General features: G+C 45.1%; 1 protein-coding gene across 2 annotated transcripts; it reads left to right on the forward strand.

Moving 5' to 3' along the window:
• The first annotated feature begins 38,598 nt into the window (after nt 1–38,598).
• Nucleotides 38,599–55,960, forward strand: DLL4 (delta like canonical Notch ligand 4). 2 transcript variants are annotated; one of them, XM_079964657.1, is made up of 11 exons: nt 38,599–40,171; nt 40,327–40,590; nt 41,192–41,249; nt 43,089–43,361; nt 45,963–46,023; nt 46,194–46,324; nt 48,474–48,643; nt 49,826–50,045; nt 51,167–51,875; nt 52,958–53,066; nt 54,115–55,960. In XM_079964657.1, the coding sequence occupies exons 1-11, from the start codon at nt 40,118–40,120 to the stop codon at nt 54,118–54,120; spliced, it is 2,055 nt and encodes a 684-aa protein (XP_079820783.1). In that variant the 5' UTR covers nt 38,599–40,117; the 3' UTR covers nt 54,121–55,960. The 2 variants fall into 2 exon arrangements, with proteins under 2 accessions (XP_079820783.1, XP_079820784.1); XM_079964658.1 differs by having other exon boundaries at nt 38,600–40,171; nt 43,092–43,361.
• The last annotated feature ends 16,129 nt before the right edge of the window (nt 55,961–72,089 follow it).

The following is a 72,089-nucleotide window of genomic DNA, read 5'->3' on the forward strand; positions in this document are numbered from 1 at the left end:
AGCTTTTTTGTGTGTTACCACTTCAAGCATTTGATCCAGAGGGCTCTGCTCCACAAAAGCATATGCCATAGTTAAATATGTTGAATGTTTAACACATCACGATACTTTTTTTTTTAATTGAAAAGCATTATTTTGGGTAGTGATACCAAGATTATGTCAGTAATAGCTTATTCAGATACGTAAGTCATTATATGATGATTCATTCACCAAGTTGTAAGCATGCATATGCAAATCCCTAGCTTCAATTCTGTCCCTCCATGTCATGTATTCATTGAGAGGCTGAGGCAATTAATTATTGGTCAGGCCCATCATAGGGTGGAATTTAAAAAAAAAAAAAAAAAAGATTGATTTTAACATTTCTAAGCTGCATTTCAAGGTAAAAGTAGGTGGCTTACATAAGCATTAAAAACTGGATTGCAAAATAGCTCTTCAATAAATAATAATAATTAAAAACAACAGCTAAAAGTATTGCAGAATCCAGGCTAGTGCTCATATAAAACTATGTAAGGTTGTAGTCCTGTGGCTTTTGAGAGGAGTCATACTGGATCTCTCTGTCCAGAGTTGAATCCCTCCCCCTGCCATCATGAAAACTTTCAACACCCTTTGCCCAACTGATGCTGTAACTCTAAGGTCCATGGAACCAAAAAGGATGTTGGGAGGGGCAGGTGCTAGGGAACCATTTTGGGTTTGGGGGGTTACTGCCTGCACTTTAAATTGCCAGATCAACTGGTTCGATATCAGTGTAACCTGTTCCAAACTCCTGGCCTCAACAGATATCAGACAGTTGTGTTCTGCACCAGCAGAAATTTGCAAACTATATTCAGGTGGTCACACAAACTGAAGTTGTTATCAGTGGCATAGCGTGGGGGGTGCAGGGGGGGCCGGCCGCACCGGGCGCAACATCTGGGGGTTAGGGAAATCCACGGGTTAGGGGGCGCAAATCCACGGGTTAGGGGGCGCAAATTACTTGCCTTGCCCCGGGTGCTGATAACCCACGCTACGCCACTAGTTGTTATATAAATTAGCAGCAGTAATTAGGTGTGTTAGCTATTTTGCTTCCTTCTTTCCTAGATGAATCGTTTTCATATAATAATTCCTCTCAGCAAGAGAGAAAAACGAAAACCTCAAAGCCTTCAGCTCCTCCCTCCATTACTTCATAAGCAGGGTCTGCTATGTCCCCTGGCTTTTATATCACCCTGCGTTTTGTGAGCATCTCGATTCTTTACAAGCGGTGATCCAATCTTAATATTATGCCAGCGCCATTTGTTTCTTGTGCCAAACAAGAGGCAGCCTCAAATTTATTTCTCAGTGTGAGCCATGTGGGTAATAATGAGACTCTTGTGGGTCTTGTGCCAGGGCTCCTTCCTAAGGGCCTGGTCAGTGCCAATCCCCCAAAGGCATCCATTGCAGCAGGTTAAATGTCTCCATGGAGATTTCAGCTGCTCCTTTCCTCCCCCCACTTTCCTTTTATAGTCCCCCCTCCCCCCCCCCTCGTCCCTGCTTTATTGTAAACAGCATCATGATCTCGGCACACACTGGCAGAGCTTCTGCCCAGACCAGGTCACCTGCTTTGCTTGAGTTGCCTTGCAGTCCTGCCGTTGCCTGGGAGAGCAGCAATGCCACCCTTTCAAAACAGCCACATATGACAGGCTTGCTGTTGTTGTCGTTTAAATGATTATTCCCCATTCTTTTATCCACCGGGCCTGGATTTTTCATGGCAGCTGCAGGAGCCAGCCTGCCAACAAGGAGGGATGCCAGGGGAGTATTTTGCAAAAAAGGGTTGGCTCTATATGGACAGAGGCCTTGGGATCTGGCACATTTGCATGCTGTGGAAGGGGGAGCAAGACAAAGGTGTTATCTCACCTCCTATCTCCTGTGGCTAAGCTGCCCTAGCCTCTGACAGGGAAGAGAAGCACAGCAAGGCCTTCTGGGTTTTTCTGCCCAGGTGTTGTCTTCTTCGTGTATTTGTTTCCCCCAGCAAATGGTGGTGGGAAGAAAAATATTTTTTCTTAAAAAATGTGCTTTGTTCTAAACTGCGCTGTTGTCTACACTAGGCTCCTGCAAACCTAGCAGTTCGAAAGCATGATGTACAAGTAGATAAATAGGTACCACTCTGGCGGGAAGGTAAACGGTGTTTCCGTCCACTGCTCTGGTTCGCCAGAAGCGACTTAGTCATGCTGGCCACATGACCCAGAAGCTGTACACCAGCTCCCTCGGCCAGTAAAGCGAGATGAGTGCCGCAACCCCAGAGTCGTCCACAACTGGACCTAACGGTTAGGGGTCCCTTTATCTTTACCTTTATGTTAATTAGGGTTGCCAGCCTCCATAAAGGTAAAGGGACCCCTGACCATTAGGTCCAGTCACGGACGACCCTAGGGTTGCGGTGCTCATCTCGCTTTACTGGCCAAGGGAGCCAACATTTGTCCACAGACACTTTTTCCCGGTCATGTGGCCAGCATGACTAAGCCACTTCTGGCGAAGCAGAACAGTGCACGGAAACGCTGTTTACCTTCCCATCGGAGCGGTACCTATTGATCTACTTGCACTTTGACGTGCTTTCGAATTGCTAGGTTGGCAGGAGCAGGGACCGAGCAACAGGAGCTCACCCCGTGGCGGGGATTCGAACCGCTGACCTTCTAATCGGCAAGCCCTAGGCTCTGTGGTTTAACCCACAGCGCCACCCGTGTCCCTGCCAGCCTCCATATCCTATAATAAATGACAACTGGCATGTATATTAGGCTGATACTGGTTGCACTTTGGCATATATTAAATACACTTTTTTCTTAACAGGATTTTGGATGTTCTCATCACAATATTCTAATAGCTCCATGGCTGAGCTCCTGCTTTGCATGCAGAAATGACCTGGGTCCCATCCTTGGCACCACCAGTTAAAAGGACCTCAGGTGTTAGGTCTGGAGATGACCTTCGCAGACTGAGATCCTGGAGAAGTGCTGCTACTACTGATTAGAGCTGATAACACCAGGATCGATACACCAGTTTTCTGGCTTGGTGGAAGGAAGCTTCATAAGTCCACGCATGCATTCAAAATCTGGAAAGATGCAAACACGAACATGAAAGCAAGTTCAAGGCAGTTTTCATTTTCTGAAATTTGAATCACATCGCGAGCGGGCATTCAGGGTTGGCATGGTTGGGCATCGGCAAGGGGCCCCTACAGAAGGGACCTGGCTGCTGCAGGAAGACGGTAGACTCACTGAGGAAGCAGGTCATGGTGTGTGTCTTGCTCAGGAGCTCCCCAATACTTGGAGCTGACCTAGGACTTGTGGGGACAGGGGAGAAATGTAATTTTGTCTGAATTTTAATGAGAAATCATGTAATTCACACTTAGCAACTGAAAGACAGCTATCTTTCAAAGTTCAAATTTCCAAATTTTGCAGTGCAGTTCTCCAACCTATCTATATGTGCAAAATGCCTATATTAAGGTGCAAATGTGCCTTAAAGTGCATACATTGGTGAAAACAGCATACAAAAATGCATTAAATTAGGGGATAGCTAGCAAAAATCTGTACACGGTATTAGGCAAAACAGCATACAAAAATCTGTTTATTAGGAGAAAGTCACACTAAAATGCTGATGAATTTTTATGAGGGCTGTGGAGAACAAAATTTAAGATTGGAAAAATGCGGAACTTAGAGACAGGTTTTTCCATCCTGACTCTGGAGGGATCTATTCTGAGGAGGAACTCTGTGACAATAGGCTATTTTGTACTGTAAACACTAGTAATTGCAAATAAGAGAAAAGGACTCTGTTAATCTTCTTTCCCTGCATGTTTAACAACACTCTATCATCATTAATGTCATTTTCCCAGGGAGAAGGAGTGTCATTCCCTGGAGGTTTGACAAGATAAATCTAAAACCTAAATGTCTCGCATTCTTACTAACGCCACCATTTTTGTGGTAGCCACTCGAGGGTTAACCTCTGGGAAGCGGAAGTCATGTTTGCTAAATCTCATTGATCCAAACTCAGCTCCAGGAACAAATCTACCGACTTGCTTGCCCAGGTGTACCCCTGCCATATGGACTTCCCAGATTCAATGAATAATGAGACATGACAACTAGTATTTGGGTTAAATCAGGTCATGACTTCATTGACTACAGATGTAAGAGGTTCCAAACTCAGTTCCAGGACCAAATCTACTGACTTCTATCTTGTACAGCCAGCCCTCTGCAGAACCTCAAACAGGATGGTAAGTGAGCTTCATGGCTGTGTAGGGATTTTGAACCTAGGTGTGCCTGGTCCTAACTCAACACAGTAACCATAACACCACACTACAAAGTGGCCAGTTTACTGGGGAAGTATTTGATGTTTTTCTCCCATTTGAATTGTAGCACATACACAAAACCCAGTCAGAAATTGGTAAAGCCAAACTACGAGAGAAAAACTTTTGCCACTGCTAAGAAGAAAGATTAAAGACTCCGCATATTGTGTTGTTCTGCTCTGAGAATCAACCTGTGCACATTCTGGAATATGTCCTCATTTCCCAGAAGTGAACTAGTGACTTTATGTGCCTAAACTGGTAATTGTTTCTTTGCCTCACCTGCAAAGAGTTCCCCTGGATGTTAAATGAGTGAATCATTTGTTAAAGAACATGCCCAATCTGATTTGAAAGTGCCAGGCTTCTGTTTGTCTTATGGGTGGGATATTTGGCAAAGCAAGATTTGTTAAGAGTGTGTGTCTGTGTGTGAGAAAGAGAGAATGCATTTAAAAACAAAGCCCCCCCCCCCTTAGTGTCTGCTTAACCTTTCGTACTGACTTCTAAGCAAAGCTGCAACAGCTTTTCAAAGATACTCACCACAATTCCAGTCACATAAAACTAACAGCACAGTGCAAATAATCTACCTGAATCCTCTATTATCTATTTAATTGAGTTTGCCTACCACTTCACCATCAAAATCTCTTAGTGGTTTACATAAAATATATGTTGAAATTACTGGCAAATCTTATGTTAAAAACAAGAGGGCCTTGAACTTGGCATCCGTTTTGCCTGTTTTGAAAGATGACAATGTTTGTTCTTGTGAAGTTCCTGGGATTTTCTTTTTTTAAGTTAGACGTGTGCAGGTACAATTTTGCATGCCCAAAATTGGGGGGAGGGAGTAGTGTGTCCTGCAGAGGTGTCATGGAGAAGGTGACCAGACCCTGTGAAGGGGTGAGAAGCACTCAGAGAGTTGGAGCAGAAGGATCTTGGTAGCGGCCCTAGTGGGACCCCAAGAATTGTCTGGTGCTGAGGAAGGGCTTGGAGAGCTGGAGGGGTGTGTGTGTGGAGATTTTGACCATGAGGAGAGACAAGTGAGCTGTTGAAATAATGTCTCAGCTCTGACACTGGACACCCCTAGCTCAATCCCTCCTGCTGAGGAGCTACCTCCTTCGCTTCCTCCTGTCAGCAAAGACTCACCCCCCTGATGCCGACCAGGCTTTATCTCCATCTCTGTCTCCATGGAGATACCAGCGAGAACAAACCTCACAGAGACAACCCACCCGAAGGAGGACCTGTTTGCCCAGGCCCCCAACCACTTGTTGCCCCAATAGTTGTGCTGCCCCGCTTTTCAAAAAGAAGATGGAGAGGGTGTCACTTGTTCGATCAATGTCTTAGCTTACGCTTAGCCGTGTATCTTTCTTCTGAACCTTGTAACCCATAGTTTGCCTTATGTGCCAATCTGATCTGAGCATTAAAGCCTTTGGCAGAACTAGAGCCAGGAGTTCGAGTTCTTCATCTTGTGGGGAGGTCCAGGGCATAATGGATGGTAGGAGAGGAGCAATTTGAGGGGAGGGAGAGAAAAACAGAGTCCCAGACACTCTGCCCACTGGGGGAGTGATGAGAAGAATATGCGCAGGGTAATATGCCAAACCCCAACACAGAAAAATGTCATTTTTGACCTTTGTTTATGATTTTCGCCGTACAGTATTATCCTGCCAAAAATGAATATCATAAGTTGCCTTGTGATTTCAAGGAATATATGATAATGCGACTACTGGGAAAGAATAAACAGCCTGAGAAACTTGAAGAGACATGAAGCGGTATGAGTTGTTCACAATGGGAAATCCCAGGTTGTTTTTCTCAGGTGCTAAATGGGTGGGATTTATTCTTCGACACAGAAGATGGAGAACCATCTTCTTCATATAATCCAAACCACTGCAGGATTCATTACAGTTTGATCTCAGGGCATGATCTGAAGGAACTTGATTCAGTGATGTTCCTAAAGCTAATCAGGTTTAGATGTGGTCTCCCCAAAGAATGTGTGGGTTCTGTGGAAGAAAGATGGGATATACAGGTAATTTTTAAAAAAAATGGGTTAAGCTGCTTTTGGTTTCTGGGATATCCTATACTGACTCTTGCCTTTAAGTTAGCTCTTTTAGCCTTTGGTCCTGAAAGCGGAGACAGCCTCCTATGCACACGATGACAAAGACACTGAGTTTACATTCAGACAAAAGCAAGAACTCCTGCTACACCGTGTGCTTCCCAGGAACCCCATCAGACGGAAAAGAAATTTAGATTGGCGTGAATCTCTTTCTCTTTGTAAAAAAGAAGAAACGTCACACCAAGCTGTCCCAGAAGACCCACTAATTCAGACTTTGCTTCAGAAGAAGAGGAAGTGTGTGCTCTGCTCGCTGGCGGGAGACTTAAGAGGGAGCAGGTGGCACGTGCAAGTCTCTTAAATCCAAGAGCTGGTGCCAAGAAAAACATCTCCCTGTAGCTTCATCCACAGTGTCAGTGGGGCAGGACAACTCCAGTCATTTCCTCTCAACTGATTGGTGAGCAGACAAGTGGGATCGTTTGTTGTACTTGGATCCTGCCTCATGTTCAGCTCTGGATTTTTAGCACCAGACATGGCCCCTCAATTGTCACGTGCTCAGTCAAGGATTCCCAAAGTATGGCCCAGGGAAGGGGAAGAGGACTGCTTGGCACAAGTGTGAAGCATTGGGAAGAGTGATAGATCATGGATTTTCTTTAACCCCATAAGCCTGGCTGAAAGGCATTGTGGAAAGAAGGGAATCTGAAACAATCCTATCTCTTGTGGAGAGAGTACATTGCTGTGTGGGACTGGAATTTTACAACCACAGAGGTAGAATATTGTGCACTTCACATGCAGCCTGGAGGCTACTTGCACAAATACCTACTCTTCCATTTAGAAATACAGTCATACCTCGGGTTACAGACACTTCAGGTTGCGTGTTTTTGGGTTGCGCACCGCACCGAACCTGGAAGTACCAGAAAGGGTTACTTCTGGGTTTCGGCGCTCGCGCATGTGCAGATACACCGAATCACGACCCGTGCTTGCGCAGACACAGCACTGCGGGTTGCAAACTCTGTGGGTTGCGAACGTGCCTCCCGTATAGATCACGTTCGCAACCTGAGCGTCCCCTGTAGATTTTAATATTTGATTGTATTCATTTTATGGGGCAGAAATTATAAATAATGGCATATTAGTTAGCTCTTACTGTGTGCTTCTAGAAGGAAAACAGAAGCTTTCATTTCCATTGTTAACTAACCACAGTTTAGCATTGCCCCAAACCAGATGCAATGTGGTTCATCTTAACCATGACTTACTGAAACATGGCACCTCTAAACCATGGGTGTCCCGGTGGCATGGAAACCTATGCAGAAGGAGCTCCTCTTCAAACTGTGGAGTACACATGGACACCTAGGAGCAGAGCTCAATGCTGGGGTGGAGCCAGGAGCATGGTGCTGTGACCCACTAATTGTGTGATGTGCCTTCAGGCAAGTAATGCATGAAGGGGGACATAGGAAGAAGGCAACCATGTCTTTTCTTGCGAACTATGAGGCTCTGGAGCCAAGTGAGGATTCCCAGGTAAGATCCTCCCTCTATTGTGTGGGCAGGTAATCCCTCCCCTTCCTGGCCTGGTCTCCTTGGCAACGCTTCCCCAGGTGGGATTGGACAACTGACTGAGGTCGGCGGAGACCTCCAGGTATCCCACCTGAGGGAAGGCAAAGCCAAGCCTATGCTGATGGAGCCGCTCCAGATCTAGGGGCTGCGCGCGTCCACGCAAAGTGCGCCCCCCGTTTTAAGCGGGGAGCGGTCATTCTTGCAAACTATGAGGCCTATGAGTTTCCTGCTCATGCTTTCTCTTGCACCCTCAGATGAGGTTTCAACCAGCAGCCGATTATTCAGGAAGTTGCTTCTACAGTCCTTTTAAGTGGCTCCAGAAAACTGTACAAGATCTAGATCCTCCATATAAATACTTAGATACAGGAAAATAAGAAACATACTCAAGCACAAGCTCACTATTTTTCCTCACGGCAATGGACTTTAGCTCCAGGCCCCAGCAAATTGTGTTCCCATGCTTGGGTTCTGTCTATGGACTGAGTGTACTTTGCTTCTACGCTCTTGCTTATGACGAAGCTTTTTAAACCTCAAAATAGTTGGACCTCAGTCATTAATAATCATGAAGTTATTAATGGTTTGTCCAAACTGACCCTTATGCTTCTGGAATCTTAAGCAAAAAAACTGTTTCTGCCATTTTATTGCTTAACTCAGTGCTTCCCAATTAGTTAAGTATGATGGAGCCCCTGTTTTTCAAAAGACAAGCCATGGACCCACAACTTTTGAAAAAATCTATCACTCTATGGTAGTTTCGTTACCCCTGGGGCCTGCAGACCACCCATTGGGAACCACTGGGAACAAAGTTAAAACAAGATTGGGAACCCCAGGGGCTGAATGCAGCCATCAGAGTCTTGGCACTTCTCCTCACTGGCTCTGTTTCACATCCTTCATGAGTCCTTTTGATTGGCTGAAAGTGTCCTTGAACATTGATCATGCTTCTTGCTTGCCTGGAAGGGAGACAGAGAGGAGTGTGAGTGTATGCAGAAAACTAGCCTACTATTTACTTTTGTTGCTCCACCCACTTTTGCCCCTGCCCCCACCCACCACTTGTATGTGGCCCCTGGAAGGTTGCCCAGTAGGGAATGCGGCCCTCTGGATAAAACAAACAAAACACCTTCCTTATCCACAGATTAAAAGGTGTGTGGCGTCAGAGTAGGTGAGCTGCATATTGGGGGTTGTAATTAAAGGCACAAAAAGGAGCTGGGGGTGGAGGAAGTAGATGGCAAGGCTGAAGTGGTTGAGTTTTGTTTTCAGTTTGGAGTGAGCATCTGAGATAAAGAAGCTTCAGTGTTTTTCTTTCTCTCTGGCGTTTTCTCTGGGATCCTTAGAATGCAACAAGGTAGCAAAAGGAAACGTTGACTATTGTGCAAATGTGTAGAATTAGAAGGAAGTGGGAGAACGGAAGATCCTGCATCTCAGGTACTTTTCTTTACACACAATAGGGAGAACTAAATGCGGACAGGGCTCTTAGGAGGACTTGCCCACGTGGAGTTTCCCTCAAAGGCAATAAACAGAGTGGTAAGTGTTTGACTGGGAAAGGCCACAGCAGCAGAGAGAACAGAGAAGATTGACCTCCAGTTTAGGGTGAACGATTCACTGGTGGAGTGGGCTGTGACTCTTCTTGCCCATCAATAAACATTTCCTGGGTGGCTTACAACAAAAAGGAAGAACTTGATCTCTAGATTCACCACCCACCCAGCCCTAGTCCAACACACTAAAGTACATCACTCTGATTCTCAATAATATCCCATCAAAGTTCAGTTTTTTAAAATAGTCCCAGATACAAGACAGGTACCCTGGACGTGTATTAGGAGGTTGGACTAGATAACACTCAATGTCCTTTCAAAATGTGTTAGGGACGGGAAGGTTAATTGGGTTGTTTTTGTTTTATTATGATTTTGTGTTTTTATATTGTGATTTCATGTTGTAATCGCCCTAAGACCTGTGGGTATAGGGTGGTATACAATTATTATTATTATTATTATTAATATTATTATTATTATTATTATTATTATTATTATTATTAGGTTTTATTACTATGCTAGTCAACGTTTCTTTTTTTCATGGTAAGACTTGAGTGGCCTGATTCCAATTCATTTTGTTGAATCTACAAGATCATAATTATTTTCATTTATAATTGATTATGTGTATAACCAGGACACTAGTACAGAGACATTTGAGACTCAGATGCATTATGCCCTTGAGTAACCGTTTAGTTCAGCTTTTATTCCAAGGAGACCATTGTCTGATTATCACAACTTAACAGGGAGATTTTCACATCACAACCTGCATTGTTCCCATTTTACCCCCTGAAGCCATCAATACATGCTGTAGCAAAAATTTATCACTTGCTCTGCCTCCTTCTCCCCACTCACCCATAGAATTCTACCAGATAAGAAGCCGCAACTGAGTCAAAAACAAGCAGAGACCATTCAATTCAGCTCACGTCTCGCACCGGGATGGAGATCTTGTTACAATAAATCAAGGTGGATTTCCCCCCTCCCCTTCTCGATTCTTAAAAATAAACAGAGCAATAAAAGTGAACCATGTCACCATTCATACACTTGAGGGGGGGGGGGCGCGGGAATATTTAATCTGCTTGGGAAAATCTTTTTCTCTCCTAACAGGAAAAAATATTAGTTGTCCCGATAACAAGGAAAACAAAATCAAGCAGAGGGCATTAAGGAACTTCCTGAAATTGAAAGAAGAAAGGGGAAGGAGAGCGAGGCCAACAATATTTCATGTAGTAGATTTACTTTTTAAAATGTGGGGGGCATACACAGCACAACACAACAGAAGGATCCTTTCAGTTTTTTCCAGGTCGCTTCTGGTTTCAGGAACATGAAGAAATATACAAGCTTCAAAGCAGCTGGGCTTGGAAACAGGGGAGGCGGGGTGTTTTGCATGTAACTTCGGCATGTTTTACAGATCTCTTTTCCCAGACTTTTTGTGTTTCAAGAGGACCCCATTACGCCATCAGTAACGTCAGGAGGGTCAACTGCATAACCAGCAGTATCCAGTCAGAGCTTTGGGAAAAGCTGAATTCCAGCCTATGGGGAAGGCCCTCTGAGAGCTTTCACAATGTCAAAGAGGAGGCCTGGCACAAGAAGACTGGGGGATGTGGCCATTAGCCATGCCAGATGGAGCTGGTGAGAGGCCCAACAACATCTGGAGATCTGGAGGGTCCCTATCCCTCAATGTAAGGAATTGCACAGCAGACATTTCTCAGCTAACCACCGTCAAAACCTTCATGCAATGCTCTTTGCATTCCAGTTTGTTCTTGGCTATAGCTCATGGGGGGCTGCATGGCATTCCTCAGAGTGCTGTTTTTGTCTGCTGCCACTGCCAGGTCACCCCACCAGAGAGGAGGAGGAGGAGGAGGAGGAGGAGGAGGAGGAGGAGAAGAAGAAGAAGAAGAAGAAGAAGAAGAAGAAGAAGGAGAAGAAGAAGAAGAAGAATAGTAGTAGTAGTAGTAGTAGTAGTTTGGATTTGATATCCAGCTTTATCACTACTCTAAGAAGTCTCAAAGCGGCTAACAATCTCCTTTCCCTTCCTCCCCCACAACAAACACTCTGTGAGGTGAGTGAGGCTGAGAGACTTCAGAGAAGTGTGACTAGCCCAAGGTCACCCAGCAGCTGCATGTGGAGGAGTGGAGACGCGAACCCTGTTCACCAGATTACGAGTCTAGCGCTCTTAACCACTACACCCACCACTGTAGGAGGGACCCACCACTTTGTCAAGGGCCGCCTAAAATCTGGAGCCGGTCCTGAAATAAACACAAGGAATGAAGGTTGCAATGCACTCAAGCGTAATCCCACCGACATCATCAGGTGAAATTGTTACAAATGTGAAGCCGTTTATTGCAACCTAAAGCAGTCTGTGAAATATCCCAAATTATACTTTCATGTCCTGCATGTTCGCCATCCCACCCTGGCACAATGAGTCAAAATTTGTTGACTGAAAGCCACTGTATCCTGAGAGGATACGTGACAATACACAGCATGTAAATTGTCACGCTTTATGATCAGATGTTATTTGTTATTGCTGGTGATGCGCAAAAGAATTCCCAGCAAAAAAATATACAACCGTTTTCGTCTATTTATCTACCCAGGGGATATCCGTGAACAGATAACTTTTCTCATTAAAGGGTTGCTGTTGTTGTTTTTCCCTTTTACTGAGAAGGCATTTGATGATTTGAGTATGATATATATATGCTGTGATTTGTTTATTTTGTAAAATGGTATGTGAATTATTATTATTATTGTTATTATTATTATTATTATTATTATATCAGGTCAATAGTTTATTTAGGTCAGTACATCATTTGCTTTGGCTTATTGGTCTATCATGGCCCTTTGAGCACCCTGACACACAGGAATGCATTGGGTGAAACTTCCTGCCAATTGGTAGGAACAGTAGCAGCATGTCAGGAAGGCAGTGTCCCAGTTTCAAAATCCCTCGCAGATGCAAGGCCTAAGGTTGCCAGCGATTTGACTGACCTCTGTAGCTGTGCTTTGAACTACAACTTGACATGAAAGCAATTCCCAACATGGCGTTGAGCAGGATTGCTGCTCGTTGCTGCAGATCATGTTAAAGGCACAGTTACAGAGGCCGGCTGAAACATTGGCAATCCTTGCACAACCAAATGTCAGACCTTGGGCACCACCTGAATTTGGACCAGCTTTTATGTTTTGACCAGTGTGGCATTCATTAGTGAGAGATTAAAGAGGCTTAGATCCAAGCATTCTGCCTTAACTGGCTAGGCTCAGCTGAAAATTCACATGGAGACGTCAACTCCAGAAGGTGCAGCTGCAACCATGCATATTTCACAAAATACAAGCAAAAACGTTTCTGACAGCCACACAAATGCCAACTGGAGTCCTTTTTAAATACCTCCTCTGAATACGGATTATTACAAGATGAGCTTTAAAGGTGTACAGAAGATCTTGTCCTTTTCATATAGCTGTCTGGGAGTGAAGGCTTCAACAAACGCAGCTTTTCTCTCGCTTGGCGAACTGCCCCTGTCAAGATTCCCTCTTCTACCCAACGACTGCCTTTTCATCCTTTCCTTCGCCTCAGGTCACCCTAGTATACAACCCAGCCTCCCATTAGCAACCCAATTCAGTTTTCGGCTAATTCAACGTAATGGATATCAATGACTGGTGTCCTCTCTTCTGGACGTCCTGGCGAAACCCACCATTGCTCGCTAATTTATTTTAACGTGATTTGGACTAAGGGGAACCTGGACTCTGCAGAACAAAGATGCCTTTTGAAAGACGGCCTTGTTATTAAATAAATCCCACACTGGCAACATCTATCAGTCTCCAAAGGCAGCTATTTGATTTCTAAGCATGTAATGAGTCCACCACCCAGTCCTGGGTCTTGCGATCTTTCTGTTTTTGCCCCTCCTCCCCTAACAAGAATTTCCATCCCAAGCTCTGTGGTCGACTTCAGTTCCCTCACCACCTGCTTTTCCTTGTTTTCCTAATTACTGAGCAGAGTCAATTCCTAATGAGGCTGCTTGGTTTCCTGTTTTTCCATACTTCTTGAGCCACTTAAAGCATCAGGCCAACATGAAAGGGACCTTTTCTCAACAGATTTGAAATTAATTACCATAACCTTGGTGCTGCTGGTTGCTATGCAAGGACTTTCCACGGCTGCCTTTCTCATTTAACGTTTCCGCGCGAAACAAAACTATGTGTTTCTCCCTCCGTCACCGCCTCCTCCTCCCCAACATTGCTATCCTGAGTTAGGAATTCTGGTTCAGGAAGCAACGAGCTCCAGAAACACTGTGCCTAAGGCCGAGGAGGAAAAGCGGATGATGTCACACAAGGGATTGGGCTCTGAGAAAAAGATGGAGTGCCAAGAAGGAGGGAAACAGTCTGACATCCGTCCTACAAGATGTCAGATAAAAACCCGTGTTGTGAATGGTGCCGGCCAGCTTCCAAAGACCCAGCTTGTGCAAGAATAAGAACCATATTTAAGCCTTGTTGTTTTTTTTAAAAAAATGCACAGCATGTTTACCAATTAGCTCAACTGGCTAGAGCGTGGTGCTGATAAAGCCAAGGTTGCAGGTTTGATCCCCATGCGGGACAGCTGCATATTCCTGCATTGCAGGAGGTTGAACAAGATGATCCTCAGGGTCCCTTCCAACTCTACAGTTTTATGATTCTATGTCTGAAAATCTCTTGTTTATGTATTTATCCATCTCTCCATAGCAGCTAAACACCAAGCATACGATATTGTATTTCCATGTGCATGTATATGTGAAATTATGCCTATATTTTTTGTGTGGGTGTCTATATATTTGTGACAAGGCCCCTGACGTGGTTCTAAAATTTGGTTCTGCAGTCTGGCCCCAAATATAAAGGATGAATTTTCTGACATATGCAAAATCCTGGCTGAGGCATCCACAAGCACTCTGGGTGGTTTGAGACTAGTGTGGGAGTCAGGCATCAGTGCAGAAATAGATTCCGAAATGTGAGTTTCGATATGGGGGGGAGGAAATCATTTATGGCCATTTAAAGGGGGGAAAGGGGAATGGAAACTCAGGAGAAATGCCCAGAAGTCCCTGTTGCAACATTTTGTTGCAGGTCCTATGTGTGTGACTACTTAATAGTTGTGCATCACAATAAACAAACACATTTCAATAACCAGCTTCTGGCTACGTCTCTGTTCTTTAACAAAGTAAAGAAACGTACGGTAATTGTCTGAAGGCTGGTACCAATGTCCCCATCCCACCGTAAGCTTTCTTTCCCCATGTCCACCCCGACATCCTAGGACAAGAGACAGTTTAATCAACAACCAAATTTTCCAGTCCAGGTATATTGCACAGTTTGTATTATTGCAAACAGAAGAATTACAATTATACCCAAAGCAACCAATTTCGTTGCTACGCCTCACAAACCCAGCCACACATCTCTCTTCTATAATCCATTCTGGCTCCCTGCAACTCCTATATCATAATCAGGGAGGTTTTATTGACATACAGCAAACACAGCAAAGCTCCTAGTTCTACAAATCTTACAAAAAAGATGCACTTAGGTTTTTCACAGTCTGCAAATGAAGGCCCCAGAACTGACTCTCTAGTTCTCCACTTCAGCAGCGAAAAAGCCAGCGAGTGCTCTGCATTCCAACCCCACCCAAATCATAAAGCTGAAAAAAAACTTCAATGGGATCTAGATTATTATTATGACAGGGTTTTCCTCTCAGGATTCGGCTACTTTCTAAATGGTGGGAAAAGCTGCTTTAAACAGCCTCCAGTCACCACATGACAAAGTGGCCGGCCATTCCTGCAGCCCCTCAAACAGAATAGACGGAATAAGCTATTGTCTGCACTCAGGGCTCAGCTACAACCATGACATTTGATTGGTCCAGGATGTAAAAGAACAAAAAGGTCATTGAATAAAAGAGGAACAATGCTCTTCATGAAACAAATGAGCGCAGACTAATTTATACCATGTTTGGTTTGGGCAACGTATACATTGACATGATGCAATTGGTCACTGAGTTGCCCCTTTCCACAGAAAGTGAGATCAGCAGCTCCTCTAATTATGGGAATTTCCTGCCGCTGGGTTATGCCCACTGTGTTTTCGAGCGGTTTATAGGAGTGCTGCTTTTCACAAGGCACCGTTTGTTCTTGTGCCACGTCCATCAGAATATGGAGGCTACCAAAACCTGTAAAAAGGTGAGACATGTGTCCCTGGATGTCACAAAGGTTTGTGTCACAGGACGCCTCCAGACTGTCACTATTTTGCAGGAGGGATTCAAGAGCATACTGAAATGTTACGTCCGTGCTGCTAAAGTGGATTAAAGGGCCTGTGACCCTCACACAACAAATCCCCTTTAAAAAAAGAATCGGACATTTACAGTTTGGAAAATGACAGGGGAACGAACTGAAAACAAATAAATCAGGATGAATGCAGGATGTATGTTCATTGTCATATAACTATCCCATCAACAGATCAGAAGGGATGCTAACAAATCAGAAAATCTTCAATAAAAAACCTATTTAAAAATAAACAGGTCCTCTAGAGGCGTTCACAACCTTTACCACAGGTTCAGTGACCTAGAACCCTCCACACCTGCTTAAAATATCATGGTTTTGGCAAGCCTTGTCAAACATGAAAAAATTGCATGTGTTTTCTCTCTTTTTAGCCACCATTGATTTTAATAATGTTTTTCAATATTTGTTCCTGTTTTTTTAACTGAGAATTCTAATGTTTTATTATATATTTCTGAAAATCACATTGCTGAAGTTGCATATCTCGAAAAGAACTCCACGCCTGTAAGTTCACCATGACCATTAGATTGGGCAGAACTCATTCCACAAGCTCCCAACCCTTTGTTTGCCAAATATCACGAATATGGAGACCCAGGAGAGAAACAGTGATTTGAACCCTCATCCAATGCTTTCCCCTACTGACCTCGCCAGACCATTTTTATCCCAGCTGGGCTCATCTCTGATCTCAGAAGTCACCCAGGGGAAATAGACGATTCTCCCTTGCAAATGCTCCTCCACCTTATTCAGCAAGCACACAGTGGTAGCACATATTTATTGGGAAAGCATGGAGTTCCATTCGAAGTTTGCACTGTGCAAATATGCCCACTGCATCCCTGTGTCAACCAACATACATGCTCCGAAGCCTGTAATCTGCATGTCCCTTTTGCCAGTAACAAACCTTTTCAAAGCTGGAAATCTGCAACTTTTAGGGAGTTTTGAATCTACTATTTTTTTTCTTTTAAGGAAGGACATTTTTAAGCACGGTATTCTTCCTTCTCAGGAAATACCCTTACACTTTCCTTTAGCTCAAAGGGGAAAGAGACTGAGCACCATCTAATTCACACCCCTTGTTTTCCCTTACTTGTTATTTGTCGCGCAAAAAGAGAGACCTTTATTGCTGCCAAATATCCCATATTTCACGTAGACTAAAATTCCAGCACTTCCCACATCTGTAAGCAGCTAAAGAGGAAGTCTATTTAACGAGTAACCTTGAAATGACACAGTTGCATTCTTAAGAGCTCTCCGTTTTGCCATTCTTAAGTATGTGCAGAGTTTTACCTTTGCAAGCAGGGCTTTGCAAGCAGCCGGAACGCACCGGAACTGAGTTCCGCCCCCTCTTTGGTGAGTTCCAGCTCCTCTTTTTAGCATACCGGCAGCTGTGCAGTATACCGGCACGGCGCCCAGAGCTGCATGTTGGAGACTTTGGGCTGCGTGCTGCTCATGGCTTTGTGTCGGAGGCTGTGGGGCAGCACGTGGGAGTTCCAGCACCTCTTTTTCTAGAAAAAAAGCACTGCTTGTGAGTAATCTTTCTGAATAGCCAGAGCCTCAACAACCGATGGTTTTCCAACTTGGATGTCAACTCCATGGAGGAAAGAACTATGTGCACAATGCGTATACCTTCACACTTGACAATACCGCACCTGTCGTTTTTTGGCAAGTAGAAGTAGTAGGAACCTGTAGCCAGTCACAGTTTCCCATCACTGGTATAAGCAACAAAACAGACATGTGTGTGTCCATGCTTTTCCAGCATGAAAATACTACTCTTCTTTATTACTGATGACAACACTGCATTGCAAAAACATGTAATACAAAATACACGTATCACACATTTTTATATGGCATTTAAGAGCATGCACCACAGAATTTTTTAAAAATACATATTTATTTATTTATTGCATTTATACCCCACTTTTTTCTCCAAAATGTTCAAGACGGTGTACACAGTTCTTCTGTTCATTTAATCCCATGACAACCCTATGAGGTAGGTCAGGCTGAGAGAGAGAGAGAGTGATTAGCCTCAGGTCGCCCAGTGAGCTTCAAGCTGGTGGAGTGTGACTAATAGCTAGCAGCCACCAGCCATCGAAAGCTATTGGTGGTCATTTAAGCAAACATAGTCTAACCATCAATATCCTTTAAGGAACCACCCTTAGGTGTTAAGCTAAGGTGTTAAGCTTCAAAGGACCTTTAAAGCCCTTTGTGGCTTAAGGCCCTCTCATTTATGGGACCGCCTTTCCTGGTCTGCCCCGCAGAGGACCTTAAGGTCCATGAATAACCACAGTTTAGAGGTCCTGGGCCCTAAGGAAGTCAATCCACCACCAGGGCCAGGGCCTTTTCAGTCATGGCTCCGACCTGGTGGAATGCTCTGTCCCATGAGACTAGGGCCCTGCAGGATTTAACCTCCTTCTGCAGGGCCTGTAAGACAGAGCTATTCCACCTGGGTTTCAATTTGAATTTAGCCTGATCTTTTATTCCCCTCTCTTCCCTCCCCCTCCCCTTTTTATGAAGATTACCCGCTCTGGGACCCCACAGCTAATTCTCCCCTGGCCTCCTCGCTGGCCCAAAATAGGACTAATTTAGCTAGCTAGCCCTGGCGACCATCTAATGTTTATTGGATGGATTTTCCCCCAAATTGATTTTTGAACTTTGAATTTATTGTTATTCATGTTTTTATACTATATTTTATGCTGTTTTTTGTTGTATCACAATTAAGTGTTTTAAATTTGCTGTTAGCCACCCTGAGCCCGGTTTTCTGAATCAGGAAGGGTGGGTATAATTCCCCCCCCCCCTTATTTATTATTATTAAATAAAGGCCTAGGAGAAAGTACCATAATCTCCCTTTTCACAGCCACAAGAAATTCTTCCTAGTTGGGGGGGGGGGTGAGAAAAAACCAAGATGTGCATCTTTTTCTTATACTTGTGCAAGCTCTGCCATAACAGAATCCCATTCAATGGAAACACACTGCACAAGAGGGGGGAACGGATCACAAAGATGAGCAGAAGGGAAAAGAGAAGCATCGGAAGGAAGCAGCAATTCAGGAAAAGAAGGTGAAAGTAACATTTGAAAGAGGTTAGTAAAACATAGAAGAGAAGGTGGGAAGATAACAGCGGCCACTGGGTAAGATCCAGGAAAGTAATAGGGAAAAACAAGAGTGGAGAAAAAATCTGAGCAAAAAGTAAATAAAGGCAAAAGCAGAATAAGATGGGAGCTACGGTAGCACCTTTCGGTTAGTGACTTTATTTTATTTATACACTTCACTTCCTGCCTTTGACTCTGGAAAATGTCCTACAATTTGTTAATTTGGGGGAAGGGAGAGGGAGGTGATGGCAGAATTTGATTGCAAACGGGATGTAGGCCAACTTTCTGCTTCTCGCTGAGCACAAAACTAGGCTAGTGTCAAAGCAGGTATTTTTAAATATCTCTGCATCTTCCTGTCACCCAGTGTCGGGAAGATGCAGCTATATTTATACTCCCTGCACCATGCTAGAGCAAAGCACCCACAACTGACCATCTTCTTCCTGCAGAGCAGAGGCAATATTTAGCTCTAGAACTACCGGGAGGAAACCAGATCCTTGTTTACTTACACAAAGGCTTGCAATTGGGTGGTATGAAAAATGGCCCAGAGGCAGCAGAGAGATGCAGCCTTAAGAACTCCAGGTCATGTGTTTAAAGATAATTAATGTTGCAATGGATAGGTGTGATAATTCATTCCACAAATAAGAGGATATATTGATATCACCATGTCAAGTGCCAATATGGGAGGAATCCAGAGCTATGCATTTAATCCTGGTTCACAACTGCATGTCTGCCATGGCTCCTAGACAAGGAAGTCTGGGAACCAGGGTGGTAGGAAGGTGTTCTGAGCTCCTTGGAGGAATAGCAGGATAGAAATACAATTCCTATATGACCAAAATGAAATAACGCCTGATCACCCTCACATAGCTATAATTCTTTGGAGGAAGCTATGATATTTCCACTGGTTTCAAATCTGTTAGATCAGGGAGACTTCAATATTGCAGAATCATCTTTGTCGCCTCCCTCCCTCCCCAGGTCCACCAGCAGAAACCAACTGCAAAATGGTGCTTTGGAAAGAGGTGCAGACTCGCACTTCGAGTTAAGGAACAGGATGATTCTGAGTGAACCTCACGAGACCTCACAGTCCTTCCATGCAAAACAATCCATTTCTAGTTGTCCCATCATCCCAGATTTCTAGGTTTCAGCAGCCTAATTTTTTGGGGGGGGGGGGTTATCACTACTTTAAAACATTTGGTAGACAGAAAACATTGTTGATCTACTGCAAATCACTTAGATATATATTAGTATATCCTGATCTGCCCACCCCTAATGTATATGAGCCCATAATTCAATTGTGGCAGCCCATGTCTGTAGCTCTCTCCCTTGCTGCAAAGTTTTCTCTTCAGCTTCAGATAAATGCTTTTTTTTTCATTTGTGCAGCAAAGTTGGTTTCGATGCTGTTTTAACACTGAAACACAACCCATTCTGCTGTTTTGTTATTTTCTTACTAGGTTTTATTGTTTAGCAGGATATCAAGCACATTACCTTAAACAAACAAACTTATAAGAACAATTCATTTTCCAAAACCAGGCAGTAAGCTCATGGCAATAGGTAAGTAAAATCAGCAGCTGGTAACCAGGGTGGTACACTGGAGGGAAACTGTTGGCTTAAGGTGGCTCCCAATTGCAGTGTTTTCTATTGCAGCTCTTCACTCTCCAGTTATCTTAGCAGATTGGACAAACCTAATTTACACCTTTGTGACATTAGAGGGGTCCAACGCGCCTATCCTTGAGATACTAGGAAAATCCATGCTTTTAAAACATTACATAATGTGTTTGTGAATGCATAGCAAATGTGAATGTATAGAGTGGCATATAGGCTCCATGATTTATAATTAATGATTGAGGATGAATAATAAATAGTAATCCAGTGTCAGGCATTGCAGACAGATGGCAAGCTAACCATTGGAGTTTGCGGTATCTAATAAATTGCTATTCACTTTTTGCCAGTCCTTGAGCTATCCTCTCAGGCTTCCCAATTCTATAATAAAAACTCTCGAACCAGGAAAACTCCAGTAAACCGGAATGGAGCAGACCTCACCATTCTTCTCCACACTCAAGATTAACAGACAATAGCAAAGCAATGGCCTCCTCCAATGCTGACTGACATTTCAATTGTTTGTGCTACTTCCAAGTGACTTTGTCCTTAAAAAAATAAAAAGTACCATTGAGTGTGTTTCCACAATTGCCCCATTGGTTCATCTAAACCAGGAAGTACTACAAGTGTAAAATTTGACCATGCTAGTGCCTGGGTTTTGTCCAGCAGCTGATTTCTGAAAAAGAAAAATGTCTGGAAGCAACGGAGAGAATAGCAGTGTGTGCATACTGAAAGAGACATTTCTTTCTTAATACTTTACATGTTCCAGTGACTTGTGCTCAGGTGACTATGGCTTACATCAAACCTGTGCTATGCCCAGTAATGTGAACAATTACATCCTAATACACCCACCGACGCAACAGCCTGGGGGGTTACTTATATACAATCAAATGGAGGCTGCTCCACAAGGGAAGCTTTTCATGCAAAGATTTTCCTGCTCTCTCCCAACTGAATGCAGTCCTCCTGCATTGATGGCATGGATATATGGGTGTACATACAAATCCCCTGGTATGGGATGAACTGCATGAATGATCACAATAGCAATGACAACTAAAGTAATAATATTGTATCAGTAAAATAGAACAGGCCATTGTTTATAAATAAATAAACCATCCCATCAACTAGTAGTAGGAGTAGGAGTAGTATTGCTGCCCTTCATCCACAGAGCTCACGGCGGTTCACAACATAAAATTACAACATAAAAAAGACAAAATACATAATAAAAATAAGAACAGAAACAAACCAAAAATCTCCCCTGCCACAACACATTTAAAAGGGCATCGGGTGTCAATCAATCAAAGGCCTGGTTGAAGAGGAACCATAGGAGCCAACTCCTAGGGGCCAAGGTCCTATCGGTCCTCCCCAAATATTTGTGACTGATTATGCAGTGTGAGGCTTACCTGGGCCCCTTGAATTCAAGTTGGCACCCTGAAAGGAACGTTTTTGCCTGGCACCTAAAGCTGTATAATGAAGGCGTCAGTCGGACCGTCCTGGGGAGAGCATTCTACAACTGTGTAGAGTCAATGCTATATAAATGTATGGGACAATAATAATTCCCCCTCTCTCTTTCTCTCGCCCTTCTTTTTATGTATATATATATTATTGGTGCATTTATGGCATTTATCTCGCCAAAAGGGCTTACAAGCCATGGTACTGGCGTGATCCGTGTCTGCAGGCTCACAATCTAAAAAGACATGCCGTGTGAGGGGAAAGGAATGGAAGTGAGGAGGGAAAAGCAAGCTCAAGTCTAAGCACTTCAAGTTACAGCTCTTATAACACATTTATTTAAGTTCTGGCTGTCTTGCCCTTGAAAATGAACAGTTTTTCGCAGAAGCACCTTTCACCTCGCCCCCCACATCAGATCCAGGAGCAGAGCTGGTGACAATGACCAGGCCAGAAGGTCAAGCCAGTTTTTCTCCAGGCCAAGGTTCTATCTAGCAGTATTTCCAAGGGTTTCAACCAGCACAGCCACAAAGTAATACACAAAGATCATTGGAAGCAACTGCACAGGCAAATACCAGACCCACCTGAGATCCTAACTGCATCAGCAAAAGTTACTTCATTGACTTTGGCACAGCGGCACCTGCTTGTGTCAACCATAAATCTGCCCTCTAAATTTCAACATTAAATAAGGTGGCCCTGAAGCTGCTGCCACTGTGATTGCCGTGGGTGGTGATGACTAGCCATAAAATGGGGTGCAATAAAAAGTATGCATTGCCACACCCAGCAATGTGGCGGTGCTGTCAAGAAATATTAGTCAGTCATCAAAAGGCAGCAGGTTCCCAGACGAACAGTAGGAGCTACCTCTTCACACAACAAATAGCTAGAAATGAAATGTTCATGTTCAGAGGCTATGTACCTCTCTGGTTACCAGATGTTGCAGGCAAACAGTGCAGAAGCCATCAAGCCTAGTGCCCTCCAGATGTTTTGGACTACTACTCCTGTCAGCCCTAGCCAGAACAATCAGGCGCAGTGGCCACAGAAAGCTGGCAGACTCAGGCAGTACACCATGAGAATTATTATTAATAATAAAATAATAATAATAATAATAATAATAATAATGTATTATTATTTATACCCAGCCCATCTGGATGGGTTTCCCCAGTCACTCTAGGCAGCTTCCAACAAAATATGAGTCATTAAAAACTTCCCTCAACAGGGCTGCCTTCAGATGTCTTCTAAAAGTCAGGTAGTTCTTTATTTCCTTGACATCTGATGGGAGGGCATTCCACAGGGCAAGCGCCACAACCAAGAAGGCCCTCTGCCTAGTTCCCTGCAACTTCGCAGTAAGGGAACCACCAGAAGACCCTCGGTGCTGGACCTCAGTGTCCCAGCTTAATGATGAGGGTGGAGATGCTCCTTCGGGTATACTGGGCCAAGGCCATTTAAGGCTTAACCTCAAGAGTCATGGGTTCGAGCCCCACATTGGGCAAACGATTCCACCATTGCAGGGGGTTGGACTATATGACCCTGGTGGTCCCTTCCCACTCTACAATTCATTGATTCGGTGATTGACACGGGGACACAGGTCCCGCGCGGACAATGAGAACGCCAATCAGAATGACCGAAGGGCTTTTCTTTATTTTTTTAAGTCCTGCAGCCAATCAGCCCCATGAATCCGAAAGGGTCGAGAAAACAAAGTCGGCCCATCCACGGGCGTTTTGGCTCGGGGTTCGTTCTTGGCAGGACCAGCCAGGAGCCGTCGGAGGGGGTCATCTGGTCGCCTGGCTCGACTCCCGGTGCTGCGGGAGCAGGAAGCGGCGCTGGGGGCAGCAGCAGCAGCAGCCTCTCCTTTCCCGGTGATCCTCCAACGCCTCGCCTCCTCTTTTGCTAACTGTCAGATAAAGCGCTGCGCTCTTGGGAGAGAGGCAGGAGCAAGAGCGGCAGGTTTCACGAGGGATGATAGCAGATAACCGGGAGGGCTTGGCGGGGAGATAACCCGACGCCAAGAAAGGCGGCCTGGTTGCTTCTCTGCAGCGGGGAACGTCACGCGATCAAGGCCCTGCCTGCGTCTAGCAGGAGCCCCTTCGGAAGATAGGCCTTTCTACAGTCAGGTCTGGAGGAGGCTGCACCACATCCGGGAGAAAGCTAGGGCCAGGCCTGTACCACAATCCTCCAAGCCGGATGTCTGCTTTTGATCTAGTCCAGAGGTGGGGTGCAAAAAGAACAAGGAGTGCTGGTGCCCAAGCAGTTTCCTTCCCGATGGCGAATGGTTAGGTCTGGGCTCCTTGGGGAGCAAGGGCGGGATATAAATTCAATAAGGAATAAGTCAACAAGTGTGCATTTCGCGCGGGATGAGGTCAGAATCCAGCCTAACAGGGTTGGTACAATCCGGAGATGTTGTTCGACTACAACTCCCATCATCCCTGGCTCTTGGCCTTGGCAGCTGGGGCTGACGGGAGTTGGAGTCCATCAACACAGAGATGGCTGCTGGTTCCCCTTCCCGCATCTCGATAGGGCTGCCAGTCAGTTTCAAGCACACAGTTCTTCATTACTTTCCCTGTGCACCAACAAGCGTCGCCTGCGCATCTTTTCACCCCGATCCAGATCAGAACTTTCAAGCAACTTTCAAAGGACAAACCACTGACCCACAGCAGTCTCCATTGCCTCCTTGTCTCGATGGCTGCGATTCCAAACATACCCGACGAAATCCCTTTGACATCCGTGGGATTTTCAGCTCGGTTCTCGGCGTTGTTCAGCAGAAAGGGAGTCTCGTTGATTTCAATGAGATTTGCCTCCAAGTCAACATGCTTCGGACTGCAGTGGACTCTCCACTGCAGAGAGGACTGGATTTCGATCTGCGATATAATTCGTATCTCTACTGGGGAGTCTTAGTCAAGCTGCTCTCTCCGCCCCATGTGTAAAATGGGAATGATTAGGGTAGTGCTAACAACCATTAGACTTCAGAAATGGTGTATTCAGCAGTTAGGTAGGCATTTGCCTTCGAAAATCCTTCTCGATCAGATAAGCCCAAAACTAGGCTACAATCCTGTGCACGCTTAGAAAGAAACTTGGAACTCAGTGGGGAGGATCGATCTGCAAGTCTCTCTGTACCACGGAACTTCCAGTCTTCAGGTTTTAGGGGCATTAGTAGTGCTGAGATTATAAAAGGGGGACTCTAATTGATTTACATTTTGCTGCAGCTTGTTCATTTACCGTTCCTATGAAATAGTTTTTACTATCTTGAATGCGTTTGCCCTTACAACAACCCTGTGCAGTAATAAAGAAGTGGTGGTTTGCTACTCATTTTGCAGATGGGAATCCAACCGGAAGATCCAGACGACGTCATCCCTGGGCCTGCACGCCCAGTAAACGGCTCTCTAGTAGCTGTTGGTTTTTCTCCCCGGCCACCCCATTACCCTTAGTCTTTCATGCCTCGCCTCAGTTGCCTGTGAGCATCCCATGTATCAGAATGTTGTTGCCCTGATCTCCTTCGCAAGTAATGGTCCTGTTTCTCAGCGCTTAAAAACAAGTTCCAGGAAAGTCGCTCTCCTGAATGCACACATTGCTCTGCAAAGGGATAATGTTCCCCATGCACCGTGACCCCCCTTTTTTTAGCTCACCAAAGGGAAGGTAATTCGGGTTCGAGTTAGGGCCTCATCTGCACTATACATTTAAAACAGTATCATACCACTTTAAACTGTCATGGCTCCCCCAAGAATTCTGGGAACTGTAGTTTGTTAAGCTTTAAATGCAGGTGAGGCTTTTAGATATTAAATATTCAGCCCTGGAATATTTTTTATTTTCCTGAAAAATACCAAGTCCGTCCCCCCCTCTTTTTGTTTTGTTTTTTTACAAAAGTAATTTTTGTGCATGCACAAGGTTCATTTTCCTTCCCTGTGATGCATCCTGGCATCTCTCTTAAAAAAATAAAGTGATTAGTTTATTAATTAAAATACACTTGAGGAATATTTTTACCAAAAAAATTGGGTCGGGATCTAAAGAATCCTGGGAAATGCTCAGAAAAAGAGCAGCCGTCAGAATCTAGAAAGAAAGGAGTCGAGGTCAGCTACGTCTGCGGGTAACCATTTTTCTCTCCTTGCTCTGCTGGGTGCAAACGGGCAGATTGCAGCGTCTCCTGGTTCTGCTTGTGGGGAGGCGACTGGTAGGTGGGCCCCGAGCTAGCTTGGAGAGGAGAAGAGCTGGCGCTGCTGTGGCATCTGGCCCCGAAGGAAGGAAAGAAGGGGGGGGGTGATGTCCTGCGAAGCTGTTACATTAAATTGGAAAATCGATTTACTGAATGGCAGGTGTTCGCTACCAAACAGATGGAGAACTTCAAGAAACAAACATGCATTTGTATGGAAAAGAAGATATCGATTTGGAACCCAGGAGTCAATCGTAATCGTTATACCATTTCCAAAAGGCCCCGTTTTATGAGTTAAACTCTGAATAACAAAAGGAGATGGACGTACCCGGGTTGTAATTGAGCCCAGCCCAAGCACTCGCCCCCACCAGCAAGACTTCGCTAGCTGGTTCACTTATTGCCATTTGCCGCTCTGAATTGTGTTGGGGGGGGGTTGATAGCAGTGCCGCGTAGGTGGCAAATTCTCTGGGCATGCGCTGTACCATTTCCATTTTTGTGTGTGCAGCGCCTAGCACACGGAGACGCAACGTTCAACGAGTACAAGAGCTCCACTTGCTAAACATGTGGTTTCAAAGTTTCCTTGAGGCCAATAAGATTTACCTGGTAGGGAATTCGTTGGGGATTGAGGTCTGCCCTATAAAGAGTTGATTTGAAGCTTGGGATGCAGCGAGTTCAAGTTTCACCACCTCTGCTCTCCATGTGGCGGGGTTAATTCCATGCGGACTAGTGACAATGATATGCGATTGGCTGGAAACGGTTTCCAGTACATACACACACACACACACGCTGCTGGCAGGTTTATTTTTAAGAGAAGCCCTGGAAAGAACGGGCACTCGCTTTATAGATCCTACACAGAATTGCACAACTGCCCGCCAAACCAGGGATTCATGTGCTCTGGGCAAAAAACTCGTCCAACCCCTTTGGAACGACTTACCAGCCAAACCACAAACGAAGTCTGCGAAACGCCCAGCGTGTTGTAGTGCAGCCGCTTTTTAAAAAGGAACGAAAGCAGCTTCTAATATTATATTGACATGTGGAAATCCCTGAAATCAAATGCGGCTCGATCCGGCAGCAAGATTGCTATTATATATATATATTCAGACCTCCAGTAAAACATTTGATAGCCTCTCCGCCCCCCAAAGTTGATGGGCATTGCCATTCAAATAGTGCGCCATGTCATGTGATCGATTATGAGGGGCGGGGCTTACTAGCCCTCCCCCCCCTCCCAATATATTATTCAAGTGGGCACCCTGCCCTGTATGCCTGTCTTATCATATGGACAACCCAACCCTTGTCCTTCTACAACGGCCGCGCGTGCGTGCCCAAGTAGGACAACCCAGACCGCGAGAGCCGCGAGAAAAGGCGAGGTCTGGGGCTGCGCCCTCTTCTTAGGGGGCTGCGCCTGCGCCCACCTCCAGCCCCTCCTTCGCCCTGGCGTCCCGCGCTACCCGATCCCGATCTCCGCCCGGGCTCCAGCGCGCGAAGCAGCGGCCGAGGCGACCCTCCAGGCGCGCCAGTCCGGGCTCGGCGGCGCGGCCCTTGCTGCCTGCAGGCGAGCGGGCTCCTCTCCCGAGTTCCAGGGCAGGCCTGTGCCGGGCGGGCGGGCGGGTGGGTGTGAGAGAGAGCGCGCCTGCCGGGCCCGCTTGCAGCTGCCGGCCGGGGCTGCAGCAGGTGTCCTTTGTGCGCTTCTGCCGGGCCTTGCCGCTGCTGCTGCTGCTGCTGCTGCTCCGGGTGTCTGGAGGCTGCCGGGCTGAGCTGGCGCGGGCCTCGTTGTCCCAGTTGGCACGTGGCGTGCTTGGCTGGCTCGTGGCAGCTCCCCTGGAGCAGATGAGGCACGCGCCGGCCTCATTACAATGAGAATGGAGCCATGTGGCAGCAACAGTTTGCAAATCTCCCCTCCTTCTGTGCGAAGCAGGAAACATTTCCAAACGCTTGTCTCCCCAATCGACCACATTAACACCCCTCGGCGCTCCTCTCTCCAGAGAGAAGGGGGCGGGAGAGCGGGGTGGGCAAGGCTCCTGAGCGGGGGGGGGGGCAGTTTTGAGGCTGCAGAAAACAAAACCAGCAGGCGTGAGTGTGTGTTTTTCTTCGGGTCCTTTATGACTTAACATCGCGGAATTAAAGGCGCAATTCTTTTCATCGGAAAGGCGATTTTTAAGGGGTCGGGAAACCTGATCGCAAAAGGAGACTGAAGACTTGCAGGGGAGATGCAATGCTTTGGCAGGGAAAGGCGCCAAAGAAACAAGGTTGAATACCTGTGTGGTGCAGGGGTGAGAGTGTCAGTTTAGTATCTGGGTGACCAGGATACAAATTCCTGCTCCACTGTGAAGCTCACTAGGTATCTTGGGCCAGTCACTGTCTCTCAGCCTAACCTCCCTCACAGGGTTGTTGTGGAGGAGGAGACCCATGCATGGCACCTTGAGCTCCTTGGAGAAGAAGGTGAGATATAAGTGGAATAAATGTGTCAGAGAGTGAGAAAAGATGGGTGGAGAGAGTGTGTTAATAATGCAGTTCAAGTCTTCTTTGTTTAATGGGGTCTTCGGTGCTGTATCCAAATTTAATTAATTACAGTTATATCATTTATCCCTCCTTTCCTCCATGGAGCTCAAGAATTGCTTTACAGCAGCCTAACTCAAGCTGCCCTCCGAATGTTTTGGACTTGCAACTCCCATTAGTCCTAGCCTGCTTGACAAATGATCAGGGATATTTGGGGTTGTTGCCCAAAACATCTGGAGAGTACCCCGTTGATGGAGATTGATTTACAGGTGTGTCTGTTGCACCCACCCACCCATGATTTCCATTATTCCTCTATGACGGGCGAATGACTGAAAAAGTGATTTGCCCAAGGCCACCCAGTGAGTCATTGGCAGAGACTAGCCTTTAGTCCAGCTTTCCCATTCATGGGAGATCTCCATTCATGAGAGCAGCGCTCTGGTTGTAAATGCCCCCTCATCCCAGCTTGAATTCATTTTTGTCCTGAGCTGAATACACTTAACTAACTCACTAGTGCAGACTTTCCCAACCTGGTGCCCAGCAGATATTTTTGACTACAATACACGTGCTGGCAGGGCCTGATGAGATTTGTTGTTGAAAACATCTGCAAGGCACCAGGTTGGGGGAAGGCTGCACTAGGAGAATTTCTTAATACTAGAGAGCCATTTTCTGTATCCAGAAATCTCAACTACCTGCACACACAGTTTTCTGCCATTCAGCTTGCTGCAGCTCTCCACTGAAGAACTGTAGAAAATGGGTGCTGAGAAAGTAAGCCAGAGCAGGTGGAGGCAGCAGATGTAACTTACAAGAAGAAGCCTTGTTTTTTATTGCAACTCCTCCACCAGGCTGTCATGAGCTGTACGCTTAGAATAATAGAATTACAAAGTTGGGAGGGTCTCTGGAGGGCATGTAGTCTAGCCCCTTGCTCAGTGTAGGATCTTTGATGCATGATGAAACCAGCACCTGTGGCAGATGGCAATCCGGTCTCTGCTTAAATACCTCCAGCAAAGGAGAGCCTGCCACATCCTGAGGCAGTCTGTTCCCCTGGCAAACCCGCTTTCACTGTTAGGAAGCCTTTGTTAAAGCAGGGGTAGGCAGCGTAGTGCCCTCCAGACGCTGAGGACTACAACTCCCATCGTCCCCAACCATTGGCAATGGTGGCTGCAGCTGATGGGCAGAATGGTCCAAATCATTTGGAAAACACGGCATTGGCTGCCGCCCTCCAAAAGAAAATGAGAAGGAAGGAAGGAAGGAAGGAAGGAAGGAAGGAAGGAAGGAAGGAAGACCTGTTCACACTCTGTTGTCAGGATAAGGTTATGCTCGGAGAAACTTTTGTTCTCATTGGGTGATCTAAAATTTAGAGGAGATGACCGTCCTCACATTAGTGCCCATCTAATAAATGGGTCTCAAATGGTAGTGCTGATTATGGCACATGCATGTAAATCTATAAGCCACATCATTTTGATTTAACAGGGCTGTGTTTGGGAAATCTGCTCTCTTCAAAAGAGCAGCAAAAATAGTTGCAGGCAGTCCACAACTTAGGTAGTTTCTACCCCGGTTGGCAGCTGCTCCCCCAGCTCTCAGACTGGCATCTTTTTCAGCCCGCCTCCAATAAATGGAGACGATTGAACTGGTTGTCTTCTGTATGCATAGCTTGTGTGCTGCAGAAATGAAAGTTAAATGAAAGTCCCCTCTGAACAAACAGCCCATAATGGATTAGCCCCAACCTATCAGTACACAGACACGGGTGGCGCTGTGGGTAAAACCTCAGTGCCTAGGACTTGCCGATCGTATGGTCGGCGGTTCGAATCCCCGCGGCGGTGTGAGCTCCCGTCTTTCGGTCCCAGCTCCTGCCCACCTAGCAGTTCGAAAGCACCCCTAAGTGCAAGTAGATAAATAGGTACCGCTTTATAGAGGGAAGGTAAATGGCGTTTCCGTGTGCTGCGCTGGTGCTGGCTCGCCAGAGCAGCTTCGTCACACTGGCCACGTGACCCGGAAGTGTCTGTGGACAGCGCTGGCTCCTGGCCTCTTAAGTGAGATGAGCGCACAACCCTAGAGTCGGACACAACTGGCCTGTACTGGCAGGGGTACCTTTACCTTTACCTTATCAGTACACAACAGCAAAGGATACACAACAGCAAAGTTCAGGTGGCTGCTTCCCCAACCAATAATGGCAGCAAAAGAGAATGTAGATCAGAAAGTATCTCAACTAAAGATGTGGTAAAGCTAGTGCTGCAGACACTATTTTTATGCTTTGCACTGATCCAAGTAATTGGCTTGGACTAGCTATGATCAGCACAGAGACTAACAGGCCCCCTGATTCTGCCTGCCTGCCACAGATTGGCATTTCCAGGTGTCCAAACCCCACCACCACCACTTTATAGAAGCAGGCTATTTTTCTTAGGTGGGATCTATTGACTGTTACTATTTTCCTGCCCCACTATAAAAGGATAAGGTAGAAATGCTGGGATGCAACTCAGCCGGCACTAAAGCTGATGTGTCTGCGTGGAAAAGAGTAGAGGAACCTCCAAGCTTCCTAGACTGTCCTTTTGTCGTATTCCTACACATTTAACCTGTGCCGAACTTCCTTCAGGTTAGACCTACACTCTTAGGGTTGTCTTCTTTCCTCCACATAGAGTAGCGGGTGGCGCTGTGGTCTAAACCACTGAGCCTCTTGGGCTTGCCAATGGAAAGGTTGGTTCGAATCCATGCAAAGGGGTGAGCTCCCGTTGCTCTGCCCCATCTCTTGCCTACCTAGCAGTTCAAAAGCACACCAGTACAAGTAGATAAATAGATTCCGCTTCGGCGGGAAGGTAAATGGCGTTTCCGTTCACTCTAGCACTCATCACATGTGCCAGAAGTGGTTTAGTCATGCTGGTCACATGACCTGGAAAGCTGCCTCAGCCTTAAGTGAGATGAATGTTGTACCCATAGTCACATTTGACTGGACGTAACTGTCCAGGAGTCCTTTACCTTTTTTTTTTTTTTTTTACCTTCTTTCCTCCTTCCTTTTCCATGCCCCCCTCATAAAAGGAGATGACTATTTTGGATCTCACTCCATCCAAGAACAAGCATAGTTTGTTGTATCTTCCTCTAGATCAGTGTTTCCCAACCTTTTTTGGGCAAAGGCACACTTGTTTCATGAAAAAAATCTCGAGGCACACCACCATTAGAAAATGTTTAAAAAATTAACTCTGTGCCTATATTGACTATATATAAAGTAACTCTCTTTAATAGGAATCAAATAAACACAAGGAAAGTATTTTATAATTACTTTATTATGAAATAGTAAGTAAACAGAAATATGAAAAATTATAAAATACTTTATTCAGTGCGCCTTTTGTCCCTCTCCTCGAAATGCTCCAACTCAATGTTCCTCCGCGTGCTGGCCATTGGAGAGCCGTGTCGCCCACACCGCAGCCCAATACAATATGAACCCTCCCCTCGCAAGCGGCAACCCCTCCACACTCCCCACCTTAAGCCTCCACAGGCGCCCTGCCCAAAGAGATGCCCGCCCGCGTGCGAGGGGATCCTTTACCTCAGCATCCCGCCAAAAAAAAAAAAAAAAAGAGGGCGGGAGACTGCGGTCCCTCAGAGGCTGGGCGTTAGGAAGAAGCAGCGGCCTTCATCCAAGCAGGAGCAGCAGCAGCTGTAGCTGTAGTAGCGCCAAGCTGTGCCGGGGACTCCGTGCCCATGAGGGGAGGGAGGGGAGAGAGAGGAGAGGCAGCAGGTCGCCCTCTTAAGTCACGCGCGCGCAGGCACCACCACGCATCCCTCGCGCCCTCTCGCAGAGCCCCTGCTCAGCACCTCCCGCCTCGGGGACGCCCGTCATGAGCCGCTGAGAGGCCGCCAAGCCTCCAGGCTGCTCCCATTCAGCCTTAGGCGCGCACCCGCCTCGGGAAAAGCGGTGCTGGGAGGCGGAGAGAGAGAGAGAGAGGACGCCGCTGGCCGCGTCCCACCCTCAGTCAGTCGGCTCGGAGCTACTGAGGAGAGGGAGGTGGGGACGACGGCGTGTCTGTTCCGCTCGGGGCCAGCGCGCCCCCGCCCCCCTCTCCAGAATCCCCAACTAAATACGATGCGCTAAGGGAGGGGGGAGAACCCACCCACAAAGAGGACGCCTTTCTGCAGGGCGCCTAAGGCCTCTCGCCGCCCGACTCGCCCGCCTCCCTCCCACGGCACACCAGGCAACGTCTCGCGGCACACTAGTGTGCCGCGGAACACCGGTTGGGAAACACTGCTCTAGATAGAACTAGGATCCTTCCTATCAAGTATGTATTTCCTGCAATAAACATTTCTTATTTTTCAAAACCCAGAGCCTCAGTGTGATTACGTCCAGGGTAAAGTGTGCTCCTCCTGCTGGGATTCAGTATTCAGTTCCGCTTCTACCAGCATTTTAACTCCAAATGCCAATAGGATATGCCTAGAATTGCCTCCTTTTGTGGCCTGATTTATCATCTTGTTACAGACTGAAACTCCTGAGCCTCGTTCTTCCGTCATCCGTTCTTGATGGGGTTCCCCCGGAAGAGTGTTTTACGATCAGTTGTTAGGTTAACACTTGATATGATTTAGCTACAACTTCTTCCTATGATCCCAAACCATAGAAGATAGCACAACTTGTGTTTCTAGCTCCTTCCCTTGCCATGGGACAACTCTGAAGTATTTCAAAAGCTGTTAGTGACATGGCCTGGTAGTCTGTTCTTGGAGGCGGATCGTGCCCAAATGTAAGAAGAGCTCTGCTGTGTCAGGCTAAAGGCCCATCTAGTCCAGGATCCAGTTCTCACAAGGAAGTGAGTCCAAGCTTTCTGGAGTCTGGACTGTGGCTGAACCTTTTTGATTAATGTAACCCAGCACCAGCGTAGCATCAGTCTCCATTTCATCTTCATCATATGAAGGCAGCCCTGTTTAGGGAAGCTTTTAATGTATGATGCACTACTGTATTTTAATATTTTGTTGGAAGCCGCCCAGAGTGGCTGGAGAAGCCCACCCAGATGGGTGGGGTATAAATAATTGATGATGATGATGATGATTCAAAGTAAAACACTAAATTGTGTAGATTTTGACAACCACCTTCTTCACCACAAAGTGCAGTGGGAGCACAGGGAATCCACCCAGTAAAATTTGCAACAACTGCTCTGGGGCCCGTACAACAATAGATATTTTATATGTGTGCTACGTAAGCACAGGTTGAAATCCAACGTGTGAGGTTAAGCTAATTTCAACTTTTCCATAGTACAAACTGCTCCATTGGGCTCATCTACATTCCCACTTGTCCTGTGCCTAGAAAGCACAGATCCAAGCAGTTTCCACTCCCCTGCCCTGCTCCTTTCCCAGGGAAAACATGTTATTTAGCACTAAATCAGAGAAAACTCCAATCCAGAGAAAACTCAAAAGGCTGTTTGCTCCAGTGGAGCGCTAAAGAGCAGTTTTCTGTGGGGGAAAGCAGCAGGACAAAAGGGAAGTGTGGATGAGCCCTAAGACTACAGTCTCAAACAAGTTTAACTGGCTGTGTAGATGTTGCCATTTGCTGTGGTTCCAGTGCACTCCCACTGCTGGTGTTTGAAACCAAGTCCGTGTGATATTAGCCACAATCCATAGCTATCCTGCAGCTTCTTGAGAAATCTTACTGTCTGGTGGGCTTTCCATCACACCAGCCATCTATCCAATTAGAAAAGCAAGACCCTGGTTATTTTGGGGCATGTACATTTCAGGCAGCCTTTGCACATCTACAGATGGAGCTCAACATAAGGAAACAAATCAGGTAATGAGCATTGGGTAAATACATCTCTGGCTCCACTCTGCTGTGAACATCAACACGCATGTGCAGAGAGCCCATCCAACATGGATCGTGCCAACGGGTTGTTCAAATGGAAAAACCTAGAATGGGGTTGTTAAAGAAAAACACCAGTTTGGTGTTCCTTTACCAGTTCCTTTACTGACAGGTAGTCCAAAGGATAATGCAGTTCCTCAGCAGTTACATATACAGTAGTTGTAGCACAAAGTCTGTCCCAACAGCTTACAGCAAAAGTAATAAAAGGTCTTTCCTGCAACATATGCTCCTTGCAGCGTTCCAACACAGATTAGGTTCTACCCACGGCTATAAATGCAAGAGTATACTCTCAAAAGGTGCAGCTTCAGGTGTATTGCAAGCACACCTAAATTAACCATTTCTTGTCCTTTTTCTCTGTGTGCATAAATCCACATTCACTAACATTAAAAGGTACTTAAAACGCGGTGGGAGAAAATAACTGCTGCATTTCAAGCTGCTAAGATGTACAGAGCCTTAGTCTCCTTTAACTAATTGGGATTTGCTTATTAGTCAACTTTCTTAAGGGTTGCACTGCACAAGGGGATGGAGAGCCCTTGGCTGTCCAGGTGTTGTCGGACTTCAACTCCCACCAGCCCCAGCCAGCATGGCCAGTTGTCAGGGAGGATGGGAGTTGTCCTCCAACCAGAGGCGAGGCACCCCACCACTATTGCAGGAGATGAAATGCAAGAGAAGCTCCCCATTCTTGCACCATGGCACAAAGATGTGTAGTAAGTGTTTTTGGAGGCGGTGGGGGAAACCAATTCAGCTCCTTTCCAAGGATGCAAGGGGCCCTAGGTACGTCTCTCTGCACCCCACAAATTCTGGAGGGTCACATCTGCAGCTGCAGTCCTATACATACCTCCCCAGAAGCAAATCTCAGTGGGACTCCTGAGAAAGTACAGATAGGATCAGAGTGTACTATGTTGGCTCAATGGCAGATTTCGATGGCCATTTCCTCCCTTCACATCATGAAGGAACCTTAGCATGAGGGCTTGGAGGTCTGCTGCTAGTCAAGAGTCTGGCCTTCTGATCAATAGTCTCAGTATAAGGCAGCTTCTGAGATTTACATAGCTTTGAACCTCTTGGGCTGCAATCCTGCACATCTGGGTGAATTCAATCCAATTGAAGCTAAGGGCCCCAGCCCAGAAGAAATCTATAATCATGAGTAACTGAAATCCCGTTGATTTTAATGGAACATAACAGTGACTTAACTCATAAGAGTGGCTCAGGACTTGTGTCACTGGTATTCAAGTGAGCAGGACTGCAGTCCAAATGGACTATTAGGCCCTTAAGGGAGATGCTGAAGGCTGTTGTGTGAATAAAATAAAAAACTAGCAGCCCATTGACTTGCAGATAAGTCCTCCTTCTTTTAATAAGACTTGTCTTCTGTGTAATTACATTTAGGGATCAGGATATAACTAACTAATTGGAATGCTCCCAGTATTTAATGCTGGAATTGCCAACAATTACAGGAGATGCTCACTGAAGCCAATCACATTGGTCACTAATAGTTTGCAAACAATTCCCTTCAGGTTATATGGATGTTGTGGCAAGAATTCAAGGCATGAAACTGGAAGAGAGAAATGTGAAACACTTCACATATTTATCTTGTGTCTGCTCCATAATGGCTGGCTTCAACAATGAAAACTTACCTTTAAATAGATTTCACTGACAATACTAAAAACCAAGAGACTTCACATTTTTTAAAAAAAATGTATATAAGGGACTTAAACGATTACTTATGTATTTAAAATATTTTTTGTACTGGCAAAAACTACAGGCACCTGCCTCTTCTAAGGTAGCGCTTGCTGTGACTCAACCATATGCATAATTCAAAATAATGCTTTTCCCCCTTCAAAACCATTATTTTATTGGAATGCAAATGTATGCATATTTAATTGACTAATCAAGTGATTAAAAGTCATATGATCAGTCTATTGAGATACATTTAACTGGGTGGCCATCGTAGCTCTCGACTCCTTTACTGATTGTGATTGCAGAATCAGGAAGATATATACGATTATCCTGGATGATTTGATGTGGAGAACAAGAGTTTGGTCTTGGATTATGGCAGCGAAACAAACAAAGAAGGGAGGCCCCATACAGGTGCTATCTTGTGGGCTCCCATATGGCGGATAATAAGAAAGTGAAGTATACCAATAATTTTAAACGACGGTCGTTCGAACCTGCCCTCTGCAAACTTTTCGATCCAGCTGCCCTTCTGCTCCTCATTGCAACTTTTTTTATCTAAATTTTTGGTCAACACAAAGCAGATGGCCCCTTTCGCATTTATTATTTTACCACCGCCTCTTTAATAGCTACAATCACAACGGCACAATAACGCCCTTGACTTTCGAGAAGATTTCACATCTGTTTTGTGCACCATCCGAAAGCGGAGAGATGCTGTTGGGCGACGTGTGCCAGGTCAGGAGTCATTCTGTGGTCGAAGGAAGAAGGAAAGCAGCGAAGGAGGAGAGAGGCCAACTCCGGGCTGAGAAGAAGAAAGAGGCTCGGTTTCACAGGGGCTGGACCCTTGGCCGCCCACATCATAATATTTTGATCGCGGAGGGAAGCTGATGCCCAGAGCGCGCCGATTCGACGTGAAACTCTATCTGCGAAGGTGCTCGCCCAGAGAGAGAGAGAGAGGATTGCCCTGAGGTTTGGCAGAGCTGTGAAAGAGGAGGAGGAGAGAGAGAGAGAGAGAGAGAGAGAGAGAGAGAGAGAGAGAGAGAGAGAGACCCGCTTGTTCTGGCTTTAACCTACATTGGCTGGGGAAGGAGGAGGAGAAGAATAGAGCGCGTCCATATGGTAGATGCTGCCTGTGGATCTGCAGCCCCAATGCGGTGCCCGGCTCGTGCGCGCTTGTGCCAGATGGCGCCTGGGCCAAGTGGCCAGGCGTGGGGTGGCTCTGGTTAGCCTCATAAACCTCCAGCACAAGTCCCCAAATCAAAACACACACATACGAACATCTGCTCGGGCCCGCAGTACCCAGCTAGCCTTTCAGCCGCGCATTAAAGAGCCCCACCGCCCTTCTGTTCCCCCGGGGTTAGGCGCTCATTACCATTTACCAAGCACTGATGTTATCTGGCCCCGTGTTTTTATTTAGCGCCCGAGCAGATTTGGTGGGTTGACAGTTGACGAGCTCGCGGGTGAGGAGGGGACCCTGGCTGCTCCGGGGAGAAGTAGGGACCTCCTGCTCTACCTTGCGGACTAGGAAAGAGCGCCCATCGCCCTGTGATCCTGACTTGGGAGCGATACCGCCACCCCCATCCCCGAGACCAGCTGGTGGGCATCGAAGGGGATGGTGTCTTGGGCACCTGTTCCCTGGCACAGGCATGGGGCGCTTTTTCAAACTAGTAGGAAAGGAAAAGGCTCTGGGCGTGGGGTCTTCTCCGGAAAAACTTTGCTCTGCTACATCAAAGCATGATCCGCCTGTAGGTTACACTCCGTTGGAAAGAGCGCGAGAGGGAGACGGTAAGTGGAAAGGACCCAGGTGAGTTTTTCCAAGGAAACCCTCTCAAGGTGTCTTCTCGACGAAGGATTAAAAGAGAAAGGGGGCACTGTGCGCACGTGGATGGATCCGTGCAAGGGACCCCGAAATCCTCGAGCCAAACACTTCAAGATCCCGAGAGAAGCCACACTCGTACAGGGAATCGTGGCTTTTTCTCGCGGCAGCGTTGGGTTTTCATATTAAATCGACAGACGCTCAGCAGTTCATGGGCAGGGCTTTATAAAAAAAGGGGGGGAGAAACTTTCTAGAGTCAAGCAAGATCAGCAGAAGTTTACATCCATTTCGAAACAAGTGATTCCCCCTCCCCTTCCCCCAGGAGCCATCTGGCAGGCACACTTTAAAAACAAAAAAACAAAACAAAAAACCACCCATCCCTGTTAGTACATCATATCCTAAATCAACATTTTGCTTTGGGTCCTCCTCGGCTTTGTAAGGCAGGCGTTTCTCATGCCGCACACAAACACACAAAAGTTGCTCTTTTGAAAGCAAGTGCATGGGGCGATCCTGTCTGGTTCAGGCAGAAACCCACACCTATGTTTATGCTTTCTCGCCTCAAAATAAAACAAGAGTATTCCCCAAGGGCTGCCTGGGAGACACCCACTGTTTCCCAAAACAACGCACCAACCGGTTATTTCACTTATTTTTTATTTATTTATTTTTACAGGTGAAGAGAAGCGCGGACAGGGGCTGGCATAAAGGTGGCAAGACCTCATTATCATACAGCTGAAGGTTTATCTTCTCCCCCCTTCCCCTCCCTTTTTAACAAGCTGAAATAAAAGCCACATGAAAGGCCTTCTCTGTGCTTGGCTTTAATGAGGGACACGCGACCCAACAATAAGCACACATTGCAATCAGGCCAAGGGGTTTATTGGCACACACCAGCCTGCAGCCAGGATACAATCTGAGCCGGCGCACCGCTCCGAAGAGGGAGGAAGGCGGGCAAGCAGGCAGGCTGCAATGCTCTCCATTCACACCACGGGGGATGTTGCCCTTGGGACAGGGTTGGTACCCAATGCGTGTTCCTCGATGTCACGGAAACTGCACTCTATACAGTTACGATTCTCCTGTTGATGAAAATGACTGCCTCCACCGGTCCTCACCTGAGAGGTGAGAGCAGCTTCCCTCGGTCCAAGGAGAGTCAGCTGGTGGGGTTTGGGGGCGCAAATGGTAGGGCTTTGGGAGCCGCAGGAGCATGGAAGAATATACCAACTTTAGAGCAAAGCCACTTTAATTCGCCTAACTCTGTCCGGAGGCAGCGCAAGGGTTAATACGTCGTCCTGCCCCCTCTCCACTCTTACGCGTCGGGGCTGCAGATAGAAATAGCCACAGGGTTAGGGCACACAGGTGCGCCGGCCTCAGAGCCCTGTGAATCGAAGTGATGTGCCAAACAGCCCGGGGGAAGATGTTTGGAGGGGTGTGGAAATCCGCAGCAAGGTTGGCCTTTCGATTTCTCAAGAACTGGCGTCAGTTCTGGTTTCTTACCTGCTCTCACCTGGGCAGGTAACACTATATGGGCAAACAAGAGTGCGTAGGATGGGGAATCTGTGCGCCCCGAAGTTGTTGGACCCCATCTCCCCTCACCTATAACCATTGACCATGCTGGCTGGGGCTGGTAGGTGTTGGAAAACATCTGGAAAGCCACAAGTCCCCTAGCGCTTTGGACTCCATTCGCCTTCCTTTAGGAAGCATGCAGTGCCTCGTCTTTTCGAGCCCGAATGAGAAGGGTACTCTTTTCACAAGGCAAAATCTTTCCCCGTTGCCTGCCTCCTCCTTCCCCTTTGCGAGGGCTCCGTCTCCGTGGCGAGCGCACTAAATCTCTCAACAGATGCTGGGGCATCTTCATAATCAGCTCGGCTCCTTGGTGGTCAGTGTGGAGCAGCAGCAGCAGCAGCAGCAGCAGGGTATTAATTCTGGATCTGCGGGCTCTCCACCACATTGGGTTCCTTCTTCCAGAAAGATAAGGGGGAGGGATCTCCCGAGCCTGACGGACAGTTTACATAATGAGCTTGCGAGGCCAGGAGGCAACTATATAAACAGCGCGAAGGGAAGCCAGCTTTCCACTCACGGAGCGAGCGCAGGAGCAGCAGCTGAGGTCGGGGAAAGGAACGAGCTGCTGCCGCGCCACGCTCACACGCCCCTCCGCCTCTCTCCTCCGGGCTTGGGAGTTTTATAAACGACGGGATTTAACCCTCCGACCACGCCGATGCTTTAAAAAGCAGCCCCACTGGATTATACCTTCTTCTTCGTCTTGGGGAGTACTTGGAAGGGAAGCCTCTGACCTGCATGCCACGACTTGGGAGAGCCAGGCAGCAGCAGCAGCAGCAGCAACAGCGCATCTTTGGACCACCTGAGGAATACGAGCGAGCCTTGAAAGCTCAGCCCGGGAGGAATTAAGCACATCGTAGCAGGAGGATGGCAGCCTTGCGCCTCGTGGGCTTGACATTGGCTGTCGCGGTGACGCTGCAGGTAATGATGTTGGCACAGCCGTCGGGGGAATATATATATACATTTATATATGTGTGCATGGGGAGTTTTTCATTTTCTTTCTGGAAAGTGTTGGCCCCAAAGGGAACAAGCTCGGGTGTAAGCTCTGCTGTTGTGTGTGTCTCCCCTTTGCGCAGAAGGTCTCGGGCTCGGGCGTCTTCCAGCTGGAGCTGCGGCACTTTGCCAACGGCCAAGGCGCCCTGGCGAGCGGAGAGTCGTGCGGGTCCGGCTGCAGGACCTTCTTCCGCGTGTGCCTGATGCATTACCAGGCGGTGATCTCGCCGGGCGACTGCACCTTCGGCAGCATCGTGACCCCGGTGCTGGGGATCAACTCCTTCGCCATCCGGGAGACCGAGGGCTTCGGCAGCCCCATCAAGTTGCCTTTCAACTTCACGTGGCCGGTGAGAGCTCACCTTCAACAGCCTTGGAAAAGCGGGTCGGGGGTTGAGCCAGGAAGTCGAAATAATAACAATAAAAAAGCAGAGGCCGCCGTGGTTCAGCTGCAGGCTATATAAACAAACCCTGCGCTCGACGTTTTGTTTCCATAACTTGGTGCCATGTAGAAAGCTGCGCTCTAATTGCGGGCGTTGCAAATGCCTGTCGGAATAGAACGGCGAGTTGCTCAAGGCGAGTGAAATGTGCACATTTTGAAGCTGGGGGAAAGTTGCTTTCCACGAAGCTGGGGTGGGAAGGGTCGCCTTGGGGAGGCAGGGAGAGGACATTTCTTCCTGCTGCACCCTGGTCAGAGGCGAGAGACGCCTTTTCCCAGGAGATGAAAGCAGTCCTCCGGAGGAAGCTCCATTTCATCGACTCAGACAAAGTAATGCTATCTGCAATTAGATTAATTGAAATGTATATCTACCGCCAGGTAGAGGTTTTCTGGTTTCACCCGATTGTTTTAAATCTCTGAGGCCGACAGTCCCTTTCCGATCACTTATCACTAGAACTCCCCGCTTGTCTTAGGTTCTGTGCCTTCCTCTCACTCCTCCTTTCCATTCACAGGGAACTTTCTCATTGATCATTGAAGCCTGGCACGCTCCCGAAGGTTACAATCCAGCAGGTGAATATGGCCGTTCCTTTCCTACTCACTAGGGGGCGACAGCTTTTCAAAACTTGCAGCTTTATGCAGAAGCTAGCCTAAAAAAAACAACACAAAATAGCTAAGTCTGCCAGCACAGTTATTAAATAGCTTCCACCTAAGCTACATAAATAAATATTGTTTTTACTTATTGCATGTAAGTTCAGAATATATTTTCGATGCTTGCTTTAATTTGCAAGGCAGAGCTGTTCCCAACATCTTGATGGGTTTTGCTTTGATTTTGTCCCCCTACTTAATCTCCACACAATTGCGTTTCCTCCCGTTTATTTTTGGCGTGGGAAAGAAAGGAGCTCTTTGGTGAGAAAACGGCAAGGCTGCCAAAAAGTCCTGACTGCCTTTTCCTGTATTTTACACCTTTTTCAAATTCCGCCCTTTGGAAAAGGAATAATGGCTTTGGGATGTTTTTCTGACATAGAGGAAAAGGATATTTCAACAGTACAAGAGCTCTTACTTTGAAAGGCTTTCTGTAAAGCTTCTCAGGACCACAGCTAACAATAATGGATACTAAAGGCAAAAGAGAACAGTGCTTTTACACTGGTATCGTGATCCCTGACTCCCTAATTACTGCAGCCCAGTGGTTGAGCCCCAAATGTCTCTATATACTCCTGGCTTATTAATATTTTAATCAACATTATTTGGCACACTACTTGGGCTGAATAATGCAATTTTCTTCTTCAGTTTAATTTCAGTGGTAACATGTTGTCACAAATGCCTTTTGAGGGCCAGGTTGATTCTCCTTATTTGGCATTATTAGGATTTCTTACCTTCAATCCCGCCCCCTAAAACAAAATCCTTCACTGTTTTTAATTATATTGAGCATGTTGCAATGAGCATTGCTACTTAAAAAAATATGAGGGCACCAGCTGATGAAATCTATTGCACAGAGTCTGGACTTGTATGTTGGGGCTAGAAGATTGATGCTAGACGCCATCGCTAATTACGGTGACACTGGAGAGGAAGCACAAGCTGGCGTGTAATGTGAGAATGTTTTAATAAGGGCATAGTGTGTGGGAGCGCTGTGCATGTTAGCATGGGCCAGAAGGACGCTGTGTGGGAATTCTTCCTTGTTGTGAACAGCCAAGGCACATCAGACGAGAGGAGCAGTTAAGTGCCCAGTGTGCTTTATCATAAGGGATGAACTGTGAGCAGAGTTACCACCTGTACCCAGCAGAGCCTCTGTGCCTGAAACAACTGTATTGCAAGGCAGAACTTCAGCAGGTGTAGCATGTCTCCACAGGGAGAATGCCAGGATGGAAAATATTTTACATGGTGGATTTCTGCTTATTATACAGCCATTAAACGGATGCACTGCCACCCCACCCGCTGGGGGGAAAGTGGCAACTAACCTGTGAGGATGCAGTACCACACTATGGGATGGGTTCTGTAAAACAAGAGTGCAAATAGTCCTTTGGGATGTGAGAGAGGATGCAGAGGTGGCATGCAAAGGTTAAAGTATAACAGATGGACTCAAGCTAGAGGACTGTGTGAGATAGGGTGGTGACTGTCAGTGCAAATCTTTTTATTATATTTTAAAGAGATGTGCTTCTGCATGCAATCCAAAACCTTATCACCTGCCTCTATGCTGTTTATTCCCCCCTTTAAGTGGTGAGTGAGTGGCACTCTGCACGTGCCCAGGGGCATTTCTTCACGCATTACAGATTCCGCAGTTGAGTCTGGCGCAAACCAAAGACCTTGTTGGCACAGGGGCCTTGGATGTGGCTAGAAAGGGAGACGGGGTTCGGGGAAAGTATCCTGTTTCTCCCTCAAGCCCTAACCTAGCTTGTGTCCTTCCCGCCGCAGCAGGATCCCAGCCCCCTGCCCGGAAGTGGCTCATCAGCCAGATGGCGATCCGGCGCTCGCTGGCCGTGGGCGAGGCGTGGCTGCCGGACCAGCAGAGCCACGAGTGGGCCCGCCTGAACTTCTCCTACCGCGTGGTGTGCAACGAGCACTACTACGGCGACAACTGCTCCCGCCTCTGCAAGGACCGCGACGACCTCTTCGGCCACTACGTCTGCAAAGCCGACGGCACCATGGCCTGCCTGCCCGACTGGACGGGGGACTACTGCACCGACGGTGAGCGAGGTCGCCCCTCCCGCGCCCCCCCCCCCCCCAGTTGGCGCGCAAACTGCGCCTCGAGGGCAGGGAAAGGCGCGACAGCTCCCCCTACCGGTCGCGGGCGCCAACAGCTGGCGGAGGGGAGGCAAAGAAAGCAAAGCAACCCCGATTCCCTCCCTAGGGGGACACTGCGCGTGCGCGAGCCCTTAGAGGTCGGCGGAGGGGTTGAAAGGGTCGGGCGAGAGGGCTGAGGGGATTCGGGAAAAGGAACCTGCGAGGGTCGAGGCAGAGAGAGGGATGGAGACGGGGTTTTGTTTAAACTCATAGGCAGGACGGAACGCGGATGCCTTGCTGTGTCCTTCCAGTTCCAACTGAGAACCAGAAATGTCCCTAGAAGTATCACTGGCCTCCCAACCCCATTATGAGCGCTTCATAGTTATAACATGGACAGTTATAATATGAGGAAACGGGCGCCAGCGAAAAGGCTTATCTGGAACGGGCCGAATAAGTTCCTTCTTAAAGCATGAAAATAGTATATATATTTTTTACAAAAAACACCCACTGCCATATATCCGAGACCAGTTTCTCCTCTCCATCCCTCGAAGTGTATGCACAGAGTTTACAAATGGTTCTCCTAAATTCAGTCTTCAAATGACCGAGCTGCACTACTGGAGATCAGTTCTTTGATGCAATTGTCTTTGGAATTAATTAATTAATTAATTAATTCTAATTAATACACACAAATGTGATTTGAAAGTTTCTGTAAGGCTGCAGCCAGGCATTGGTTTTACTGATTCGCATTACTTACTCTCTGGGACCATTTCTTACATTTAGAAGGCCTTTGGCAATTTCCTAGGCTCCATATATTCTGTTGTGCTACCATTTATGGTGGCTGCAGGTGTGCCCATTTTGATTAAAGGTAAAGGTAAAGGTACCCCTGCCCGTACGGGCCAGTCTTGACAGACTCTGGGGTTGTGCGCCCATCTCACTTAAGAGGCCAGGGGCCAGCGCTGTCCGGAGACACTTCCGGGTCACGTGGCCAGCGTGACATCGCTGCTCTGGCGAGCCAGAGCCGCACACGGAAACGCCGTTTACCTTCCCGCTGGTAAGCGGTCCCTATTTATCTACTTGCACCCGGAGGTGCTTTCGAACTGCTAGGTTCGCAGGCGCTGGGACCGAGCAGCGGGAGCGCACCCCGCCGCAGGGATTCGAACCGCCGAGCTTTCGATCGGCAAGTCCTAGGCACTGAGGCTTTAACCCACAGCGCCACCTGCGTCCATTTTGATTACAGACCTCCAACTCTAAGCAAGTCAGTAGAGCAAAAATGCCACTCCATTCATTTGTCTGGGTGAGGTAGTGTATGTGCAATAATGGAAATGAATGGGAACCACAGTTGTCTCCACCCCCATTCCCTTGGTATTAAAGAATCGGGGGAATGTACCGTAGCTCCCTCATAAATGGTTCCTTTTCTTATTGCACCTGCTCCTGGGGCCACCACACCATTTTCTGCATCTGTGCTTCACATCATTTCCACTCCCCGCTTTGCAACTACTTTCAGTCAGCCAGCTTTAGATGGTGACTGCATCAAATGTCCCCAGTATCTTAGCTTAATGTTCTAGATAACAAGAATTGTAAAAGGTATTCTCAAGTCTAATTTTACATTTCAAAACACTTCCAGTTGCCAGAGCAGCTTCTTAGTGAATTTCATACTGGCATTTTAACTATGGGTTCAGGTACATCTAAGAAGTTTAGAGGGTTTTTTTATTGCTAAAGTTGTGTGTATATCTCACAGCTATCATCAAAACTGATGGCAGTGCAGCTGTAGGAATTCTAAAAATCCAGCCACTTCTTGTTTTCATTGGTCTTAGGGAACCAAGTCAATATTTGTTGACAAAACAAAACAAAAAAAACTCCTGGCCTAAAGGAAATTTCTTTAAGAACGGTGCTGGTGCTACAGATTTCTTCTAGTTCTCTGCCTTTAAAAAGCAAATCAAATGTTGAATTCAAAATAATGCATGTAAATTACACTTGTTTTATACATAAAATTGTACATGTTTCCACTTCACATTGATTTACATAATTTTGAGCATGGCATAGAATCTTTGGAACAGAATTTGAATTTTTGTTTAGTGCAAAATACAACTGTAAGCAATTGTGGGCCATTCACTCCCTGCCTCTGGGACAGTCACTGCTTCTCAGGATTGTCAATGAGAAAACATGTTGACCATGTTTGCACATCATAATAAACCAGAGTTAATGGTTTACTGGACTCTTTTGGTGCTCCCTGCCAGCGTGCAAGAGGAAACAAAATATTACCCTAGCTTAGCATTATACCCAACCAGGGACCAGGATTTGTTTTGCTGAAACCATGGTCATTAGTTTGGGGGCATGAAATAAGCCACAATCCCTGATTCAAGCATAATGCTAAGCCAGGGATCGTGGCTTGTTGCCAGATCAGCAGCCCAGATCAGTGTTTACAGTAAACAGTTAACTAATATTTACTGTGATGTGCAAACTAGGCTGCTGTCTTGAGCTTGTTGGATACAGATACAATAATAAATACTTTGAAATGCATTTTTGAAAGTATTAACTCAAACTTTTTTTCCCCCAATGAAACAGCTATCTGTCTAGAAGGGTGTTCAGAGAAAAATGGATTTTGCAGAAAGCCAAGAGAGTGCATGTAAGTAGTTGCTGGATTAGATCTCAATGTGATTAACAGTATGAGTCCCACTTCTCTCCCTTCTCCCTTTACTCATTTCAGTGGTCATCACTGATAAAATCCCCTTTGACTTCAAGTAAGCTCAAAGTATTGTAACAGTTAATTCAGACATTTCAATTGTTTCTTTTCAGCTGTCGTAGTGGTTGGAAAGGCCGTTACTGTAATGAATGTATCCCTCATGTGGGTTGTCGCCATGGGACCTGTACAAAACCAGGAAAGTGCATATGCGATGAAGGCTGGGGAGGCCTTTTTTGTGATCAAGGTTAGTTGATGTAGTTATAACAAAAATGCATTAATTTTAATGTGAGTGGTTTTTTCTTGCTGATAAATTTCTTATGGAGAAATTTAACATTTTAGGTTGCTGAAGAAGTCTAATAGACTTTGAATCTGATAGTCTTGGATGATTGTGGCCAAACGTCAACATTTCTCTTAAATTCTTCTCTTTCTGTAAAAGTGGTATATGTTTACAGGAACATTCAAAAGTATTCGCACATATTTTTCTTTTAAGTATATATACTGCACATTTAGTCTTGCCTCTTGTCCCTTATAAAAACTGTATATTTAGTGATCTATCATATACAGTACTTAACTGAGGCAGTTTTCTAAACATATGGTATCACAAGCAAACAGAATCTGGCTCTTCCTTATTTTTACTCATGGGAATATTCTTATATGACAAATGCGGAATTTAAAATAAATGGAAATTGGGGAAAATCTCCAGATTCTGTTTCAAGGGACAGGCTTGACCATGCATCTGACATGTTTGCATGATCTCTGATGTAATCTCAGTTGAATAACTATGGTTCTCCAAAGTCATATCTGCACTTTAAACTGGGGTTACAAGTTCTTTTGCTACAATGGAATCCTTATAGGGAATATAAAGGTAAAGGTAAAGGTACCCCTGCCCGTTCGGGCCAGTCTTGCCAGACTCTAGGGTTGTGCGCTCATCTCACTCTAGAGGCCGGGAGCCAGCGCTGTCCGCAGACACTTCCGGGTCACGTGGCCAGCGTGACAAGCTGCATCTGGCGAGCCAGCGCAGCACACGGGACGCCGTTTACCTTCCCGCTGGTAAGCGGTCCCTATTTATCTACTTGCACCAGGAGGTGCTTTTGAACTGCTAGGTTGGCAGGCGCTGGGACCGAACAACGGGAGTGCACCCCGCTGCGGGAATTCGAACCGCCGACCATGCGATCGGCAAGTCCTAGGCGCTGAGGTTTTACCCACAGCGCCACCCGCATCCCGAATAGGGAATATGCAGACATGCAATTATTAAATTTATTAACCACATAGATGGTCAATATATTTCAAGGTAGTTATACCACCTATGTATGATTGAACATCCTAAGAAACATTTCTTGTAGAAGAAACTTTGTCTAGAGAAAGCCTACCTAATGAGAATGTTGGAAATGTATAAACTTAACTAGGATCTTTTTCAACTTGATAAATGCACATTTAAATCCCTTTATTGCTAATAGCTTTAGGCACCTACAAAGACAAGTATTGGCTCCAAATGCAGTACACTTATCAGCCCACCCAGATTCAAAGCAAAATCATTCTTATAGCCCTAAGGATGCATATATACAGTAGTTATTGCAGGATATGGCCTATCTGTTTAAGGGTATTTTAATTGGCCTAGCAGGTGAAATGCTGATTGATCATCTATCATTAAGTAAAGTATGCCATCTTATCTTGGTTATATTCATGATACTAAAAGATAATAATAATAATAATAATAATAATAATAATAATTTATTATTTGTACCCCGCCCATCTGGCTGGGTTTCCCCAGCCACTCTGGGCGGCTTCCAGCAAAGATGAAAAATACACTAGAATGTCACATATTAAAAACTTCCCTGAACAGGGCTGCCTTCAGATGTCGTCTGAATGTCAGGTAGTTGTTTATCGCTTAGACATCTGATGGGAGGGCGTTCCACAGGGCTGGCGCCACTACCGAGAAGGCCCTCTGCCTGGTTCCCTGTAGCTTGGCCTCTCGCAGTGAGGGAACCACCAGAAGGCCCTCAGAGCTGGACCTCAGTGTCCAGGCAGAACATAGTAAGCTCCTAAGTCCATTTCCTTCCATGTCGTTTTGATATACCAGGTTATGAACAAAAGTGAGGGCCACCACTTTGTTTTTTGTTTTATTGTATATGGAAAGGTTTTAAACATTATTCATTGTGGCAATGAGAACTACATTGTGGGGAAAGTACTGAGCTTATGCACCCCCAGGATAAGTTTATTTTAGGCATTCCTAAAAGTCCTCCTGGCTGGGGACACAAATTTCCATTGATTCTATTGAACAATAAATTGAAGGTGTTTTGGTCAATGTCTCTGTTCTGCTACTTCTAGTGCCTCATCTTTTTTGTTCTTTGTTCAAACGTAACTATCTCATTGTCATGTTTCTGTCCTTGCAGATCTGAACTACTGCACCCATCACAGACCCTGCAAGAATGGGGCCACCTGCATGAACACTGGCCAGGGAAGTTATACATGTTCCTGCAAAGAGGGTTTTACTGGTGTTGACTGTGAACGGAATATCAGCGAATGTGACAGTAACCCCTGCAAGAATGGAGGCAGTTGCACAGTAAGAACTAATTATATGTTGGGAATTTATTTGTGAAAAGAGAAAAAGCAGCTTTCCATATTTATATCTTGTCCTTCCACTGATGACTTTGGGGTAGTATGCATGAATGTTCACAATACCCCTGTTTGACCAGTAAAGAGGAGGGACTGATTGACTGGTTACAGGTCTGGGGAAGGAGGGTGTACATTGTTAAAATACAGTACAAACAATAAAAGCAACACATTACAGCAGAAATAAAACAAGAAAACCATCCACAGGCAGATCTTTAAAATTTAAATCAAAAATATCAAAACTATTAAAAGTCCCTAAAAAGCCTGGGAGAATTTTAAAATAGCCTTTGCCTGACACTGAAGGGAATACAGAATATGCTCCAAGTGAGCCTCCCTAGGGAGAACATTCCAGAACCAGGATGCTGTTCCTGTGAAGGCCCTTCCTCCTAGCAGCCTCTTGCTATTTTGAGGGCCTCTGATGAAGATTTCAAGGTAGATAGTTGGTGGATACCATCTTGGAGACTCTTCCTGGCCACTGGGGAAGGAGAAGTTAGCAGGCACTGCGGCATCGGCAAAAAGGTGGGGGTAGCGCTGGTGCAGACATGGTGGCACCCCCAGCTATGGCACAGAGGGGCCCTGAAGCTCACATAGGGCTTGCACACATACAAAAGCAAAAATATTACTGATCCCCCTGCATAGTCCTGGCCTTCAGTACTATATAAAGCACATCTATCTGTTTCACGTACCTTCTTTTAGCTACACAGTTATACTGCAAGTAGTATTTTCAGTCTGTCTTACTTCACTTTGGTAGTGTCTGAGTATGTACAGTCCATAGCAGGTTAATAAGTCTTATTCCCTCAGTGCTCTTTTTAGTAACCATCAATAGTTGAGAAGTACATTGTTGGTATGAACTTGTCTCGTTGTAGTGGTATCACTTAATTTATAGTGTGCATTTACTTTTTCATCTGCAAGACCCTTTAGTTGTGTTTTAGCCCTGCTTGGTCCCCAAGTTACTACTTACCTGGAGACCCAATCTGATTCCATTTTAATTTAATTTGTTTTGGGTGCATCTGCTTTCACATCTCTGAAAGTTTATGTCCCTTTGAAATATGGACAGGAAATGTAACTGAAAGCAACTAGTTTGAAGGAGCTAAATTTTATATATTCCTTATTTCTCTCCCCCCCCCCACAGGATTTAGGGAAATACTACAAATGCACATGTCCCCCAGGATACGATGGTGTTAATTGTGAGCACAGTGCCTTGACTTGTGTTGATTCTCCGTGTTTTAATGGTGGCACATGCCTCGAAAGAGAAGGAGGAACCAGCTATGCTTGTATTTGTCCTATGGGCTTTACAGGATCCAACTGCGAAAAGAAAGAAGACAGGTGTACCAACAACCCCTGTTCTAATGGTAAGTCCTTTCACCAGAGGAGTTTCATCTTTGGGGACAGACAATAATGAAACTTTAATCTGATTCTGTGTTCCTCCCTTGATCTGTCAGTTTTCTTTTCCTATTATAAGGTATACTTTGTACGGTATATTTTCTACTTACTTGTGAGGTTTATATTGCATGTTACGTGGAGTTGCATATTTTTCTCTCCACATTTTTTTAAAAAGGATCAGCTTGGGCCAAGTGGAGGGGGAAAGAGTCTCCTTAACCCTTTCCCTCCAGTAATTCTTTCCCCCCAGCTCAAAATAACTCTTCCCAAGTTGCTCTTTAACTCACAGGGTGGAGGAGTAGCTTGCAATGCTGTTTATTTATATACATGACCACTTTGTAAGACTATAGTATAGGGGTTCCCAAATAGGTCTGTAGACCACTAGTGGTCCACAAATGTTATTCAGGTGGAACAGTGTGTCTGTAAAAATAGAATTCAAAATAATACAGCATCTAGCGTAGTGCATTCTAATTGCTACAACTGACAGAAAAATCCATAAGTGCCTCCAAGACCCTCTGCAATTTTCATGAGGTCCATTGGTGGATTTTGGAAGCGACTGATGGACCATCTGACACCTATTTTTGGTTTTCTAAATCTTAGTTCTGTACTGTATCTTTTCTTCTTGCTTTTCTGCAATCTTAGCTGTCACTGGACCTTCTTGTCATCTACATTCCCTCATTTCTGCACCTTCTGTGTCTAGAAAAGTCTCCTTGTGCATCAAGTCAATATTTCCCAATTGATATCTTTTCCCACAACATTTCCCACACACATTCTGTGATGCCTGCTACTTGCTTATGTCCTCCTACTTCATTCTTGATGATTCTGTATCAGGTTATGTCTTCTCCTCAGCTTTGCCCTGTTGGCTGTACTACTACAGGGTGAGTCTTTTAAAAGAGGCCCCGTGGAACATGTGTACTCTGTATCCACAGGGCCTCTTTTAATGGACTCACCCTGTATATTCTAGTGCCTGGGGTAGTCTTGGTCTTTGCTTCTGTGTTCAGTGCAACACACAGCACTCGTTAAATAATAATTAAAAATACATTCCTAATCAACCTTTTTTTTTTTTTTTTTTTTACTGCGCTCTTCTCTACAGGTGGGCAATGCTTTGTTTTGGGCCAGCAACACGTGTGTCGCTGTCGTCCTGGTTTCTCCGGTCAGAAATGTGAGATAAACATCAGCAAGTGTTCCAGAAATCCATGCGCCAATGGAGGATCTTGTCATGACCTTGTGACTACACATGATTATACATGTACTTGCTTGCCAGGCTACGCTGGCAAAAACTGTGAAACCAGAACTAGAGATGAGTGTGCCTCTGAGCCCTGCCAGAATGGGGGAACATGCTATGTTGGGCTTTATCCTACTTCTTTTGCTTGTCACTGCCCTTCTGGCTTCATGGGCAGCCATTGTGAATTTCCAGTGCGTTCAGTTTCAGAGCCTCCTAAACAGGTTCCTTGGGTGGCCATATCCATGGGAGTCGGGCTAGTGGCTCTTCTCATTTTGTGCTGCATGATAGCTATAGTTATCCGGCAGATGCAGAGACAGCCAGAACAGAATTCAGAAGCCATGAACAACCTGTCTGACTCTCAGAAGGAAAATCTCATCCCAGCCTCTCAACTTAAAAACACCAATAAAAACAAAGACCTTGAAGTAGACTGCGTGCTGGAGAAATCAAACTACAAACTTAAGAATCACACATTGGATTATAACCTGATGAAGGAACTGACGAGTAGAGGGGCTCAGGAAGACAAATATCATAAAAGTGAAAAATGTATAGGAGAGAAATCACCTTTCTGGTTACGCAGGTATGAACACCTTCTAAAGATCTAATTTCTCTGCATTTGTGAACAAGGAAGCCTATGTAGTGCAAAGAACAGGAGTAGGGCACAACTCATAAATGTGTTAGATTCTGAAAAGCATGGAAAGTGGATAGCTCTGACATTTTAAATCTCATGCAGAGTACACTTCGCTCACAGCAACAGAGGAGTGTTGACAGTCTATCAGGTTTTGGAAGTAGTTTACCTTCCTTAAAACTTAAATGAAATACCAGTAACATTATGGTAAATGCCTTGGCATGACCCATCTTATGGCCAGGTTGCAGTCCACTGATTCAAGGCCAATCCTGTAGCTAGATAGGTGGTGGGACTACGTTGTAACAGATTCCAAGAAATCATTATCTGAGGGCTCGAAAGCAACTAATGTTTGTTCTTTAGTTTATTTTTGGCTTATTGCTCATCGTCAGTTTAAAGCAAACAATTCATGGTCTGGGATTGAATGATGTGATAAGTCATACTATGGCTTGTTTGAGCTACATGGGGCAAGTAGGGAGAAGCCATACAAGGGGTCTACGCAGCAGAGGCACACTCACAATTCAACCATGGTTTAAGACAAACTGTGAGGCAGGGCTGCATGCGTTTGTTCCTGTCAAAGTTGTTTACTTCACAAAAACACCTCTACCCAGATCCCTTTTGAACTGCTCACCTAATTTAATTGGTCTTGTGAATGTGAGGAAATGCAGAGAGCCAAAAAGAAAGTGCAGCCAAGTAGTTCCAAATTCTATCTTTTAATGCAGACTTACAGCCTTTACATAAAATATTTAAAATTTTGTTCATCTACTGCACCTAGTAAGTCAAGCTGATTTACTTGGTTCAATAAAACACAATGAATGCTACTTGAAACCAGGCTACTCCCCATATGCAAGTTTCAGCCTGGTCATAGTTATTTGGTCATAGAAGACTGAGGCTGTCATTGGATGGAAACACGAATTTTTCAATATTTGCTGTCATTCATGGCCTAAGCTACTGTAAAAGATCCTTTTTTCAGTTTTAACACATGAAACGAGAAAATTTTGCTTAGAAATTTTATCATGGTTTTTTGTTTTCAACAGTGAAAAGCCAGAATGTAGAATATCAGCTATATGCTCTCCAAGGGATTCCATGTACCAATCTGTCTTTGTGATAGCAGAGGAGCGAAATGAGTGTGTTATAGCCACAGAGGTATGTATGTTGCCTACATAGATTTTAATTTTTGTTGCCATCCGCTTGTCTCAAGAGACAGCGGAAGAGTGCGCCATTGGGGCTAAAGTCAAACTATTGGAGTGTTACAGCGTCCACTGTTTTAATTACTTAAACATTTCTATATTGCCTTTAGCTCCAAAAAGAGCTCTGAAAGCAGTTTATAGCAATAAATATCAATACAAACAAAAATGACATTCAAAACAAAAATTAAACGGAGATAACAACACATATTAAAAGAGGAAAAATGTCTTGACCACCTACCTGACAATAAAGAAGGGGCCAGTGTATTCTTCCTTGGGTGGCAGTTCCACAGTCGGAGTGCCATCACCGAAAAGGCCCTGCCTTGGCTGCAGAACATAGAGCAAAGCCCTGGAAGATAGCCACAACTGACAAGCAGGTTTATGCAGAGACGGATGATCCTTCAGCTATCCTGCTCCCAAGCTATATTTGTCACCAATAGTCATTAATTTATAGAGCTAAGGTCTCATTTTTTTGTAATAAAAATCTGAAAAGATAGCAATGTAGTTTAAGACTTTCAGGCATCATTTGCATACATCTGGCAAGTAGTGGGTAGTAATGGAACTACCCTATTTCTAGTGTTGCTCCAAATCATTCCTGCAAACAATACTTAAGAAAATAGAGAAATGAATGGGTTAGTTTCTTCAGGGTTTTTTTGTTTTGTTTTTAAGGTCTGAATCCCAGAGTAAAGACATTGGCTTAAGCTCTTACTTCTGAAACCAGAATTCTGCATTCTCTAGCACCCCACAACTCCTGAAAACCTGTTTCAAAAAGTCATGGAATGTGGAGCAAAGGGCTACAACAGAAAGGGGATATTGATAAAATTCATGCCAGTCCCCTTGCCCTCACTTGACAGCATCAGGCCAATTATCCTGCTCCCATCTGGTGGCCCCACTGCTCCACAAAGCTCTGCTGCTACTGCTGGGGAATTTGGATTGCAACTTTAATCTGTATTTTGAATAGCACTGCCTGTTTCTAATTTCTCCCCCTCCCATTTGTTTATAAACAGGTATAAGAATGAAGGTCGCTCTGTTTGCACCTCAGTGTTGGAGATGCCACAAGGTGGACATTCCTGCTAATTGTTTACAATTCACAATTGGATTGGACTTGGATTTTTTTAATTATATGCAATTTGCTGCTCTCAGGAGGAGGAGAGGATGGAAGTGGGTGAACTGGACAGACTGTGAATTTAAAGATGCAATAGACCTTTTGCCCCCCCCCCCCTTGTTCCCTTATTTTGAAGTCTGATAGGAGGAATATAATTGACTACAGGGAGGGGAGAGGCAGTGATGGTGTCTTTTACTAGCCTTTGAAATTACTTTGCTGCCAGTTGCTCGTGGACAGTTGTGTGACTTTCCAAAACTTCAATCTTGGAAGGTGCCCGTTGGTGCAAAAGGCACTCTGCCATCACAGAATAAACCAGCAATACTGTGAGAAGAATGAATGAAGAAACATGTTTTTCTATGCATATAATGGATACAGAATAAATGAGCTCACCATTTTTTTCTGGATTTGAAAGTGCCTGAAGTGTGTTTAAGAATCTAGAGAGCCCAAATCAAGACATAACTGCCTTTTCCCCCTGCAGTACCCAAACAGTATTGGCAAGGAGTTACTACCAGTACCTCCTGTTGCTTCTCTATTTTACATCCCTTTCCCCCTTCCATGTGTTCCAAACAATGTAAGGGGAGATGGATAATGAGCTGGCATTTCATCTCCTAGGATGATGCTTTGGTGAACTGAGCAGTGAATTGGGATTTGCTCCTATTTCTGAATGACAGAAACATCCATGGACTTAAACAGCAGAGGAGAATCCTGCCGCTGCTGCCTCCTCAGTATGAGGAAACTTAATCCCAGTGCTCGCTGAAAGCCTTACAAGTGCGTTTAAAATCAATCAGCTGTTTTCATGCCCTTTGCACTACTAGTCACCATGAATAGAAGTGTGTTTCTTCTTCATATGCATTAGGTAGGATTTGGAATTTTGTGTTGGATATCTGAATCTGGTGCCACCACCTCAATTGCAAATAACCTCCAAGTCTAAACTTGTGGGTCTTTTACAGCCAGGGAAGTGTTTATGAGCCCTGAAGTTTTATTCCTTGCTGCAGAACAACCACCACTATCTACAGCTCTGCTGGACTAAGAAAGACTAAGCTACAAGGGGGACTTATGGAGGGATATCTGTAGGTGAAATCATAAATTTCTTGGTTTGTCCTGCTTCTTCATTCCTTCACACTGCTACAAGGAAAGGAGTAATCTTACGTTTTTTAGTCCAAAGGAGCAGTTCTGAACTGGAAAACTCAGTGCACTCTCATACATTTACAGCAATAATAATAGAAATTTCAGATAGGAAGTGCTGTGATGTTTGTAGTGATAAACATGTACTGTGGGAAAGGGAATATGGCGGAAGCAGAGAGAGGAAGCAAATTTTCATTCAAGGAAGTTGGGATTGTGCTTTCTGTGGTGGAAGAGCAATGTTCCTGACCTTGTAAATCCCAGCATCAGTTTTGTTCACCTCCAGCCTTGAATTGTGCAAGCAAGATTTTGCTCAGAATGTTCACTACTGACCTTTTGGTCTGACCATTCAAGACCGTTATGAAAATGACCTTCAGAAATCAATAATATGGTTTATACTAGTGTCTGTTTGTAGTTATGTTAAAACATAGTATTTCAATAATTTAAAAAGAAAATCAGAAGCACTGAACTTTCTACATTTTGTAACATTATTTTGTATATAATGTATATTTATAATCAAAAACAGAAGTGTAAATATGTTTATTACTTATCATGTTATGTTTTTATGTGATGACAAAGTTTGAATTTTATTTTTTTTTTCAAATAATGAAAATACTTTCCTGCTACTGCAAAGTTTGGTGTGGTTTCTCATTTTATGACTTGAGTTTCATGATCTTCCAAAGTTTACAGGAAATCTCTTTGTCATAGAGGCTGAGTTCTAACAGGTCCTGTAGTAATATAAATTTGTTGCTTGGCATTACATAATATGTGCAAAGTTCACAAAGTTTCTGGTGAATGAATTCAGTTTATTTTTTTAGTTGATAAGCTGCTTTGATGTAAGAATTCTTACATTTTTAATCTAGAAGTGTAATAAAGCCAAGCTTTTTACATAGTCCTTAGAATAAGGCCAAAACCCTGGCCTATATTAGTTCTTACACAACAATAGAAATTACATCTGTTGTTCATTCTGGAAAAGGATTCGGGAATAAATAAACTCACTTTTCAACTTTATATTCTATTAACAAGTGACAAAGTTCCTTTGCTGGCTTCCTACCTTTCTCTAACAGAGTTCAGGATGTATCAGAGCAGCTGTCTATTCCAAAATGCTTTAAACAGGATGCAAAGTAAATATGATAAAATGTGTGAGAGAAAACAGAAATTAGAAACTGCATGTAAGACGCATAGCTAATTGAATTATTTTCAGTGTTAGGTCACAGCATTGTTTATTACAGATCCAGGCACGCTTCCAGATTTCTGCTTCCCCAAATAATAATGTATTTAATTATTAAATTTGTATATTTCCTCCCAAAAGAGCGCAGGGCAGGGCAACATCAGTGATAAAACAATACAGTGGAAACATCTTCAAAAGATCTAAAAACCTGTAAAACAATAACATACCGTACTTCCACAGCTAATAATGTCAAGGTTACTAGGAAAAGTGTTCTTCACCCATCAGGTGCCTGGCTAAACAGGATTGTTTTAAAATTCCTTCTGAAATAGATGCACCTCAGCAGAGAGGGCATTCCCCAAATGGGAACTGCCATGAGAAGGCCCTATCATGGGTCAGCGTCAACCAAGCAGCACCCTAAACCTTCCACATAAACGGCTTCGGTCCAGTATACCTGAAGTAGCGTCTCCACCCCCATCATTCAGCCCGGACACTGAGGTCCAGCACCAAGGGCCTTCTGCCTGGTTCGCTCACTGTGAGAAGCCAAGTTACAGGAAACCAGGCAGAGGGCCTTCTCAGTAGTGGTACCCGCCCTGTGGAACACCCTCCTCCCAGATGTCAAAGAGAAGAACAACTACCAGACTTTTAGAAGACATCTGAAGGCAGCCCTCTTTAGGGAAGCTTTTAATATTTAACAGACTACTGTATTTTAATACTTTGTTGGAAGCCACCCAGAGTGGCTGGGGAAACCCAGCCAGATGGGCGGGGCATAAATAAATTATTATTATTACAGGGCTGCCTCTACTGCTTATAGGACTTGATAATCATGCCTTGGCAGAAATGGCAGGGGAAAGTGCCCTGGGGTTTAATGCTGCTGCTGGTGGTGGTTTTAGCTCCCCGTTTCTGGATGTTTCTCAGTAGTAGTAAATAATATAGCACGATCGTCTTCACGCCGATCATGAGTGGCAAAGGCACTGTTAACTTGTTACTCATAAAAATCTCAGGATGTTGGCTAATTAGTGATAGGTTTACTACAGTTATTACTGCCCTTAAAGTAAGACAAATGTTAAGCATTATCTACCTGAGCTGCAGCTCAGTTATGCTGTGGTACTTGAATTGAAGCCCATGAAGCCAATGGAATGGAATGAGTTTAAATCCAAGTATTTTGTGATGTGGGTTGCTGTGCATTGTCTCTTCTCAAACAAAATCTCTCTTCAAAACAACTTGAAATTGCAAACCCAGAGGGTGGAGTTCAACGTCACACTATTAACAAACATTCTCTCTGTGTAAGCATATCAGCTGGCGAAATGGAGTGATCCTCCCCCTGTGTGTTGCTCTGGGGTTCTCCTGACCCCCCCCCACACACACACCAGAGAAGGGGTGGCGAGGGTGGCAGGATTAAGGTTAGGGCTGTCCTCCGATGGGGTTCATTAGGTGAATCCTGCCTATAATTCATAACACATCATTAAACAAGTCATAACAACTATTAATGAGCAGTCCTTATTTTGCCCTTATTTTTAATGATACAGTTTTGTTTACCTTCTTAAAAACTCCGTTTGCCTCTTTTATTCTTTGCTTAGTAAAATCAGTCGAAAATCCTAATCAGTCTCCTTGACTACCATTTGAGGCAAACAATAATAAAGATGGGAGAAGCGAAAAGATCCCTCCCATCCCCAAACACTCACCCTGCAGAGCAAATTATGAAAAACAAGCCATTGACAAAAAGCAGAGCAGATGCTGCTGATTTGCAGCCCTTGCTTGGCAATGTGAAATAAACCCAACAGATGCTTCTCTTAATTGAACGCACGGATTACATACAGAGAAAGAGAGAGTCCAGCTTCAAACAAAAAACAGCTAAACAACAAAATAGTCAGGGAGCTCTCTCCACAGCTTAGCAAACAGGACTGAGACCCAAATCTGGCTTCTGAGTCTCAAGACAAAGCACAAAATCATATCAAGGAAGGACAGGGCTGAGAACTATGTCCATTGAACCCAGACGAAAAAGGATTTATATGTGAATCTGTATTCTGCGAAACAAACAAGAGCTCTAAGAGAAACTATATATACCACTACCAACTAAGCATGAACTCCTAAGGAGATTAAAGAAAAAGAATGTAAAGTATTATTGCTTTAAAGTGAACCATATGAGAGAACCTGTACACATCCAACTGCAGGATGAGACATCCCTGACTTTTCTCCCAAACCTCCAAAGGTTGCTAGTACAGTGGTACCTCAGGTAACAGACACTTCAGGTTACAGACTCCGCTAACCCAGAAATAGTACCTCGGGTTAAGAACTTTGCTTCAGGATGAGAACAGAAATTGTGCGGTGGCAGTGGGAGGCCCCATTAGCTAAAGTGGTACCTCAGGTTAAGAACAGTTTCAGGTTAAGAATGGACCTCCAGAATGAATTAAGTTCTTAACCCGAGGTACCACTGTACAGTAAAACCTTCATATGGGATAATTCTTAGCTAAACTGAAGGGACAGCTCAAGGCTTGCTTGCTTTCTTTTAAGTAATCCACAGAAATTGAATTGCAGGATTATTTGGTCATGAGTTGAAGTTCAGGTGAGTGATATATGGCCATAAGCGAAAGGATGTACTAACAGGACCACTGGTCCTGTTAGCTAGGGATGATGGGAGCTATAGTCCAAAACAGCTCGAGGGCCAAGTTTGGCCATGTCTGCAGTAGACAATGCCATTGTACAATGGCCATATATCACTCACCTGCTCCTAATCCAAACCCTAGCTCTGAATAAGTGTATAGCTCTTTGCCAAACTCTATTTTCATCACTGCAGGTTGTTGTTTCATATGCAGCCTTTCTAGAGAGTCTGAGCGGAAAACACTGATGCAAATAAAATATATTTGTCCTGAGAGCTCTTAATTTTATTATGGTTGTATTTGATCAAATTGTACCTAGAGCAGATCCACCGAAATCTATACTCTTAAGTTAGTTATGACCATTGATTTCTTTGCGTTTGATGCAACCTCTCCTCAAACAAATAAAAATGAATGATCAATAAACAGGTCTTCTGGACCACAGGTAAGGAACCATTTTGGCTTTGCAGGCCAGATCCTTATTTGGCCCCACCTCTGCAGGGTGACAAAGATGGCAGATGGGCAGGACAACCCAACTAACTGTCAACCCCAGCATGATTACATCAGATGACATCTGGGATAGCTCAGTCGGTATGGCATGGGGGTTGTGGGTTTGATCCCCACCTTGGGCATTTCAGCATTACAAGGGGCTGAACTAGATGACACCCGTGGCCCCTTCCAGCTCTACAGTTCTGTGATTCTACTGTGTGGAAATGTGTTGCTCTGCATGTCCATTCCAAGAGGAACTCATGCCTTCATCACTCCATCCCGACCTTCCCAACAATGTTGCTCACTTCCCCAGCTTCACTGGTGTCTTTTGTTTTGGTCTTTGCTCTTACAGCGAAAAAGCCACAGGGCGTGGGTCAGGGTTTGTTTCCTAAAACAACCGTCTGTTTCTGCTTCTGCCTAAGGCAATTGTGTACACCACACACAAAACATCCCTTTGAACTGATCAATAAAACCAGCCCCTTCAAGTTAGTACTACTCATTTTACCCCATCGATAGGCAGCCCTGGCCAGGAGGGTCTTGTTGTCCACCCACCCACCTTTGGCACGGCAGCACTTCCACATCAGTACAACGAGCGCAACTGAGGTCCACATCAATACCAGGAGTGCAGATAAGTGTTGTACGCTGCTATTAAGTGTTTGTTTAGGTAAGTGGACTGTTAAGGATCAAGCGCCAACAGAAAATTCCTATCTTGCCCCCTTTTGTCATTGGTAATTGGCAAAATACTTAGAAGGGCCAGCTTTCAAAACCAATACCTCCAAATGCTAGGCCCAAATCAAGTTACACTAGCAAGCCCTGTCCTGGAGGTTTGATCAGTCAGGAATCACAAAGCCACATTTTGCCTCTAAAAGCATCTGTCTCTCTCAAAAAAGATTTCCCCCCACCTCCCAGGGAGCTGAGTGTCGGATAGGCCTGCTGAGGGTATAAGATCCCAGATTACACAGCACACCCACCGAGTCTCCAGACAGAGGAGGAAACATTTCCTCCAAAGAGGAAAGGAACTATAGGCTTCTCCAGACAACCTGTTTATTCAGCATTCAGTCTAAGTTACTTTCACAAAGCTTAGACTATGTCTGGTCTTTACTGAGCATTTGTTCTGATTTGTTGGGGGAAGGCAGTTGCGTTATGTGACAATGAACATTCAACTTGCATTCATTCTGATTTGCTTGCAGGGTATTTATACATCTTCCCATCACTCATTCATTCATCCCACACTTTTCAATGCATTTTCAAACCACATAATGTCTGGGTTTTTTGTTTGTTTTTTAAATGGACCTGTTGTGTTGTGCTAGGGCAGAAATTTTGCTTCAAATTTAATTTAAGGATCAGTCTTCTACCAGACATGACTTCTGATGTGTATCAGTAACACCAGCTCTCTGTATTGGGAGCTGGGGAGAAATTTGCCTCACAGATCTTAGCACATATCTGTGATATTTTCTCAATACTACCATTCATTTGCATCTTTATTATTTTAAGTATAATTTTCAAAATAAGGCTAACAAAGGCAGCATTCCACTTTCCACTAGAATTCACATTCCAAGAAGTGTCCATTCATAATTTCTGTACAAACAGAAACAAAAACAAACAAAAGTCTAACAGTGCAATCCTATAGATGTCTGAAGGATTTACTCTTAGATATGTATAGGTATTGGATCACAACGTAAAACATTTATTATGGCAAAAGCGTTCAACATTCTTTGCTCTAGAAAACCTCTAGTTTGCTGTTATTTTTTGATTCTGCAACTCTGTATTGTTCCTGTTGCTTACCTGTTTTGCGTTTTGTTTTGTTTTTTTGGTGTCTCCTCGTATGTAACAAAAATAATCAATAAAAAGTTTTTGGGGAAAGAAAACCTCTCAGTTAATATCCCCATCCATAATAGGGACTTAGTATGGAATTTTGCAGTATGTTGGTATGGAAATCTAATATTTTAGGTTTATAGGTTAATTTCTAACAAATTATGCTAAGTAAGCATTTTTCTATGTTCTTCCCAGAAAATAAAACACTCAAGCTGAAATAGTTGGAACCAAAACTGCACCTTCTTGGTGGTGGGGAATTCCCCTCCCCCCTTAAGCTTCAACCCAAAGCAAGGAGATCTCATTGTATTATAATCATTGCTTCCTGTTTGTTACCTAGTGACATCATTTCCTGTTTCCTGCCTGATTATATCCTTGCCAACTGTTTTTCTCAAGTATTAACCAACTTCCCACTCTCCCACCCCCTTTCTTGTTAAACAAAAATACCATAATAAATATCTCTGTAACCGGTGGTCCTGACAGAAGAGAGTGCAGCTCCTTCAGTTAACCATTCCATTGCCAGAATGTGTGGCAATCATAAACAAAAGTGGGTTAAACTGTTTGCTTTTATTTATGACTGATGGCATGCTAAACTTTGAGAAACATAGTAGGCCGTTGTACACCTTTGTTGCTGGGGCTGTAAGTAACACCCTTTAAAAATAGTTTCTGGAAATCAGATTTTAATATATATACTGTAGCATCCACAATTCTTGATAATCATTTTATTAAATAACATTTTATCAGCTCCCGGCTTCTTTCTTGCACCAGCCAAACACAACAATCTCATTAGTGCTTTTGTATTGTTATTTTTCCTGTGTGCATTACATAGTGCAGAATTCATTGGCAACTTAGCAAACTGTTTTTAAAAATCATAGACATTTCTTCCCCCAGCCTTTCTCCATGGAGCTCAAGCCTGTCTTCACTGGATTATTCCATTTCCTCCCTCATAACAATTCTATGAAACAAGCAGACTGAGAGGCAGCGACTGCCTCAGGGTCACCCAGTGAACTTCATGCCCAAGCAGTAATTTGCACCCAGGTCTCCCTATTGACCGTAGGTTCAGCACATAACTACAGCAACATACATCCTCTTGTGCAATTTGAGAAATACAACTAGCCCACCCACGACGATTGCCCTTTTATCCATATCTACCACTACAAAGGGGGACGCGGGTGGCGCTGTGGGTTAAACCACAGAGCCTAGGGCTTGCCGATCAGAAGGTTGGCGGTTCGAATCCCCGCGATGGGGTGAGCTCCCGTTGTTCAGTCTCTGCTCCTGCCAACCTAGCAGTTTGAAAGCACATCAAAGTGCAAGTAGATAAATAGGTACCGCTCTGGCGGGAAGGTAAACGGCATTTCCAGGCGCTGCTCTGGTTCGCCAGAAGCAGCTTAGTCATGCTGGCCACATGACCCGGAAGCTGTATGCCGGCTCCCTTGGCCAATAAAGCAAGATGAGTGCCGCAACCCCAGAGTCGGTCACGACTGGACCTAATGGTGAGGGGTCCCTTTACCTTTACCTTACCACTACAAAATGCCATGTGACAACATTTCCAGTTGTTTAAAAAACGGTGGGAGATCCTACATCGTAGATCTCCCACGTCAAATCTAGCTTGGCCCTAGAAAAGTACTTCAAAGGCTACTGCCAGCTTCCTGCATTTATGTACTTCATTTATCAAATAAACCTGCTTGTGCCAATCCAGTCCGCATAAGCATAGAGGAGAGCGGAGGTTACGTCGTGCTCTAAAGACGCAGGCTGGTTATGAACTTCCTGTTGATTTGAATTCTGAGCTACAAAGCCAAGGAACAACAAGCAACGACAACAACAGCACTCAAAGCTGGAAAATCTGTGCACAATGAAATCAATTTACTCTGCAAACGGGAACCAATAGAGGGCGCTCCAAGCACACCTGTGGAATTGCAGAATGCCACCTTGAACACAACACAGCATTTGTAGACCTGTTGTTATGGGAGAAAAACAAAGGGGTTGTGCAGATTTGTGGCCTAAAATGCAGCAAGGTCATTTCCCTCTGCTGTGGTTCAAGTCACATTTTATGCTGCCGTACACACAATTATCTGATTACCCCCCAGCTTAAGGGCAGCTTATGTTTTCAAACAGGATGGGAAATGGTTTGAAGGAAAACAGCAATATTTCTCAAGGAACTGCAAGATACCTACAGGTGGTGGCTAATGTTATGTGTACTCGGCTTCAGACACCCGTGGTGGGGGTGTGCTGGAGCCGGCGGGAACAGTAATGCCACTATTTCAGTGTACAAACTACCAAGGCCAGGAGAGGGGGTGGAGATGGCTTGCCATGCCTGTGACCGGTACAAGCGTAACCAACACTCACAGGTGTTTTAAGACTACTATCTTCTTCAGGAACCCATAACACACACAAAAGAGCACATTAGCAGAAGAAGCAGGCCATCGTGCTTGAAGCCAGAAGTGCAATGAACCCACACTGAGCCATAAAACCTGCCTAGCTCAGGCTCAACACATGCATCTTCTAACAGGCACTACTCACTTCTGCATTGTCCACCCACCACAGCCCCATGTGGCTGCATTGGTGGCAGTGTTATCAGACAGGGTGAATGTCAGGCTTCAGGGAATAGCATCCCTCCCACGGTGCGCAGTCAAGAATTAGATAAATAAGAAGAGTTCTTACCAAGTCTTTTATTCAATATTCACAGAGAGAGGCTTTGAGAAGTGCCTCTCTTACAGTAATGGCGTTGCTCCGAGTAAAGCCCCACCCCCTCCGTCTCTCCTATTATACGTCATCTCTACGTTGGCTGATCTGTGCTTTCTGCCTCTGAGCTTTCTGTTCTCCTACTTTCCAAGCCCGCCAGGTCCTTGAAGAGGGGGGATCTGGAATGCTTTCTAAAGACACTGAGTCTGTCAGCTGTCTCTCCCCAGTGCTGCTGCTTGTTCCTCTCCCAATATTTCCCAGCTTCTCCACTTTGCAGCCTCTGAACAGTGACCTTCTGCAAACCACTGTTCTAAATCTATACTGTCTCCCTCTTATTCTGGGAAGTGCAGGAGGAGAGTGGGGTGGTTTAGTCCCCGACAGTGAAGTGGCCAAGGCAGCAGCAGAAGCTGAGGGGAAGTGTTAAGAGGACAGAGCTGTGGCGCACATAGACTATACATAAAACTGCCTGATATTGTGCCCCCTTCCTCACTATTTATTTAAAGCACTTTAAACAGCTTCCTGCAAAGAATCCTGGGAACTGGGACCAGTTCAGGGGAGAAAAACAGATCATCTCTACCTTCCATAGGGTGCACCAGCAAAGCGGGGCTGGCTCGGGGAGGGCAGCATGAGGAGGATGCAGCAGCCATGCGCCCTTCAATCCCCTCAAGCTATACAAGGCAATGGCTATTATGAATGACAACAGAGCCAGTGTGGTGTAGTGGTTAAGAGCGGTAGACTCGTAATCTGGGGAACCGGGTTCGCGTCTCCGCTCCTCTACATGCAGCTGCTGGGTGACCTTGGGCTAGTCACACTTCTTGAAGTCTCTCAGACCCACTCACCTCACAGAGTGTTTCTTGTGGGGGAGGAAGGGAAAGGGGAATGTTAGCCGCTTTGAGACTCCTTTGGGTAGTGATAAAGCGGGATATCAAATCCAAACTCTTCTTCTTCTTCTTCTTCTTCTTCTTCATTTTATTGTATGTGTTGGTTGTGACTCAGCTGTCACCTGTGTGTCTTCTGTAAGCTTCCCCAATGTGGTGTGCTCTGAATGTTTGGGGCCACAACTCCCCATCAGCCTCAGCCAGCATGGCTAATGGTGAGGGATCATGGGAGTTGTAGTTCAAAAGATTTGGAAGGCCCCAGGTTGAGAAAGGCTGGCTCTCCCCATGGAAGTTAGAGATGATCTGCTTTTCTCCCCTGAACTGCTCAACCTTTTTGGCTTATTGTGAATCCAAGATCAGGAGTGTTTGGTGCAGAAGGTTTTCGTTCTGGAGCTGCTGTGCAGGAAGCTCTGAGCAAGAAAACAACCCTGAGCATCACCATTACAGTTGTCATCTCTTACTTGGTTTTGTTTAAGAAAGGTTTAAAGCTTTATTGTTGTAATGGTGCCAGTTCACTGGGTAGTAGCACACTGTCATCAAAGTAATTTAATAACTGCTTTAACGTGGGAAGTTATTACTATCTGGGTTACTATAATTAACTCTTTTTTCACTGGAAGTAACATATAATTGCATAGAAGTGTATAATTAAGGGCATAGGTGCTTGTGAGAGGGACTCTCACAAAACACACAAAACAAGGCTGGGAGAAGTGCTTATCTGCAGACAAAGTGATCCCTTTATTCTAAAACAGTCACAATGCATCTTCTGCCTGAATCCAGAAATACAAACTGAAGAAAGGAAATGATTTATCAGGAAATTGGTGCATGCCCATAAGCAAGACAGCCAGTATTCTTTGAAATGGTTTGATCTAGTTGTTCAGATGCATATTTAATCCTGCTAAGCTACTTCACCCAGAAATATCCTGTGGCAATGCATTCCATAGGCTTGCTCAAGCTTGCTCAAAGGCAACATCCTCTGACAGTGTTTATCAGCACTGTTGCCTTTGCTTCCATCTGAATGGTACTGCTTCTCTCCCCACTGAATATGCTTAATATTGTTGTGCACAACACACCCCACTCTCAGTGCAGTGAGAAATTCAAGGGGTGCTTTGCGCTTGGTTTCTTTGGTACGGAGGTTACCAGAGCCTGTGGTGTCTTTGTGATGTATAGTTTTATTTACCACACGCACAGCATAAGATGAAAGGGTTCCCAGCATTAGCAACCCAACAGATTTTGCTCCCCCATGAGGTTCCTAGGGGGCTTCACAAGGTCATGGCTGTGGTTTCAGCAGATAACAAGGCAAGCCTCTGCATTTCCCATCTCCAGAGGAGAACATAGCAGGCTGTTCTCCTACACCTGAATTGACATGGCCTCTGGCTAGGTGAGAGGGAATGGCTTGCTCCCTGCTTCTGGAAGCAGAACTAGCCAGTCCTTCCTATGGCCACACACCTGTACTTGGCCAACTCTTTAGTCATGTAAAAATATACTTAGCAGTTATGGCTAAGGTCAATAACTTCACAAAGAGACTGGTTTTGCAACTTCAGCTGTTCCTTCTACTACAGAATCTCTAATTACAAATGTAAAGCCACAGGCCTGGATGGGTCATAAAGAAAACACCCAGACTTTTAAACTTTTTTTTTAGGATGGCACCCAGACAAAAAATATTTAACACCACACGCTTTTAAAAAAATAAAGAAATATATAAATCAGAATTTAATTTTAAATTTCAGAATTTAAAAAAAAAATCAGAAGAAACAAGGGGAAATGTAAAGCAGAAAGCTGACTGGGCCGTATTAAATGACTATATCCAAGTCTGATTGAAGGAATCCCCAAGTTCCATTGCTACTAAGTCTCTGCTGTGCAATAAGGGTAACACTCATGTCACTACAGCCATTTTAAAAATATACATTATGACTTACTAGCACCGTGCCACTTGGGTACTTTCATTTCCTTCTTGGCACATTCCAGTAACTTAACCTTTGCATAATTACTTAGTACGGCAATTACATGCTTAATTTGTGACTTCAGTGTTCCAATTATGAAACAATTGCCCAATCTTTCCCTCTCTCTGGTATTCTTTGATAGTACTAACCACCCCATATCAGTGTACGCCCAGACTTACAGCCACAGAATTGTAGAATAAATGTGTCTACAAACACACAAACACACACACACACACACACACACACTTCAGCTAAATAAATGATGATGGTACTACTACTGATGATGATAATAATACTACTACTACTACTAATAATAATAGTAATAATAATCTTCCTTCAACTTAACCTACCTTGCATAGCCAGAATTAGGAGAGAATGTCTGTACACTGCCCTGAGCTCCTTTGGAAGGGCAGGATAAAAAATAAAAATAAATGGAGGCTAATGCCGTAATTACAGAGTGATTCAGAAAGATTCAGGGCAGATAAAATAAAACACTTCCTCACACAGTACATAGTTAAACTATGGAACTTGCTTCCACAGGAGGAAGTGAGGGCCGCCAACTTGGATGGATTTAAAAGAGGATTAGACAATGGCTACTAGCTTGGATGGCTATGCTCTGCCTCTACAACTGGAATACCAGTTGCTAGAAATACCAATTGCTAGAAATGACAGAAAGGGAGAGTACTTTCCTGCCTGGGTCCTGCTTGTGGGTTTCCCACAGGCATTTGGTTGGCCACTGTGAGAACAGAATTTATACCCCGCCCATCTGGCTGGGTTTCCCCAGCCACTCTGGGTGGCTTCCAACAAAATATTAAAATACAATAGTGCATCAAACATTAAAAGATTCCCTGAACAGGGATAGCCTTCAGATATCTTCTAAAAGTCTGGTAGTTGTTTTTTCCTTTGACATCTGGTGGGAGGGTGTTCCACAGGGCGGGTGCCACCACCGAGAAGGCCCTCTGCCTGGTTCCCTGTAACTTGGCTTCTCGCAGTGAGGGAGCCGCCAGAAGGCCCTTGGCGCTGGACCTCAGTGTCCAGGCAGAACAATGGGGGTGGAGACGCTCCTTCAGGTATACTGGACTAAGGCCGTTTAGGGCTTTAAAGGTCAACACCAACACTTTGAATTGCTCTCAGAAATGTACTGGGAGCCAATGTAGGTCTTTCAAGACCAGTGTTATGTGGTCTCGGCGGCCGCTCCCAGTTACCAGTCTATATGCCGCATTCTGGATTAGTTGTAGTTTCCGGGTCACCTTCAAAGATAGCCCCACATAGAGCGCATTGCAGTAGTCCAAGCGAGAGATAACTAAAGCATGCACCACTCTGGCGATACAGTCCACGGGCAGGTAGAGTCTCAGCCTGCGTACCAGATGGAGCTGATAGACAGCTGCCCTGGACATAGAATTGACCTGCGCCTTCATTGACTCCCAGGCTGCACACCTGGTCCTTCAAGGGCACAGTTACCCCATTCAGGGCCATTCTTATGTTCTTATGATAATATGATCAAGTGGGAAGTAGTCTGATGATTCTCACGAGAAGAGTTATGAGTAACACATCTACTACGCAGCTCCAGTTCCCACAAAAGCATGCTGTGTCAAGGATAATTGACATTTAATCCCTGGTAATCTGCAACAAATTAAAACGTTGCTTGGTGAATTTTAGGTAGATATCAGAGGTTTTATCCACCTTCCATTGATAACAGAGCTGGAATGAGAAGGGCTATTTAATCCATCTTGCCATGTGTCCGCCCCATCTCTATGAAAAGTGCCAAGCAGAAGCTACAAGGCAGGAGTCTGCTAGGGCAGCCCTGGCATCTCACGATGGAGAAAGTGATATAAATTTAAAATGGACATGTTCAAGTCTAGTGAACTAGAACAAACAGAGATCAAACACACCCTTGAAAACTGAAGGCACACTGCGGGTCATGTGGCTCTACTGTGCTTTTGAAGCTCGCAGAACAATGGGTACAATGGGGCCAGATGCTGGGAGACCAAATGACAAGCCTCTTGCTTGCTTGAAAAGCAACATGCAAGAGTTTACTTCTGTCCCACAAATGCTTGGCAGCTTTACAAAACTTGTGACTGTCCCAATACTCCTCCCTTGACGGTCTTCTTGGGAAGCCATGTTGTCTCTAAGTCACCACTGATGCTTCACTTCCAAGGTCACAGCATCCATCAGAGGAACTGGCTGATGCATCAGTCTGATTCTGGGATGTGCTTTTTATGTTACATGAGAGGAGGTTATGCCCCAAAGCAAGCGAAGCCAACTAGTTGGAACCAAGCCAGAGATGCTTCCGTTGGCCAGAAGGACCATCTCAATGACTCTTTCACCTGAAATTATCATCTTACTATTTATGTCCCTGGGACTGTTTCTGAGGTGAACCCTGACTCATAAAAAGATGATCTTCCCCCTCAGGGGCTACACTTCCCTTTCTCTCCAGGTATGCACCCTGTGATGAACATTATGTAATAATTATGCATAATAATCTATGTCAGGCTCACAAAATGACTCCTCTTTCTCTATATGAGCAACTACTTATCAGTTCCTTTACTGTTCACATACATTTACCCCCACAGAAACAGTTCCTAGACAATCTCCACTTTCCACGATGATGTAATAGCAGTGTACTGCCTTTGGGGAGCTGAAACTTAAATCACATTTCTGGTAGCAAATTGCTTTACTAGTGAAAATTAGATGACGCTCAGATCTGATGATACCTGAGACCTTGATGATGCAGTGGTCATAGTGGTAATGTTTAAGTGGTTCATAAGTGCTTGAAGAAGGGGAAGTAATTGTAATTTGGAACTGCTTAAGAGAATGAGCTGTGGGCCACAAAGTCCCTGGTTAACATTTTACCACAGCCATGAAAGTCCAGAGTGGCTTTTAGATAGGGCACTCTCTCTCTAAGTGTCCACTGCCTATACCTGCATTTTAAGATAACAACAGTAGCCAACTTCACTGGGTTGTTTTGGGAATTAGTGAGCTGACAGACGCTAGCTGCTATTTATTTATTTAAAACGTTTCTATACCACCTTCATCAAAACCAATTTCCAGGACAGTGTTCAACAAGACAAGCAATAAATTAATTTGAAACACTGTTGTACAGTACAATAAAATACAAATGTTTGTAGCCATAGTAAACGAGAACAGGTCAAAAATTACAAAGCACCCTGGGGAATTAAAATGCCTGGGTAAATAATGATGTCTTAACCTGGTGCCAAAAAGATTGTAAAGATTATACCTCTTTAGGGAAGATCTAACAAAGCCAAGGTGTCAGTCCTGAGAAAGCCTTCTCTCTCTGCAGTTACATAATGCACTTCTAAGAGGGAAGGCTACATCATTACCAAACATCAATACCGCTGACAAATCACAAGGTGACATCAAGGATGACTATTTGTGACTGGGTTTCTCACTAGGAGTGCTGAGATGTCCTCAGAAAAGGTACCCAGCAGAGAGAGCAGGTAAGTGCTTGCCACCTGGAGAGGCCCAGTGCACAACTGACATCAACAATGCTAAACATCTTGCTTATTTCTCTGCCTGTGTACACACTGCCATTTACTCTGGCTCCAGTCCGCTCCTGCTGTTTGTTTTTGAATTCATGTACACACAGACTTGCCCAGGATCCAGAGCCATCTCATGGTTTCTGGAAAAAGACTGTGTTCTGATGTAGTTTCCTTCAAGCCAGTTTCAGGCCAACTTGAACATGGTATGCTTATTCAACTGACACTGAATCCCAGGTCGAAACAAAATAAAAAAATTCCTTCCAGTAGCACCTTAGAGACCAACTAAGTCTCTAAGGTGCTACTGGAAGGATTTTTATTATTATTATTTTATTTAAATTTATTATTATTATTATTTTGTTTCGGCTATGGCAGACCAACACAGCTACCTACCTGTAACTGAATCCCAGGTGTGTACATTTGCACAACCCTCCATTCTGTCCAGATTATCGGGGGGAGGGGATTATTGGGGGGGGGGGAGACAAGGGCAGGGAAACCAACATGGCATTTCCATTGGGTGATGAAATGGGCAAATAGCAGGTGATTTCAATACACCTCAACCCATGCTGAGGGGTATAGTGATGGGCAAATCAGACTTGAAATGCAGCAAGAAAAAACCTCAGCGCATTTTAAACCGGTAATGTCTACACAGCCAGCCTCTCCTTCCCTCTTAAGGCTGAATACACACCATACATTTGAAGCATTTATAAAGCACATTTCTCCCTGCGCCCGAAGAATAATCCTGTGAAGTGTAGTTTGCTAAGGGTGCTGGAAATTGTAGCTCTGCAAAGGAGAGCACACTTCAAAGTGTTGGTGCTGACCTTTAAAGCCCTAAATGGCCTCGGCCCTGTATACCTGAAGGAGCGTTTCCACCCCCATCGTTCAGCCTGGACACTCAGATCCAGCGCCGAGGGCCTTCTGGCGGTTCCCTCATTGCGAGAAGTGAGGTTACAGGGAACCAGACAGAGGGCCTTCTCGGTAGTGGCGCCCACCCTGTGGAATGCCCTCTCTTCAGATGTGAAGGAAATAAGCAGCTATCTTCTCTTTAAAAGACATCTGAAGGCAACCCTGTTTAGGGAAGTTTTTAATATTTAATGCTGTATTGTTTTTAACACTCAACTGGAAGCCGCCCAGAGTGGCTGGGGAATATTATTCTTATTCTTATTCTTATTCTTATTCTTATTCTTATTCTTATTCTTATTCTTAGTTACAGTTGCTGGGATTCTTGTGGGGGATGTCTTAAATGCATGGTGTGTACACAGCCTAAACAGTTGTACTGAGGGGAAAGAATTATCAAAGCAAAAGAATGGCTTTGCCACAAAGATCAGGAAGTGAGAAGAAGGGTTATTTACTTAACAGTAAGCTATGAGTAACTGAAGGCTGGAACGGGTTTCAAAACAGCCTGCTACAGCAGCTGAGAAAGAGGGAACATCCATTATCACCCTGCGGGGAGGTGGAGTCCTGGAAAAACTGAGTGTACATCGGATTGAAGCAGCTCCTGAGGAGCAGAAGGTTGGCTCAGCTGGATTCGGAGCAGGGTACTTTTGGGTCCTAAAACTGCCAGGGCCTGCAGCATGATGCAATCCTGACACCACTGTGTCACCTGCACCCAGTGAGGAGCACAATCATACTACGCTCGGAAAACACATGCCAGAAGGATGGTTATATAATGCCATGACTATTCTTCGTTCA

This window comes from Podarcis cretensis (genome assembly GCF_951804945.1).
Source record: "Podarcis cretensis genome assembly, chromosome: 1".
In the NCBI taxonomy this organism is placed as follows: Eukaryota; Metazoa; Chordata; class Lepidosauria; order Squamata; family Lacertidae; genus Podarcis; species Podarcis cretensis.

What these genes read in the sequence shown, in the direction of transcription:
- DLL4 (XM_079964657.1), top strand. Translation starts at nt 40,118, where the DNA reads ATGGCAGCCTTGCGCCTCGTGGGCTTGACATTGGCTGTCGCGGTGACG. An exon ending in GGGGGACTACTGCACCGACG is followed by an intron (nt 43,362 to 45,962) that starts GTGAGCGAGGTC and finishes CCAATGAAACAG; the next exon opens with CTATCTGTCTAGAAGGGTGT. An exon ending in AGAAAGCCAAGAGAGTGCAT is followed by an intron (nt 46,024 to 46,193) that starts GTAAGTAGTTGC and finishes GTTTCTTTTCAG; the next exon opens with CTGTCGTAGTGGTTGGAAAG.